The sequence below is a fragment of the Silene latifolia genome, chromosome 2, assembly GCF_048544455.1.
Source record: "Silene latifolia isolate original U9 population chromosome 2, ASM4854445v1, whole genome shotgun sequence".
Taxonomy (NCBI): Eukaryota; Viridiplantae; Streptophyta; class Magnoliopsida; order Caryophyllales; family Caryophyllaceae; genus Silene; species Silene latifolia.
The window spans coordinates 21353997-21426085 of record NC_133527.1 but is presented as its reverse complement, the minus strand read 5'-3'; the positions used below and the strand labels follow the sequence as shown (position 1 = coordinate 21426085).

General features: G+C 36.5%; 4 protein-coding genes across 4 annotated transcripts; all 4 read right to left on the bottom strand.

Moving 5' to 3' along the window:
* Positions 1–29846: 29846 nt before the first annotated feature.
* LOC141636734 (uncharacterized) lies at positions 29847–30536 on the bottom strand. Its single transcript, XM_074446758.1, has one exon. It carries the CDS (start codon positions 30534–30536, stop codon positions 29847–29849), a length of 690 nt encoding a protein of 229 aa, XP_074302859.1.
* Positions 30537–34279: 3743 nt separating this feature from the next.
* LOC141628715 (uncharacterized) lies at positions 34280–37588 on the bottom strand. Its single transcript, XM_074441818.1, has 4 exons — positions 37500–37588; positions 37300–37365; positions 35675–35725; positions 34280–34542 (listed from the first exon to the last, which is right to left on the bottom strand). Exons 1-4 carry the CDS (start codon positions 37530–37532, stop codon positions 34336–34338), a joined length of 357 nt encoding a protein of 118 aa, XP_074297919.1. The 5' UTR covers positions 37533–37588; the 3' UTR covers positions 34280–34335.
* Positions 37589–51521: 13933 nt separating this feature from the next.
* Positions 51522–55948, bottom strand: LOC141636718 (glycerophosphodiester phosphodiesterase GDPDL3-like). Its single transcript, XM_074446757.1, has 6 exons — positions 55429–55948; positions 55279–55317; positions 54880–55170; positions 54637–54779; positions 53753–54251; positions 51522–51628 (listed from the first exon to the last, which is right to left on the bottom strand). Exons 1-6 carry the CDS (start codon positions 55946–55948, stop codon positions 51522–51524), a joined length of 1599 nt encoding a protein of 532 aa, XP_074302858.1.
* Positions 55949–59342: 3394 nt separating this feature from the next.
* On the bottom strand, positions 59343–63926 carry LOC141628705 (polygalacturonase-like). Its single transcript, XM_074441809.1, has 4 exons — positions 63676–63926; positions 61934–62203; positions 60927–61436; positions 59343–59705 (listed from the first exon to the last, which is right to left on the bottom strand). The coding sequence occupies exons 1-4, from the start codon at positions 63817–63819 to the stop codon at positions 59472–59474; spliced, it is 1158 nt and encodes a 385-aa protein (XP_074297910.1). The 5' UTR covers positions 63820–63926; the 3' UTR covers positions 59343–59471.
* Between the last annotated feature and the right edge of the window lie 8163 nt (positions 63927–72089).

The window sequence follows — 72089 nt, the reverse complement described above, 5'->3', positions numbered from 1 at the left end:
ACTTGAGAAACTTAATTGACTGTAAGTTCACAAGAAGGTACATCAGTTCTATGTCACAGTATAGGTGACTGTGACACAGAACTTGATTAGGTACATGCGAGAAATAGCAAAGTGGAAGAACGTAAAAGTAAATGAACAAACAAATGACATTTTAAAAATTGGTTCAGCCTCTACTCCGAGGCCTACGTCCAACCGTTATTTTATTGCTTGTTTAGAAATTTACTCAAACTTACTAAACCCCTTACAATGAAAATAACTCGCCAACCTACTCCGGTTGCACTCAAACTTAAAGCTACTCCGCTTCAAGAGTTTATGGGTTCTATCTCAAGGTGTTACAGAATCTTGAATCTCAAGAGTTCACGTAATGAACATGGAGATCACAATGAAGATCTAACACGAGAATCATGGAACAAACTCATTATGTCACAGCACAGCGAACTGATACTTGGAGGTTTTACAGCTTTTTCGAAAACAATTTGAAGACTTTAAAATCAGAAAAACGTTTTGCAAACACTTGAAGAACAAAGCTTTAAATGCACAAATGATTTGCAAGGTTTTTACAATAAATGCTTTGGAAGTCTTAAGAAATAAATGTGACTAAGACACTCTATTTATAGTGGATTTAGTCTTAGGTAAGTAAAACTTAGAAAAACTAAATCCAATATTAAAATGATAGCCTTGAGTGATGGTAAGTGTTAGACTATAGGCTTGGGGCTTAAGAAATCAGAAAACTTAAGCTTCTACACTCAACATGTGACATTTTACCAAAATGGCAAAAAGCTTTTCTTACTTTAGAAGTTTGACAATTCTTCTTTGCCATTTTAGTAAAAGGTGTTTGCATAATTCTAGAGGCTTAGTCAAGTGGGTTTGTGACTCCAAAATTTCAGATTATTTTTCAAGCTTTTGAAAATTCAAATGTTTAAGGTTTGAAGTTTGCAAAGTTTTACACTTAAAACATTTTGGTCGAAATTCCTCCTCCGTGTGATAGTACCAGAAACCACAGTACAACGTACTGTTGCATGGTTTTGCCATTACTTAACTTAAATGAGAATGTTGCACTTACTCTTACATTTTTCGACTAAGGCTTAGAAAACACTATTGTCTTGACTTCCTTGATTAGCTTGATCATCTTGAATCATTGTTGAAAGTCCATTTGATTGCTTCAATCACTAATCATTTCAACTAAGAGCAAACAATCAAATAACAAAGGGACTTGGCATCATCAACACAATGTGTTCTAACAGAAGGCCTTTGAGCCACTTCAGTTCACAAACGGTGTAGGCGATGGCTCGGTATTCAGATTCAGCGGAAGACCTGTTGATTGTTTCTTGGTTTTCCAGGATATTGGGGAGATGCCCAGAAAAATGAGATATGCGGATAAGGGGCGGCGACTAGTCAGGCAGATCGCATAACTAGCGTCACAATAGGCGTGTAAAGAGAGATCAATGTTGGAGCGAAAAAGTGATCCTTGGCCCGGATTATTTTTAAGATAGCGAACTACTTGTAGGGCGGCGTGCCAGTGATCAGTTCGAGGGGCGTGCATGAACTGTGCAAGAATATGAACGACATAGATTAACTCCGGACGGGTAATGGTGAGGTAAACCAGTCGATCTACCAGTCGTCGATATGGTTGAGGATCATCGACAATAGGAGAGGTCGAAATGCCAAGGTTTTGATTCGATTCCATAGGGACTGTTGATGGCTTGGATACGAGGAGGCCCGTTTCTATGAGGATTTCGAGGGCATATTTCCTTTGTGAGACAAAGAGACCAGTTTTATTTCCTGCAATTTCCAATCCCAAAAAATATTTAAGAGGACCAAGATCCTTCATATGAAAGCGAGTGTTGAGATAGGCTTTGAATTGGTCGATCATGACCGCATTGTTACCACAAATGACTAGATCATCAACGTAAATGAGTACGTATACCTTAGTTTTAGAGTTGATGATGGAGAATAAGGAGTGGTCATACGGACATTGCTTGAATCCGTATGAGGTAAGGGCGGAATCGAGTTTCGCGTACCAACATCGGGGAGCCTGGCGAAGCCCATATAGCGACTTTTGAAGCCGACATCCTTTGCCGTTAGTATTGGAGTGAAAACTGGGTGGTGGTCTCATATAGACTTCTTCGTTGAGATCACCATGAAGAAAGGCATTATGGACATCCATTTGATGAAGGGCCCAGTTCTTAGCTGCTGCTACAGCGAGTAATGTGCGAACAGTGACCATCTTAACAGTCGGAGCAAACGTTTCAGTAAAGTCCACTCCTTCGATTTGGCGATTACCCATTATTACTAGGCGAGCCTTGTATCGTTCGATCGTCCCATCGGCATTATATTTGATTTTATAAACCCATTTTGATCCGATTGCCTTTTTGTGGGGCTGGAGTTCTTCGAGAGTCCAAGTTTTGTTTCGTTCAAGAGCGTCAATTTTATCCTTCATAGTGTCTCGCCATTGTTGTACCTGCATTGCTTCACGAAAAGAACTTGGCTCGTGATTTTTAGTCACGGCCGACAAGAAACATTTATGGTTAGGAGAAAAATTAGTGTAATTAACGAAGTCAGAAATGGGGTATTTAGTACCTGAAGATGATGAAGGTGCGGTGATGAAATATGTCGAGGGGCGGCGAGATGGCTGAACAAAATCTTTGAGACGAGAGTTCGGGTATTTCGTACGATGTCCTTTGCCCATGTCCGTAGTTTCGTTGGAAGTAGAGGTGGTCGTGGGTTCAGAGGGTGGGTTGTCGGATGGAATGTCGATAGGGGTCTCGGTGGTAGGCGTGATGGTAGTCTCGGTGTTGGGTTGCGAAGTTGGCGAAGTCGGTGTGTTATCGTGTGTGTTGTTGTTGTTGTGGGGTGTTGGAACAAGTATATGGTTGATGGGTGTAAGAGTATCATCAAGGAATGTGGGAGTGTTATTAGTGTTGTGGATGTTTAGGGATTGGAAAGGAAAATCGTGTTCGACGAAGACAACATCGCGAGAAGAAAAATAGGTGCCAGTGTCTAAGTCATAGACACGCCACCCCTTTTTACTAAAAGGGTACCCCAAAAAAATACAGTTCCGGCTACGAGATGCGAATTTATCGCGAGCTCGGTTTATATTTCGTGCATAGCAAAGGCATACAAATGTATGAATATGACCCATAGATGGTGTTTTATTAAAAAGAAGTTCGTATGGTGTCTTACCTTTGTGAATAGACGATGGAGTGCGGTTAATAAGATAAACAGCCGCAAGAATGCACTCTCCCCAGAAAAAAATAGGGAGACTGGCTTGAAATAATAAGGCACGAGCAACATTTAGAATATGACGATGTTTTCGTTCTACTCGGCCGTTTTGTTGAGGAGTGTCAACTTGTGAAGTTTGAAAAAAATGCCATTTTCGGTAAAAAAAATTGATGTAAGCACGTAAATTCATTACCATTGTCACTTCGAAAGATTTTATTTTTCTTATCAAATTGTCGGTCAACCATAGCGAAGAAATTTAATAAAGTTTGACGAGTGCCACTTTTTCGACGTAGTAAATAGACCCATGTAGCTCGGGAAAAATCATTGACAATGGTTAAAAAATATTGTGAACCACAAGAAGCATTTTCGGAGTATGGACCCCATAAATCACAGTGAACTAAATCGAAAATACTGTCTGCTTTATTAGAACTTAACGTAAAATGTTCCCGAGTTTGTTTAGCGCGAAGACAAACTTCACAATGCATGTTTGTTATGAAAAGAAGTTGTAGTACTTGAATGCAAAAACGGAATAAAACGAGAAATAGATGTTGAAGGGTGCCCCAACCTTCGATGCCATAGTTCAACGGAGTCAATACAGCCCGCGGTATAGGCGTGAACCTTGTCTCTTTGAACACCCTTTAAATAATATAGCCCCTCGTGTTGTTCACCCGCACCAATCACCGTCTTCGAGGAACGGTCCTGAATAAGACATAGTTTTTGAGAAAATTGAATAGTGAGTGACGTATCAAGCAATAAATTTGAGACGGAAATTAAATTGCAAATTAAATTGGCAGCGTATAAAACATTACGTAAAATGAGTCGAGATGATAAATAAATATCGCCACTTTGGGTGGCAATTGTTAAATCGCCATTCGGTAATCCCACAGATAAAGGTGAAATATCATGTATATTAGTAAAGAAAGACGGACATCCCGACATGTAATGGGATGCGCCTGTATCAATAATCCAAGAAGTGGAAAGAAATTTACCGCTGAGACGATCAGTGTTAGTGCCGGCTTTGCGGGCCTGCCACATCTGGTTTAATTCTTCTAATTCGTGCGGATTGAGCTCATTAAAGTTAATTTTGTCAAGAACAGCTAATGGGGAAGCAGTATTACCAGAATTGGACATAGGAGCAGAGACCATATTCATACTGTTGGAGCTTGTGTCCTCCACAAATTAGTGTGATAACATTTGTAAATATCTTACAGGTTCACAAGGGTATACTTCGTATTTTAATCAGTTGATTAACGATTACCTAATAACGGTTGGCTTGCTAGAAAGTTTAACGTTATTATCATACAGATGGCGGTGATCAACTGGTCCCTAAAGGTCACACCTATAGGATGTGTTTGAGATATGTGGTTATAGAAATATAATCACATTGATGCCTTATATGACTAAACAGTTAGTCAATGTGTTGATGAGACAATTATTTAATGAAGATTAAATAATATTAGTTGAGACGAATTAACTGTCAATTCGTAAATTGAATATAATAAGTTATATTTAATTAAATGTATGTAATGTTAGCTTGGACGAATTAATCTGTTAATTCGTAATTAAATGTAATCGGTTATATTTAATATCAACAAGATGAATGTGTCATAGTGGTAATAGTGAGGGTACTCAAACCAAGAGGTCATGGGTTTGATCCTCACTAGATGACAATTTACACATTTTATACATTTTTGGAATAACCGAAAAAAAGAGAAATAAACTCTCCTAATTTCGGTAAATGGGCCGAGAATATTAGGAAGAAAAATTCTACCCTAATCTCCTCCTCATACACGGTTAAAGGGGAAGGGGAGTGAATTTTTCTTAACCTAATTTTTCCTCACTCATTCTCTTGCCTCTCATCTCTACGAAAAACACAAAAAAAACCTAAAATTATTTAGTTAATTTTTGGATCGATTCTAGCAAAATCAAAGGGCATATCTCATATCGTCTTGGGTGCAACTGATAGGCGAATATCAACTTTGATATTGTTCTTAGGCTGTTTTTGCTAGGACCGAAGGTTATTTCTTAATCCTTTATGTTTTTGTTTATGCAATTTAATTTTATGACTAGTATTCATCACTTTATGATTCGTTATAATCCTTAAATTTATGGGATACATACAGATAAATCCCACAAGTGGTATCAGAGCCAAGGCCACGAATTATAATTTTGATGATTTTCATAAAATTGTTTGTTTAACAACATTAGGGTTTGCAAATATATATATATATATATATATATATATATATATATATATATATATATATATATATATATATATATATAATAATCGGCTGGATTTTTTTTGAGCCGATAGTTGCGTTTTTTGTGGTTGTTTTATTTCCATTTGATTTTCATATTGTTGTTTTTAATCAGTTAAGATAATAATATGATAATTTGTAGATGTTTCGATTTATTAAATCGAGATGTAAATGGAAATCGGTTTTGCCGAATTGATAATTTTTATAGCCGTGGAATTTTTTTTTTCTGTTTCTGTTACTGTTCACGGATGAACAGTATTATTATTAAAAAAAAATATTTTCTGTTTTTTTTTTCTCTTTCGGTTTTTCCTGAAAAACCGATTAAAGTTTTTGCGGTTGTTTTTGTTTATACCGATTTGAAAAGCATCCGAGAAAAGAAATTTTTTTTTCTGTTACTGTTCACGTGGTTACTGTTCACAGAGGACAGATTTAAAAAAAAAAAAAAATTTGTTTTGTTTTGGTTTTTACAGATAAAACCGTGTACAATATATGAAACGGGCTGTTTTTTTGGTTCTTGCTGTTTTTGCCGAAAAAAAAGGGGGCTTGTTTTATTTTTCCTTGTTTTAGCCGAGACTTATAAAAAAAAAGGGGATTTTGTTTTTGTTGTTTTGATTTTGGCCAACTGATTATTGTGAAGCGGTTCATAGTTAATAGATACCTAATTATTTTAAAGCAGTTTAAAATATTGATGGATTAAATTCATATTACAAGTTCAATATGAATTAAGATTGAAATTAATGTGATTAATTGAGGAATTGTCACTTAATTTAATTTAAATAGGTGGTTTGGATAAATTAATCAACATAATTAAGGAATTGTGTCATGTATGTTTAATTTATTTTTAGTTGATGCATTTTAATTTTGTTGAATGAATCGTTGAATGAATTTATTTACGTATTTTTTTTGCAATCGGTTGTAATTTGTAATACTTAGTGTGGCCTTAGTCATATTATGTTTTCGTAATGAAGGAAACATAATTTTTATGTAATTATGAGATCTCGAATCTCCTTTATTTTTCTTTAGTTTTTGGGTTTTGAAATTAGAATGTAATAAATAGGTTTATTATGTAAATTTATTTATTGTAATTTTCAAAGAAGACTAAAGATGGAGATTGGAGCTCACTCCCGCTACATGGATCAAGATGGAACATCGAGACAAGCTTCTCGGGTCCAAGGATTGATTCCAAACTTGTATATAATGTTCATTTTGATAGGATAGGCCACACTAGGACGTTATTATTGCTTTTACGTTTTTCATTCCTATTGCTTTTCATTCACATGATAGTTTATGCATCATATTCCGCCTAAAACCAAACCACCTACTACTAAAATGCATGAAATTGACTCATATAGGTTGTATGTTAGTTTTCATGGACATACAGATGTCACAGACTTATTAAGCCATCACCTTAGTTTATTCATTCTCGCATGCTAGATATTAGTTCACTTAAAATGAATTAAAATAAAGTTGATGGAATCTTCCTCTAAAATGGAAATTGAGATTAGTCTTTATAAGGGCAAACAACTATGAATCCCTTCTTCATCGGTAGACATAATATGACCCCTTCTATGTTGGGTAAGTAGTTGTGTTGACTTATTTTACCTCAACATCATGGTCCGAAGAGTTTCTCGTGATTATGATGGACTAAAGATAGAATTTACAGAAATTTATCGACCAAGAATTCTAACGGTAGAATTATCTAAAAGGTTAGCTTATCAATTTACAGAGAATTGAGTCTTGGGATCATTTATATAATTCTTGAGGGAGGTCAATTGTATAAATGTTTTGAGTCTTCGCGTTATGACAGTAGTTCATTAGACTTAAAAATATAAACGATGCACATGCTTATTATTTTTATTCTTCTTCTCGCAGTGTAGAACACGTTTATTTTGGTAATACTGTTACAACAAAATGTCTGGAAATAACGCAATCCAAATGCCTAGTGCCACACTTGGACGCGAGTCCTGGCTGAAAATATTCATGGACCAGATGAATCAGTTCACACGTCTGAAAAACGACGGGTCCAACTTTGCGGATCGGGAGGCGGACTATGGAATGCTTTGGCATTGCGACGGTAAGCTCAAGTACTTAATCGAGCCAATACCGGTCAACCCAGCCCCAATGCAGAGTCAACGAGTCACTCGCTTATAGTGACTTCGTTATGGAAGCGGGTGCGATAAAGAACGTACTCATCTTTGCAATGGAAACCAATTTGCAGAGACGCTTCATTGCCCAAGGTGCGAACAAGATTTTCACCACGCTCACTAACGAGTTCTCTAAAGCACCGAGAATCATTACATATGAGCATACCTGTCGCTTCTTTGATGCGAAACTCCAGAAGGGCCAACTGGTTAGCCCACACATTCTTCACATGATTGAGAATGTCGAGAAGCTGGAGGCACTTGATTACAAAATCAGTGAGAGCATTGTCATTGACCGAATGCTTTATTCTCTTCACGATGGTTTTGCCCTTTTCAGGGCGAACTACTACATGAATGACTTGAAAAAGAGTCCTCATGAGCTACACTTCCTTCTCGTACAGACCGAGAAGGATATGAAATTGAGTGGGAGCATGAAGCAGGATGTTCTCACGATTTACAACAAGGGTAAAGGTAAGGGAAAGGCTCATGGCGATCTAGCTGTAGGTAAGCCAAAGTTTAAGAAGCCAGGAAACGGTAAGAGTGCGCCTGGTGAGACTAGTGCCTCACAGGGCATGATAAAGAGCAGGGGCGGTGACATAGAGTGCCACCATTGTCACAAGACTGGACATTGAAGGAGGAACTGTCCCGTCTACCGTGAGGACATCAAAGCAGGCCGCGTCGTTCCTGTTGGTATGTCATCTTATATTCATATGATTGAGATTAACCATGCAAGTTTCGGAACTTGGGTACTTGATACTGGTTGTGGTTCTCATCTGTGTAATCATTTGCAGGGCCTAAAGAACATCATATCTCTCGAGAAAGGTGATGTGGACTGCGAGTCGGAATGGAGCACGAGTTGTCACTTGTCTCGAAGGGAACATATGTAATCCAACTCCCTAGTGGTTTTGAGTTATTTTTAAATAATCACATTATGTACCCAGTTTGTCTAAGAACATTATTTCAGTTTCCGTACTTGCTAAAGACGGTTTTGCATTTTCAATAAAGGATAATAGCTGTATTTTCTCTTTCAATGAAATGATTTATGGCAAAGCAGTTTCCATGAATGGAATTTACATCTTAGACCAAACCACGGAAGTATTACACGTGAATAATAAGAAAATAAAGGTTGGTGACAAAGATCAAACCTATCTATGGCATTGTCGAATGGGACACATAAATGAGAAACGCGTGAAGAAACTCGTCGATAATGGGACTATTCCCGCATTCGATTTTTCTACATATGGCACGTGTGAATCATGTCTCATTGGCAAGATGACTCGAATTTCCTTCAAAGGTGTTGGAATGCACGCTAGTGACCTATTAGGACTCATACATACTGATGTTTATGGACCTATGTCAATTACCGCTAGAGATGGCTATAGATATTTTATCACTTTCACGGACGATTTGAGTAGATACGGATATGTCTACTTAATGAAGCATAAAAGTGAGACCTTTGAGAAATTCAAGGAATACCAGAACAGGGTACAGAACCAACTGGGTAGAAAGGTTAAAGCACTCCGTTCAGATCGGGGTGGCAAATATCTTTCAAATGAGTTTGATCAACGCCTTAAAGACTGTGGAATCGTTCTACAGTTAACTCCACCTGGAACACCTCAATTAAATGGTGTGTCCGAACGGAGAAATCGAACCTTACTTGATATGGTTCGATCCATGATGAGTCACACGGTAGTGCCTGATTCATTATGGGGTTTTGCTCTTTTGTCAACTGCTCTTATACTTAACCAAGTCCGACTAAAGTCACGACAAGACTCCATATGAAATGTGGAAGGGAACGGTCCCTAACTTGTCCTTTATTCGGGTTTGGGGCTGCGAGGCTTATGTCAAGTGGAGACACGAGGATAAGCTCGGACCGCGATCGGTCAAGACATACTTTATAGGTTATCCAAAAGGAACATTTGGTCATTACTTCTATTAGCCTAACGAACATCGAGTTTTTGTTGTGGCTAGTGCGACGTTCTTAGAGAAAGAATTTCTCGAGAACAAGACGAGTAATAGAACCTTCGAGCTGTCGGAGATTCCAGAACCAACAACCGAGGAACGGATGGAGGAAGTTGTTCCTCCAACTGATGATACGGTTAATATTCCTGAGGAACCTAGGAGGTCGGGTAGAGTCTCTCATCCTCCGAACAGATACATTGGTATGGTCGAGGAGAATGACGTTTTACTCCTAGAGAGTAATGAACCCGCTACCTATAAAGGTTCTATGGCCTGTTCCGACTCAAAGCTATGGCTCGAAGCTATGCAATCCGAGATGGACTCCATGTATGAGAATTACGTATGGGATCTATGTTGGAATATGTGTCCTCCGACAATAGTGCGATCACGACTGTTGATCATGATGATCACATGTTTAAATCTCATTATAAAGGATACAATTGGGAAGTAATATTTTACTGTCAACTGGTCCACACATATCGGTAATGATTGGTTGACTAGAGTTTGACATTACTGTCGTGCGACGGTGGTGATCAGTTGATCCCCTAGGTCATACCTATAGGGCAACACTCTTAATTGATCGTATAACGTTACGAGTCAATTAAATTATTTAAAATTGACGGAAGATTTTGGAAGTATTATTTACGTATCTCATTGAAATTTGATTAAATGAGATACGGTCTGAGTAACCGAATTGTTTCATTACTCAGATGAAATTATTGTTTAAGGAAACAATTGAAATTGAATGAATTATTATAAATACAAATTGTTGTGATTTGTAATTGGTAAAATATTACAAGTAATTATGAATTACTAGGTCGATTTTTGTATATGACGTATTTTTATTACGATCCTGATAACGAAAGCCCCCGGGGCACTCGTTAAGACTTCAAATTCAGACAAACTTGATAATAGTCAAATTAAAAAAAAATATATATATACACTAAAAAAATCCATAATTAAATTACTACCCAGTTAGCGTGGCTAATGGCAATAGTCAACCAACATAAAACTCCATCCCACAAATCAATCGTCCATCCAAAAGCCGTTGTACCAACCACCGGCTACCACAATCTCGCCACCACACAAAGCTATGCCAAGCCATGCCATTATGCCAACCACTTGCCTCCCGTAACCTGTCACGACTAGAAATGCAAACCGTATTGCCTATAATCTTAAATTTTCCCGGAAAAGGGTTAAGGGTTCGATTTCCCGGCGCCGGAAAATCGAACCCTTAACCCTTTTCCCGGTGACTCCGTCGGCTTCGCCGCCGGATTTCAAACCAAAAGACACCCTAAGAGGGCATGAGTGAACCCTTTTTGGGGAAAGGGTATAACTAGGGCGGTGGTGACGGCTAAGGACGATCGTAGTGGACCAATTTGGTGTAGGTAGACTCGTTGGACTCCGTCGAGTCTAGTGATGGTGTTGTGGCGGTGCACGACGATGATTGTCGGTGCCGATGTTGGGGAAGCGTGCGTATCAATGTCAAATGAAAGAATCAGAAAAAGTGAAACAAAATGGAGGTGTTTGACAAAGAAGATAGGTGATTTAGAAGATGAAGCAGAGTATGGAGGTTGCAAATTAAGGGGCGGAAAATACGGAGACTTTAATTTTGATTGGAGAGTTGAATTGGTAGTAGAGTATTTTGGGTTGAGATAAATAAATAATAATTGAACTGTCAGAAGAAAAAGGCTCTTAACGAATGCCCCGGGGGCGTTTGTTATCTTTTGCCTTTTTATTAATACGTTGATTTTTAATATGTTAAAAATACGTAACAATTTTATGTGATATGTGACATATTGACAAATTGACAAAAATAAAATGGATTCCATGTTATCCATATGTGCCGAAAATAAAGAGGAGGATTAGGCTAATATGGTGATTGATTATGCTAATGGAAAACACAATCATTTCCCTAATAGACTAGCCATGCAACCTAGTTTACATTGTGAAGACAAACAAAAGCATGCAGTGGCTCCCCTCCCCTCTTCTTGCCCGGTTTTTCACAAGTAAAAACAAAGGGGTTTTTGCCTTATATTTTGATAAACAATACATAACATTTTTGTTGTAGGATTATTCATAATTCATTCATCAAAAATATTTTAGAGAGATAAAAAGATTTCTCCTTCCTTTTCTTCTCTCTCAACCGGTTTTGGGAGAAAAACCAAATAATTTTTGGGTCAATTTTTCTTACAAAATTAATATTGTCTAGTATACATAATATTAATTTTATTAAGAGTGTGTCTTGGGTATAAAGCTTTGGGAGAGATCCTACACTTGAGTCTTTGTTCTTCCATTAAGGATAGCACAAGAACAAGAGAGAAAGGAGATCTCTCTTGTGCCCATATAAACCAATATTCCAATGTAAGACAAAGATTTCTTCTTTATATTGTTTATAAGTTTGCATGCATAAGATCACCATTAATTTTATGACAAATTAAAATATAACATATATGAATATGTCAAGTATATAGATCTACTTTTCCTTCAATCGGTATCAAGAGCCATGGTTATTTGCATGACAATCGGTTAAAAGTTTTTTCGAGTTATACGATTAACATATAAAACTTGTTAAATTTGTGTTATTATGATATATCACAAAAATAATTTTGCATGTTAAAGTTTCTGGTCCTAAAATGTTTTTAGGATATTTTGGTTAATTTATGGATTTTTATTGTTCATATTACATAATAATGGCATTAAAATATGATTTTATGAATAAAATGTCATTTTCGGACTAAAATTAGTTAAACTTCGAATTTTCCAGTGATTTTTGGATATGTTATCACATATATTATTTTGAGTTGACCTGTAAAGTTTCATAATTTTTGGACTTCTTATGCTCGAAAAATGAATTTTTCATTATTAAATTCGGTTTTAGGTGAAAAATAGGTTAATATGAGATAAATTTCGAATCTGGTCATATAAATTTAGTATGTTGTCACATGCAATTTTAGAAGATGTGTGTAAAATAATAGGCTATATTAAAGTCTTTATGCATGATTTATGATTTTTTGAAGAAAAATAGCATAAATAGTGACTTAATTAGTGAAATATTAATAAAACATACTCTATGACTAAGGAAAAACATCATATGTTGCATTTTATTATCTTTTTCAGATCTAAAATTTATAAGTTGATGAATATAATTTTTCTCATGTTTTTATGATTATTTTGTTAAAAACCGATAAACCGCAACATTGTTTTTCCGAATAAATTTCGAAATTTTTAACCTAAGTTTTTGAACATTATGAGTGTCATGGTATTTTTCCAGAATGTTCATAGGTTTAAATTTCAAATTTCAAATTTATTTGAAATTTTTGTGATTTATTTGAAGTTTATAGCTTTTTATTATAATTTTAAGTCCATTAATGAGCAAATATTAGAAATATGAGTTAATTATGGTCAAATAATTAGTGAAGACTAAATTTTGAGTCCTAAGAGGTTAGGATAATTAACTTATGCATAAATATGAATTTATGTAATTTTTGTGATTTTAAAACGTTGAATCACGCAAATCCGTAAAAACCGAGTAATATACGATATTGGCTATTTAAAGGCGATTTAGCATAAAATTGGGCATGTTCGTACATATTATAATGCTGCATTTTCTTTATGATTGTCATAATTTTATTTATATAATTTTTGAATTATGTAATTTTTACTTAGTATGGCCTTAGTTTTTAATTGGTATTACCCGAAATGTATGGGAATATCGATTCGGTTGTAATTTTATTGTGATCTCGTATCACCGTTTTGTAATCTAATAAATTTATTTTATTTTAGTTACAAATGTATAATAGGAAATTATGTAATTTATTATGTAATTTTATTTATTTCGGAGTTCCCAAAGACGGATTTCTTCAAGATGGCGATACATAAAGACGGTGTTACCTCGAGATGCGTGCCACAACCGAAGTTCAAGGGACCAATGGAGTTGGTTTCCGAATATGTAATAGTTGAATAGTTTTTCTATTTTAGGAAGGCCATACTAGGATTTATTTTTATGCTTTGCATTTTATTTATATGTCGCATGCATCGCTAAATCGCCATAACTAAAACATGCATCTTCTTTCATCGAGTTTATTGACCGTGTCAATTACAATTATCGTAGTTCACCGCTTTAGTTCACTTAAAACGTGATAGATAATAAATTGACATGACCTCTCGCTAAAACAAATCAATTGAGACATAGCCTTACCAAATAGTAGAAACCATGAAAACCTATTTCGCGAGGGAGTGCACTCGGCCACCCCGGGGTACAAACCTTGTTACGTAGGGGAAGTGGGTGATGAATGTCTATCCACCGAATTCATGTTGATGAGGGTTTCATCGGCTACCCCGTGCCCAAGTTAATATGGGTTTGGATAATGGACACATTTATTCGAAATTTGGATTGAACTCAACAAAAGTTTTTGATAAGGGTTTCATCGGCTACCCCGTGCCCTTGTCGGATGTGTTTTGGGCTATAGATAAATATTAGAGTAAATTTATCGACCAAGAGTTCTAAAAGTAGAATCGATTAAAAGGTTAATCCACCAAGTTATATTGATAAGGGTTTCATCGGCTACCCCGTGCCTAAGTTGATATGAATTTGGGTCTTGGAATCATTTATCTAGTTGGGTAGAGGTCACTAGAAAAATGCAATAAAACTTGTTTAAATCACAATTTTTACGAGTATTATTATTAAAACGACATTTGTTTTACTCCTTCTATTTTGTTTTGTAGACCACTTCTTTTTCTCATAACAAATGGCTACACCAACCCCTAATGCCACGCCTCTCGCTAATTCATCATGGCTCCGATCCTTCATGGATCGATGTAAACTTGAAAAGAATGGGTCAAATTTCTCCGATTGGGATGCCCAACTCAAATTAGCCGCCCAAGGTGACGACAAGCTTCGTTACCTAATCGAGGCCTCTCCACCCGAACCTACTACTAGGTCGACCGCCGCCACTAGGGAAGCATATGAGGCTTACCATAAGGAGTCCGCCGCAATGAAAAACGTCTTGATATTTGCGATGGAGGCGGATCTCCAAAGGAGAGCCTTTAAAATGGGCACCGCTAATGAGATTTACTCCAAACTTGTGACAATGTTTTCACAAACTCCGCGGATCGTCCAATATGAGGCGGCCGCGGCATTCTTTGATCTCGACTTCAAAGAGGGTCAAAAGGTTAGCCCTCATGTGCTCAAATTTATGGAGCTTGTCGAGACCTTGAAAATTCAAAAGGTTGAAATCCCCAAAGAACTCATTTTTTTTTTTTTTTGGTGAAAATGTGAATCTCATTAAGATCAAATATAGCACACCATACACTTATCATAGTCCAACATAAAACTAAGCTACTAAACTAGTACATTTTGTAGCCAAGCCTTACATTTAACACTCCCCTTATCAAACTCGCCTTTGTTCACTCGTATTTTAATCAGTTGCTGCACTCCTTTCACAACTTGTCGTGGTTGGGTAATGTAACTCTCCAATCTAGATTTGTTCCTACAGTTCCAAATACTGTAAATGAGACCAGAAATTGCAGCCATTACCACCTGTTTCTTCATCAAAGATCGACACCTCCATCGAATAATCCAATCCATAACATCTCCTTGCCAATGAACTTGTAGCCAATTCTGCAGATGTATCAAACACTGCATACTAAACACGCAGTCAAAGAACAAGTGTCTGTGGGTTTCCAACTGCATTCCACACAGATAGCACACTCCAGCAGTAATAGCACCAAACTTTTGCATTCTATCTTGTGTTAAGAACCGTTATTGAACATAAATCCATGTACTAAAGTTGTGCTTAGGCAAGCAAACTCTATTCCAGACCATAGGTACCCAATCCTTCTTGGAGCAAGGACCAAGTAACCAATGATACCCCTTCTGAATAGTATAGTTCCTATCCAAAACTCCATTCAAAAAACCAGGTTTAAGGATATCCTTCACCTTGCAAATCTGTCTCCACGTCCAGCTAGAATTCTGAGTTGGTTCGTACATCCACCATTCATTACGCTTTATATAAATGTGATGCACCCATTGAACCCAGAGACTCTCCTTCTTGCTATGGATCCACCACGCATATTTGCCTATCATCGCAACATTCCATAGATGGCAATTAATGATAACTAACCCACCTTGCTCCTTAGGTAAACAGCAGGTCTCCCAAGCAACAGGGGGAGAGTGCTTATACTCAGCATGCCCAGCCCAAAGATAGTTCCTGCAGATGCATTCTACCTTGTGGATGACACCCTTTGGTAACAAAAAGATCCTAGCCCAATAAGCATGCATCTGAGTTAGGACGGCCTTCACCAAAACCAACCTCCCTGCATAGCTAAGATGTTTAGCTCCCCAACCTCTAATTCGTGCTACAATTTTGTCCACTACCCTGTTACAATCAGCTACACTCAGTCTTTTGGAAGAAATTGGAACACCCAAATATCTAAATGGGAACCGCCCCATCTTAAAACCTACCAGCCTGACTAGTTGTGTAGCTAGATTGTCATCAATACCATTCAAATACATGTCTGACTTGACCTTGTTCATGCACAGGCCAGATGCTTTAGAGAATGTCAGAAAAGCTCTCAATATGATAGTAATGGAAGCTGTATCAGCTCTGCAGAACAACAAAAGATCATCTGCAAAAGCTAGATGACTGAGCTTCATTCCCCTACATAGGGAATGATATCTGAAGTCAGGTTTCTCAGTAACAACCCTGAGAATCCTGGAGAAATACTCTAAACACAGCGTGAAAAGCAAAGGAGACATAGGATCCCCTTGCCTCAAACCCCGTTGTCCCTGAAAATATCCAAAATGTGACCCATTCAAAGAGATGGTGAAGGACGTTGTGGTAACACACACCATAATCCACTGTATCATCTGATCAGGGAACTCAAGAGCAATCAGCATATCCTTAATAAAGGCCCATTCAATGTAATCATAGGCCTTTTGGAGATCAATTTTAAGCAGGGCCCTAGGTGTGCAAGATTTCCTCCCATAAAGCCTTACCAAATCCTGACATATAAGAATATTATCAACAATCTCTCTATCCTTAATGAAGGCACTCTGATTCATACTAACAATGTCCATCAACACTCCAGTTAACCTTTTACAAATGATTTTTGAGATGTATTTGTAAATGACATTGCAACAAGCAATAGGTCGAAAATCATGGACAGAGTTGGGGCAATCCACCTTTGGAATAAGTGTAAGCACAGTAGCATTCACTTGCTGCAGCAGTCTGCCAGTCCTGAAGAATTCTTTAACAAACTGAATCACATCAACTTCAATGATATCATACGCATCTCTGAAAAAACCAGCAGAATAGCCGTCAGGGCCAAGAGCCTTCTCCACAGGAATAGAGAAGAGTGCTGCCCTAATCTCATCATCAGTTACCTGCTGAACCATCCTTCTAGCATGCTCATCAATCACTACACTGCCCTTTTTAACAACAGCAGGACACACTGAGACAACCTCAGTAGAGCTACCTAATAACTCCTGATAGTACTCAACAAAGGCATGTTCAATGGTAGCAATCTCAGTACACATCACCCCATGCATATCTTTAATCTTTAGAATTTTATTCTGGGCACGTCTTGCTTTAATGGTACTATGAAAGTACCTAGTGTTGTCATCTGCTAGATTAACCCACTGAACTTTAGCTTTTTGTGCAAGGAAAAGAATTCTGGCATCATCAAGCTCTTTGTATGAATCAGCTGCCACTCTCTCCTCTGCTTGAAGCTGCACATTCCTAGGATCATTGTGCAACTGTTTTTGGATGCTTTCCAACAGCAATTTAGCAACCATGGCAGAATTCTTAATATCCCCACAGCTCCCATTATTCAGCTTCTTCAAGGGATGCTTCAGATACTTAAGCTTTTTGACCAACTGAAACATGTAACAACCATAGACAGGTTGCTTCCAAGTCTCCATGACAATGTTCTTAAACTCAGCATGCTTCCCCCACATATTAAAATACTTAAAAGGACCCTTCATTCTCTCAATATCCTCCCCTAACTCAATCAAGCAAGGGCTATGATCATAAAGCCCCCCATGAAGGAAAGTTACATTACCATTAGGGCCATTCAAGATCCACTCATCATTTGCTAGAACCCTATCAATCCTACTATAGACCCTAGCATCACCCTCCTGTTTATTGTTCCATGTGAAATAGGCACCTGTAGAGACCAGGTCATACAAACCACACACATCCACACATTTCTGAAACCCTTTAATCTCAGCATCAGTCACCTGAGACCCAATCCTTTCATTCACATACAAAACATTGTTAAAATCCCCCATTACAAGCCAAGGTCCATGAACATTAGCTTTCATAGCAATCAAAGAGTCCCAAAGAGCAACTCTATCAGAATCAGCATTACACCCATACACCAAAGAGCAAGTCCATCCAAACTCATTCACCAAGTTGGTCACCTGAGCATGAATGACTTGCAGATCCTTCCTAATGCAAGAAACCATAACCTGTGAAGAATCCCACAGCAACCAAATTCTACCACTATCTTTTACCTCACTATTATCAATAATTTGCCAGGGACTGCTAAACCTAGCTTGTATTCTATCATTATTCTTTATTTTGACCCTGGTTTCAACCAAACCAAACAGGCTTACTTTATTAATATACAAGAATCTCCTAATATCACCTTGCTTATTCCACTTATTTAGGCCTCTAACATTCCAAAAGCCTATATTAACCATTTTGAATGATTGTTGATCTCCCCTTCCCCATACTATTTAACAAACTCTGTCTCAAAGACTGCTGAATTACTTCAAGAACAGAGGGGGCCTCCCCGATCGCTTCCCCTCCAAAGTCTAGACATGCGATGAACCGGACTAGCAGTGAAGCCATCTCCTTGCCTCTCGAAAGGGATGGGGGTAACCAAAGACAGGGGGAGTACACTGTGGCAAAACCACCGCTTCCCCGCACGACTCCACACATTGCACAGGAGCAACCTGCACAGGAACATCAGCTGGCTTCACAGGTACCTGAGCCTTAGGCCTCCAAACTTTCTGAGCAGGTTTCTTACGAACCTCAGCAGCACGCTTCCTACACATAGCAGCATCATGTCCTATTCCTGAACATTGAGAACAAACCAGGGGTTTCCATTCATAGGAGACCTCCTGTGACTGCACCATATCCTTATCATCGATGAATTCAATCTTATCAGGTAATATATGCCCCAATTTCACTTCCACCATGAACCTAGCATACTCCAAATACTCCTTCTTCTCAGTAGCACGATCAGGTCTAATAGGTGTACCTATCATGCTAACTATCTTAGGTAAAGCTTTTCCCCAAAATTTAAGATCCAAATTATACAATCGCACCCAAATACGCACCAAATCAGGTTTATCCTTCACACATTTCACATCAGGTTGCCAATCTCTAATAATAAATGGTTTATTATCAAAGAATAAATGTTCAGACTGAAGCACAGAATCCTTATCCTCTTGTTTACTAAATCGAACAATACAAACACCATTTGCTTGATACGCAATTTTATCAATTGATAAATCCTTCCAAATTCTTCGAACATAGCCATCCATAACATGATTAGGAGGATTAGCTCCCAAAACAAAGCAGAATACAGACGAAGACCAAAACTCAAGCTCACTTTGGACATCCTCTGTTTCAATTTTGACGCGAGGTTTGTTCCAATGGCGTTCCTGTTTTCGCGCCAAAGAACTCATTGTAGATAGGATTCTACACTCCTTATCCAAGGTCAAAGCGTATGTTCAATTCCGGGTGAATTTTAACATGCAAGACAAGGATGTGTCTCTTGAAGAATTGCACAAGTTACTTGTGCAAGCCGAGAGGGACATGGGGTTAAATGTGAACCCACCAAAGGATGTGCTTAACATAAGCACTAAAAGCAAGGGGAAGTTCAAGAAGAATGGGAGGAAGGGTAAGAAACAAGCTCCCATTTTCACCAAAGCTAAGGCTAATGATGCTAGCACTTCAAAAATCAAGAAGGGTCCTCTTGATAAATGCCATTATTGTAATGGTATGGGACATTGGAAAAGAAATTGTTCCAAGTACCTTGGTGATATTAAGGCTTGAAAGATCACTCCAGTAGGTAAATGACTATCCCTTCTTTTATGTTTCTAATTCAACTATGGTATTATGATACAAAGTTGTGATAATGTATCTCTCTTTTTATTGTAAATAGGGCCTCCATCAAGCAAAGACAAGGGAAATGAAAAGCAAGCATGAGAAACCATCAAGAAGCTAGGAATAGCTTTCATGGAGCTTTGCTTTTTATTGTCTTATTTTAATCATGTTTTGGATTTTTAGAACCTTTAAGTTTCCGTGTTCGACATGGAAATGTATTTTGGATAATTGGTTGTTTTTTGGATAATGGTGGCTTGGTTTGCAACCCAAGTCACCCGTTTTATCATTTTATCCTTTGTTCTAAAATCCGTATTTAAATGCTTGCTCTTAGAAACACATGATTATTCACTCAAAGTGATCTAATAGACAAATATAATGACGGGATTCATTATATGTCCACATGCTTAAGGCTTTTGTATGATCATTTACAAAGTGATTTTGAGTCTATGAACTCTTTTAAAGGAATGTCAATCACCAAGTACACTTACGAAATCTAAAACTATTAGTCAACCTATGAGATAGTTCTCCTTATACTTCAAATTCATTATTTGTGTCTCATATGCTATCTTTGAATCTATAGTGTATTTATTCTAAAGATAGAGTGGGAGAAAAATGAGGACACAACTCACACCAAGATAAGTTTTGTGTACTTGTGTAAATGAGATCTACGCAAGAGAGAATGGTTTGAATGAAGGTATATCTATTTATATAGTATACCCAATAAATGAGATCTATGGTCTCAAATAGTTCTATATGACTAAAGAGACCAAAGTGAAGTAATCAAAGGAATATTTTCTCAAGATAACTACACGAGGAGACCAAAAGAAAGTTTTGGAAGAAAAATGACTAATGTAAAGTCTTAACAAGAGTTTTGACTAGTTTATGAAAAATTTTGACCAATAGTTTCAACCTTGAGATTTACTTAAGAGCCTAAATGAATCAAAGTAACATACTAGTTATAAACAAGTTGCAAGGATTGATATACCGATATCTTCAATAGCCAAGTTTTTAACTTCGCAAATGTCATTACTTAACCTCATTATGAAAATGAATTGGTTAAACCTCCTTCTAAAAGGGATATTTTGAAGGACGTGTATTTGATATTACTTATATTTGATAAATGACATTGCCACACATCATTATGACATGAATGTGTTAGATATTTAAAATCTCTTTCCATAAGGTTAAGATGAGACCTCTTCGAAATAGGAATTTTGAAAGGATATGATGGGAACATATATGGCTTCATCTTAATAACTTTGCAAAGCAACATCCATTCCAATTTTGAAATTTTTCGATTTAGTAATCAATTTCGAAACATGTGGAATTAAGTGGGAGTTTAGAAATTATCATGTGAAGACATGGAATTTAGTGGGAGCTATCATCCTTTGAATGTTTACAACTCATTACTCATTAGGAATGACGAGCTAATATCTTCTTTCACAAAGAAGTATTTGAGTTTTCAATTCTGGATGAATATGGACTATGATGAATCCAATTACATCAAGAGATATTGGATTAGTATTAAGAAATACACATCGTATCAACATACACATAGGTTATTCATGTAAATGAAAATGGAATTGCCATTAGCAGTCATGGTCGTTCATCGAACCTAAGAACGGTTGATCTCATGATTATTAGTAACTAATGTTTCCGCCATTAGAATAATCATGCACATGTCCAATGGTGAATCATATGCATGAGAGCATGATGATTCATTGGCAAGCCATACAAGAAACGTCATGAATTCTCGAGGAGAATCCGATGAGCGATTTCAGTGTTTGACAGAATGCTCTGTTATGTGTCAAGAGGTTGCACATATTATAGAAAATCCGAACACACGTAAAGATTTATGAAAATGCTAAACTTTTCAAGCCAAAAGGAGAAATAAGAAGTTTGGAAAGACATTTAGTTGAATAAGAAGTTACTCAAAACTGATCTTTCCTAATATGCTAGGACTTGTGAGAAGTGCTAGGCTAATCATCTTGTCAAATTCTACAAAACATATACCTAGTGCATTGTGTGTGGATGGAGTACTTGATAAGTACAAGTTATATCATTCATCACAAATTTGTTCGTTATGTGATAATCGATAAGGAAGTTCTTTCAAGATAAAGAACTGAAACCAAGGTCGGGAACCTTGATGTGTACTTGGTAAGGTTCATGCTATGAGTGATAACATGAATGTAAAGGATAATATGATTAAGAAGTTTGATCACATGGACACGTAACATGTTAAACTTCTGTTGAAATCAACAAGTGTTTACACACTTGCGATATGCATCACAAGGTTGTAATCTTGTATTGACTACTCGAGTGTGATGCTGACATTTGTCGTTTGAGTTATTATTAACTCACCTTATACATTGTTATAACCAAACGGGTTGTAGAGACAATTGAACCCCGTTAAAGTGAACATGGATTAGCATTGTATTTGCCCATAGTCACTTGTATGAGGTGACGTCTCGAAGTGACTAGAGTGTGATGCGATTGATGGCAAGTTCAAGTGCCATAAAGTCATATGAGAATCACTAGTCGATCACATAGGCGGACTGTTAGGAACTTTTTGTCGGGCCTTATGACCGCTTATAGAGTTTTGCCAAATTTATATAGCCTGGTCGTGGCGAGAGCTGCTATAGTATTCAAATGAGTCGATTCTTTTGACTAAAGACTATTCGCCTAAGATGACACAGTTTCAGATTAACTTTGATTTGTGTTACTACGACCTTTGTAAATGGGGTCAAATGGGCATATTTTGGGTTATGATGGCTGTGGCTAGTTGAAGGGAATGAGTGCGATAGGAATTGTCCACCCCTAGTCAGGGTTATAACAATATCTCAGGGCCACTCGAGGAGTAATGAACTGGAAATGCGTGACCACGCTCGGATTGTATCCATGGTGGATAAATCCGGTCAATCAGTTATTCTCCAGATCGAGGAAACCACTCTCGATATGATCACTTGCAAGTACGACCTGAAAGACACCTTGCATTGAGTGGGAGATAGTAATAGGACAAGAGAATTGGTGACGGACACTTGTCGAGGACAAGTGGGAGATTGTTGGAATATGTGTCCTCCGACAATAATGCGATCACGACTGCTGATCATGATGATCACATGTTTAAATCTCATTATAAAGGATACAATTGGGAAGTAATATTTTACTGTCAACTGGTCCACACATATCGGTAATGATTGGCTGACTAGAGTTTGACATTACTGTCGTGCGACGGTGGTGATCAGTTGATCCCCTAGGTCATACCTATAGGGCAACACTCTTAATTGATCATTTAATTGATCGTATAACGTTACGAGTCAATTAAATTATTTAAAATTGACGGAAGATTTTGGAAGTATTATTTACGTATCTCATTGAAATTTGATTAAATGAGATACGGTCTGAGTAACCGAATTATTTCATTACTCAGATGAAATTATTGTTTAAGGAAACAATTGAAATTGAATGACTTATTATAAATACAAATTGTTGTGATTTATAATTGGTAAAATATTTTGGTACAAGTAATTATGAATTACTAGGTCGATTTTTGTATATGACGTATTTTTATTAATACGTTGATTTTTAATATGTTAAAAATACATAACAATTTTATGTGACATGTGATATGTGACATATTGACAAATTGACAAAAATAAAATGGATTCCATGTTATCCATATGTGCCGAAAATAAAGAGGAGGATTAGGCTAATATTGTGATTGATTATGCTAATGGAAAACACAATCATTTCCCTAATAGACTAGCCATGCAACCTAGTTTACATTGTGAAGAGAAACAAAAGCATGCATTGGCTCCCCTCCCTTCCTCTTGCCCGGTTTTTCACAAGGAAAAACAAAGAGGTTTTTGCCTTATATTTTGATAAACAATACATAACATTTTTGTTGTAGGATTATTCATAATTCATTCATCAAAAATATTTTAGAGAGATAAAAAGATTTCTCCTTCCTTTTCTTCTCTCTCAACCGGTTTTGGGAGAAAAACCAAATAATTGTTGGGTCAATTTTTCTTACAAAATTAATATTGTCTAGTATACATAATATTAATTTTATTAAGAGTGTGTCTTGGGTATAAAGCTTTGGGAGAGATCCTACACTTGGGTCTTTGTTCTTCCATTAAGGATAGCACAAGAACAAGAGAGAAAGGAGATCTCTCTTGTGCCCATATAAACCAATATTCCAATGTAAGATAAAGATTTCTTCTTTATATTGTTTATAAGTTTGCATGCATACGATCACCATTAATTTTATGACAAATTAAAATATAACATATATGAATATGTCAAGTATATAGATCTACTTTTCCTTCAATCTAGTTGATTTACCTAATAAGGTAAAACCTCTACAGTGCAAATGGCTTTACAAAATAAAGCGTTCTGTAGACGCGCAACCAGATACCTATAAGACACGACTAGTGGCAAAAGCTTTCCCTCAAGTGCACGGATTGCATTATGATGAGATTTTTGCACCTGTAGTCATGCTACGTTCCATTCGGATAATCTTAGCGATTGCCGCTTTTCATGATTATGAAATTTGGCAAATGGATGTGAAAACCGCCTTCTTAAATGGTTATTTGGAGGAAGAGTTGTACATGGTGCAACCCGAAGGTTTCATAGATCCTGAACATCCTAAGAAAGTATGCAAGCTTAAGCGTTCCATTTATGGACTTAAGCAAGCTTCTCGGAGTTGGAATCATCGTTTCGACCAGGTGATAAAAGAGTATGGTTTCACTCGTTCGGTCGAAGAACCATGCTTATATATCAAGTCGAGTGGGAGCAAGATTGTATTCTTGATATTGTATTTCGATGACATACTCTTGATTGGGAATGACATTCCTCTCCTATCTTCAGTTAAAGAATGGTTGAAGAACCATTTCCAGATGAAAGATCTGGGTGAGGCACAGCGCATTTTGGGAATCCGTATCTACCGAGATAGATCACGACGGACGTTATCACTTAGTCAGGAGTCTTATTTGGATAAGATTCTTGAGAAGTTCAGCATGACCAACTCCAAGAAGGGGAACCTTCCAATGACGTCTGGGATGCAGTTGAGCAAGTCTCAGTCACCTACGACGCCTGAAGGGATTGAGCGCATGAGTCGTGTTCCTTATGCATCTGCAATAAGATCGATCATGTATGCCATGATATGCACACGTCCAGACGTGGCATATGCATTGAGTATGACGAGTCGGTACCAAAAGAATCCATGTACCTACGGAGGACTAAGGATTGGGTATTGACTTATGGAGGAGATACTAAGCTATGCGCAACCTAAGATTCTGCAGATGCTAGCTTCCAAACGGATCGAGATGATTAGAAATCTCGGTCTAGATTCGTTCTTACTCTTAATGGTGCTGCGGTCAGCTGGAATAGTTCCAAACAGGAAGTTGTAGCAGATTCTACTACTGAGCCATTGAAGTATGATAAGCATGGAGGGCACGTTATTTCCATGAGAATTAAACGTGTTCCTGAGTTGTAGTACTTGATTATGGATTTGATACATTATCTTTTTCATATACTATTTATAACTTCATCGTTTTATTATAATATTTTGTTTTTCATGTGGATTGTACTGACAACATTGAACGCCACAAAGTGAACTGAATTACATTATATTTGTTTGGTCCATAATCGCCCATGTGAGCTGATAACTCCGGCTATTATATTGTGCAGTCGATTATTGGTGGGTTCAACGAGCCATAAGTCAAACTGTTGACTGATCGATCGCAAATGCGAGATTATAACGATACCTCGTAGGACAAATTTTTGTGACAACGTAATGGAGTCCTAAATGTTTAAAAACATTCGGTGCCAGGTCGTGGATAAGACATCCATTGTGTTCCTAGAGTCGATTCTTTTGACTATCGACTGTCTCTTGAGATTAAGGCAATTTTTGGATGACTTTGGTTTCTTTCTCACGGTCTCCCGTAACTGGAGGCTAAGTAGATTTTTTCTGGGTCATTTCATACTGTGCTTACATCTGCAGGATTCGAGTTAAGGAAAATATCCAACCCTTATCAGGTATAGTTATTTCTCAGGGCCACTCGAGGAGTTGTAACTGAAATGCATGGACATGCTCGATTGATGATTCGTTTATCAGTTAAGTTACTTTCTAGTCGGGGAAACCGCTCTTGATAATGATCGCTTGTAAAATACGACCTTTGTGAATACGGATTTGCAATTTACATTGAGTGGGAGAAATTTTAGGATATGAGAATCAGTTATCGCACATACACTTGTGAGGACAAGTGGGAGTTTGTTGGAGCTTGTGTCCTCCACAAATTAGTGTGATAACATTTGTAAATCTCTTACAGGTTCACAAGGGTATTCTTCGTATTTTAATCAGTTGATTAACGATTACCTAATAACGGTTGGCTTGCTAGAAAGTTTGACGTTATTATCATACAGATGGCGGTGATCAACTGGTCCCTAAAGGTCACACCTATAGGATGTGTTTGAGAGATGTGGTTATAGAAATATAATCACATTGATGCCTTATATGACTAAACAGTTAGTCAATGTGTTGATGAGACAATTATTTAATGAAGATTAAATAATATTAGTTGAGACGAATTAACTATCAATTCGTAAATTGAATATAATAAGTTATATTTAATTAAATGTATGTAATGTTAGCTTGGACGAATTAATCTGTTAATTCGTAATTAAATGTAATAGGTTATATTTAATATCAACAAGATGAATGTGTCATAGTGGTAATAGTTAGGGTACTCAAACCAAGAGGTCATGGGTTCGATCCTCACTAGATGACAATTTACACATTTTATACATTTTTGGAATAACCGAAAAAAAGAGAAATTAACTCTCCTAATTTCGGTAAATGGGCCGAGAATATTAGGAAAAAAATTCTACCCTAATCTCCTCCTCATACACGGTTAAAGGGGAAGGGGAGTGAATTTTTCTTAACCTAATTTTTCCTCACTCATTCTCTTGCCTCTCATCTCTACGAAAAATACAAAAAAAAACCTAAAATTATTTAGTTAATTTTTGGATCGATTCTAGCAAAATCAAAGGGCATATCTCATATCGTCTTGGGTGCAACTGATAGGCGAATATCAACTTTGATATTGTTCTTAGGCCGTTTTTTTTAGGACCGAAGGTTATTTCTTAATCCTTTATGTTTTTGTTTATGCAATTTAATTTTATGACTAGTATTCATCACTTTATGATTCGTTATAATCCTTAAATTTATGGGATACATACAGATAAATCCCACACATACTACCAACATTTGACATGGGGGCAGAGACCATGTTCACACGAAGTAAGGATGCAGCAGCTTTAATACGATTATAACGAGCCCTTCCATCGGTGTCCGGTGTTGGAGTTATGCCCCTCCTTTAATGAGAAGATGTTAGAACTTATTCTAACTTATGGCATGATAATGGAAGTGCATGAAACATATGGTGGAGTAATGGAATGCACAAGCAACGTAATTGAAGTAAAGGAAATTGTGTGCAACATATGGAAATCAAAGACTAACGCATCATTACATTTACTTCATAAATCACTATAAATACATGCTCAATCCTCCGCAAGAAATCACACAACAAAACTACAACATAATATATTCTTCTCTTCCTCCTTTATTACTACTCTCCATAATCATTTTGGGTGCTAATATTTAACACCTCTTGAGAGTTTATTATCTTGGCTATTTCAATAGTCTTTGAGGAAATTATCCTTGTACTCCCACATCATTATAGTGAAATACCTGGCTCTCTCGCCGGTGGTTTTTTACCTCTATTTAAAGAGAGTTTTTTCACCTAAAAACCTTGGTGTTATTTTATTGTCTTTTTATTATTTCTCTTAAATCTTTGGTTGAATTTATTCGCTTCCGTACTCTGTACCCCAACAAATTGGTATCAGAGCCATTTTATTTTCAACTGAGATTTTTCCATAATGTCGACAAAATTTGACATAGAGAAATTTGATGGTAAAATTAGTTTCGCCATTTGGAGAGTTCAAATGCGAGCTGTTCTTATACAAAATGGTTTAAAGAAGGCTTTAGATGGTAAGTCGAAGAAACCATCCACTATGACAGATGAACAATGGGATGAAATGGATGAGAAGGCGTTGTCCGTGATTCAACTTTGTTTATCACGTTAAGTTTTACGTGAGGTCATTAAAGAGACGTCCGATGCCAGCATGTGGACTAAATTGGAATCTCTATACATGACCAAGAGTCTAGCAAATAAGCTTCGACTCAAGGAACGTTTATTCACTCTCCGTATGTCAGAAGGTACTCCCGTAAAACACACTTAGATGAGTTTAATTCTATCATAATAGATTTGGAGAACCTTGATGTTAAAATCGATGATGAAGATAAAGCTGTCCTACTCATTGTCTCATTACCACCCTCATTTAAACACTTTAAATAAATTATGTTATACGGTAATAATATTACATTATCCTTTGAAGATGTCAAGTCTCACCTCTTATCAAAAGAAAAATTTGATACTGAAATTAATTCTGAACAATCGGGGTGAAGGTTTGGTTATTAGAGGGAGAACTTTTGAAAGAGGTAGTAGTAGTAAGAGTAAGGCCAGGTCAAAATCAAGAGGTAAAAACTCTAAATTTTGCCGATATTGCAAGAAGAAAGGACACGAAATCTCTGAGTGTACTAATCTGAAAAAGAAGCAAGAAACAGATGATAAGGGTAAAGGTAAACAACCCGAACACCATGCTGAAGCTAGTGTTGTTGAGTCTGAGTCTGATGGGGATGTTTTAGTTGCTGCTGATATAGAACAAAGGTCTAGAAATGAGTGGATACTTGACTCCAGCTGTACTTTCCACATGACTCCTAATAAAGATTGGTTTACTATTTATAAATCAATTAATGGTGGTCTTGTTTTGATGGGCAACGATGCACAATGCAAAGTTGTTGGTGAAGGTACAGTAAAAATTAAAACACATGATGGTGTTACTAGAACCTTGATTGGTGTCAGACATGTCCCTGACTTGAAGCGGAATCTCATTTCCTTAGGCACCCTAGAATCACTTGGGTGTAAGTATTCAGCTGAAGGTGGAGTTTTAAAAGTGTCCAAAGGTGCTCTTGTATTAATGAAGGCAAATCGATCTGGTAACTTGTATGTGCTGCAGGGTTCTACTATTACAGGTACTGCAGCAGTTGTCTCATCTAGCGATGACACCAAATTGTGGCATATGAGATTGGGCCACATGAGTGAAAAAGGAATGCATGTCCTTAACAAGAAAGGACTACTCGGAAAGCATTGTACCGGTAAAGTTGATTTCTGCGAACATTGCATTTTTGGCAAGCAGAAAAAAGTTAGCTTTTCAAAGGGTATTCATAGAACCAAGGGTACTTTGGATTATATCCATTCTGATCTTTGGGGTCCTTCAAAAGTTCCTTCAAAAGGAGGTTGTCATTATATGATGACCATTATTGATGATTTTTCCAGAAAACTCTGGGTCTATTTTCTCAAATACAAGAATGAGGCGTTTCCCACATTCAAAGAGTGGAAAACTTTGATCGAAAATCAGACTGGAAATAAAGTAAAAAGATTAAGAACTGACAATGGTCTTGAGTTCTGTTCAAATGAATTCAACATTTTCTGCAAGAAGGAAGGTGTTGCCAGACATCGTACCATTCCAGGGACTCCACAACAAAATGGAGTAGCATTACTCAAATCTGTGTCAGTGGGATTAATATAGATACGATCACGGGGTCTATCACCTCATCAGGGGCGTCTAACACCCCGTGCAACCACGGGCGGAGGAACCGGACCTCTGATTTTGGACACCGAATTTATAGGCCTTATTGATTAAATTCAATACAAAAATCGAAGTATAGTGCCCTTGTGCATTCATATTTGGGGCCTCATTTTTTCTCAGTGCACCGGGCCTCCATTTGTTTTAAGATGCCCCTGCACCCCACCATTCGGGGTATTTTCTCGTCACGCGAAAACAGGATTTAAACAAATGACCATGCCGTTTGCAAGCGATGCAGTAAGGTCTGCTATTGTTAGTCGGGGCAACAGTAGCAGACCGAGCAGTTTGGTGACTACCCCCCCTCCAGCCCGTGAGCCATGATTGACACGGGCTGCAAACGCCATCGTATCTGGTGGTGGTTCGGTCTTAGCTTAGGTTAAGGACCGAACCCCTTCCTCTTGGAGAAGCCGATTGTAAACAAAATCAAGGCCAGGGAGAGGGTTTGTACCAAGAATTTGAGACCGAGCATTATCGAAACGGTCATCAAGACCGATGAGAAAGTCACGTACCCGTTTCTTGTCACAGCGAGCATCAATGATGCAAACCCAATCGCAAGGGCAGGAAGTACATGAGCAAGAAGGAAGTGCGTCGATCTCCAGAATGTCATCCCACAATTTCGTGAGACGTCCATAGTAGGCCATTAAGGACTCGGTTGGTGCTTGTCGACAGGCTATTAGTTCTGCCTGCAATTGATAAAGACGGGCATCGTTGTTTTGACAAAAACGATTCTTAATATCAAGCCATACCTGTTTCGCCTCGGGACGCAAGGAGATCGTCTTTCGAGGAGTCGTTTCGATCGAGTTGAAGATCCAGGCGGTCACCAAAGCGTTGGTGGATCGCCAAGATTCGAAATAATTCGATGTAGCAGCGGGTTTTGAAACAGTCCCGTCGATGTAACCTAGCTTTCCCTTAGCGAGAAGACCGAGATAAAATCCACGTGACCATTCGTCATAGTTGCTGCCATTGAAATGAGTTTGGGTGATGTTGGCTCCCGGATTTTCAACGTGAACCAAAGAATAGGCTTGTTGTTTCGGGGTTTCGATAATTTGATCGGAGTTCATCATCGAGGTTTTGTTTATGTGTTTTCAAAAGACTAGTTGGAACGCCACCTGCTCCGCACGCGGCATCCAACGTTTTTCGTTTGTAGCGGTTGTGGTTGTGGACGATTGTACAACTTATTGTTTAATCGGCTAAATAATATAGAAAACTGTTTAAATTTGATATAAAAAAATGTAAAAGAACTTTACGTTATTTATGATTTTTTTAACCTAGGTCGAGTTGGCATAGGATAAGAGCATGAGCAATAGAGAGGATGGTATGATCCTCTTATTTGTTCTTTCACCATCTCATTTTTTGACATATCACTTTTACTATGACCCATCTTCATTTTCGCTATGTTTATCCTCCTTTTTATATTTTTGTCCAAAATATAGAGGATCGTCTTATCCATTCTCTACCCATTTATGACCATTTTAACTTTTTACAAAAGAAAACAAATAAAGGAAAAATAATTCACATGGAAAAATATTATTTCTTCTATTCAACTCCACTCTACCATTTTGCTTTTTCACGTTCGCCAATGCGTGTTTTACGCGATCAATATCATTAGCTACGTATTTGCAAAATTATAAAAGTTAGATATTTTTAATGTACCTGTAAAGACGAATTAAACAAGATCTCACATGAATATATTTTCACTTATGTATTAAGAGAAAATCGAGAATGAATGTGTACTTGTGAATAGTATAGGAAATGGAAACAGGTAAAGTGAAGTTGAATGGAGGGCTAATGCTATACTTCCTCTAATATTAGAGGAAGTAGAGAATATCCTCTTGCTAAGAGGATGTTCCATACATCTCCACAATAGAAAGAGCCTCCTCTTAAAGGAGAGAGAGAGTGCTAAGAGGATGCTTATCCCTCTCTATTGTGGGTGCTCTAAGAAAACTAAATAGGAAAGAAATAAATGTATTTCTTGTAAAGAAAAGTAAAAGTGATGGGATATTATAATTTCTCATAAAACCATCATTTAGTTGTTTCATTTTTAGTTTCTTATCCTATGCCCACAGGCATAGGTTAGAAAAAACGATTTATAAATACAGTTATGGTGTGTTTGGGAACAAAGATTTTATTCTCAAATTCAGATTTGGACTAATTTGCATGTTTGGCAAACCTATTAGATTTGGATTTCTAAATGCCTACCAAATTCAAATAAGGATAAAATAAATTCATTTGAAATCCACTCTCTAACTTCTCTCATTTCCATATTCCAAATCTTTATTTTGATTTGCAAAATTTAAAATGAGGCCGGCATTTCAAATTAAACTCTTGTTGCGAAACACTCTTTAAACAATTTTAAAACACAAAAGGGATACACTATACAATTAGTGTGTGTGGGATGCATTTATATGGTGTTTCCTTTTAACTATGTTAGTTGAGCTTTTAAATTAACATCATAATAACATGACGATTTTGTCAAACTTTATGAGTATTATGTAAATCATTGAGAACTATAAACTCGCAGAATTGTATTTCCATTGATTTTAGAAACTCCATATAATTTAAAAAATGTTTTCAGCTGCGGAGCAAACTTGTTATTAATAGAGTAAATCAATTACGATTACTCATATAATATTCCAAAGCTTGAATGAGAAACATAATCTCCTCGAATCAATAATGACAAATAGACTGAATTCTTCAGGCAAGTTATTTTTTTTGGGTGTGAAATTGAAAAGTGACTTAAAGCAAGACTTCTCTAACTATAAGGATATATAGTGATTTTAAGAATACATTCCGCATGAAAATATATCCTAACAAAGTTAACATATGAAAATACAAAAATAAAATAAAATAATCTTGGTGTTACACTCTAAACTATAAACTACTCCCTCCGTCTCAACGATTTGTTTACATTTTTATTTTTTGCAAAACTATTTTAATTAAAGGAAAATAATTGAGTGGACTCAACCCAGCGTGTTTTTTTCCAGGAATAAAACACATGTAAATTTTGCGTACAAAAAAAAACAAGTAAATTTCACCCCACGACCAGATCAATTCAAACCTGAAATGATATGTAAGTTTAGGCCTTAGGGTCTAAAACCGACCCAACATAGCTAGTCCGCTTGACTCGATGACTAAACAATAAGTTAATATTAAATAGTTAGGAATATAAAACATGATTATGTTCAAAAGTAAATCCATTATGATCAAACTACTAATAACTAAAATGAAGCAACTAATTGTTAATTGTACAACTAATAACTAATAAAATTAAACTAAATGTTTTCGACAAATAAATCAATTAAACAAATTAAAACAATAAACTGTTCAATTTTTTTTGTTAAAACGGTCATTATTCATTTAAGTTTAAGACGGATTAAATATACTCATATGGGATTAATAAGACAAAAGTAGAATGCATCTGAATAGATAAAAGGTTTGTCCTATATACCAATGTGGGTGATATTTAACATGTCGTAAGTTTAAGACGAATAATACAGTCTTAAGCAAAAACTGACTGTAAATTATTACTCAAATTATACGATAATATATACTCTTTACGGAGTATACCCAAGATAATATCTAAAATCAAGTACACCGGGTATTTCGTAAGACCATGGTTCCTCGGCCTAAACTAAGAATTGTCTTTAAACTCCAATTTCACTTTAACCTAATTACACTCACCCTTATTATCCACCTCCATGGCTTCATGAATGTCCATCAAAAATTGCTGCCTATAATAATATAACCCCTTGCCCACTACCTCATTCAATCTCCCTCCATTCACAATCTCCTTCTCCCTTCACCTCACTCGGACTCATCCGTCGATTCATTGTAACTCTGATCTCATTTATATAAAACTTTGTTTTGAAACAATTTCGGTGCGAAAATTCATATCATTCCACTGTTTAGAGCTTCAAGTTTATAGATCTGCTGACTATAATAAAGATTTCAAGTTTATGTCAAATTTATCTTGAATTTTTTCAATGTATTACATTGAATTTAAGTTATTTTGGTTGAAATATTGTTTATATAAATAATCTTGTTTTCATTTACTAGTTGTTGCTCCGCGCCCTACCGGGCGCGGTGCCCCAATTCGGTGAATCGTTTATAGTATCGCATTAGTGGATATCGTAGGGAAAATTATTTTTTTGTGATCGATACTTGTGTAGTGCTTCTTACGATGATTCACATAATCTAAAAATAATTCGAACTTATATATTTTTCGGAACATGAAATATCATCTTAAAAATTTCCTAACTTATAAGTACACACATGATTTACTGTGTAATTTTTTCAATTAGAACTTGTAATTTGGGGCGATGATAAACATTTGGCTCTATTGTAAAGGTTTTGCACTTTGGCATGTTTACTCGGAATGTATATTTAAGTCGTAAGTGCTTTGAGTATCAAGCGTAGACCATGGACCACTTTTCCTTTTTCCCTCCCCGCATATTTAGGCAAGATAATACTAAGACGATGTTCAAGCTCTAAATGCCTGTAATCAATTAAGTATAGTGCTTGAAGATTACTGCACTACTTGAAGATTTGGTTTTCATTTTTAGTCCTTTTCTTCTCCGTCAAATGGTCATTGTTACCTTGTGAAAATACTTGAAACATTACAAGAGCCCTCACACTCCTAAAAAACATACACACTACATTCCTGAAGACTTGTTTTGATACACAATTTCGGACTGGCAAAGAGAGTGATACCTTTCGTAGAAGTTGTTCGCTATTTTAGCTTCAATGCATTATAGCCGAAAACATTGAAAAAGTGAGTATTCCAGAAACCATGTTCATAGTAAAACAAAGAGAGGTTGTCTGGAAAATTAAAGTTATGTCATACAAAGGTTGAGTATATTCTCAAAAACACATAAAGCATCCTTCTGAGAATTTGTGCTTATCTAAATGTTCTGGAAAATAAATTTTATTGAGGATACAAATTCCATCAAGATCGATACAAGATTTAACAAGCAGAACATTTAGGGGGAAAATGTCTTGACACAGTTTAAACAGGTAGGCCAGTAGTATTATGCTTGCATCACGAACACGGTTCCATAGTAGGTGTACCTGCAGCAAAGAACAATGTAAGTTTAAAGCTCAAAAGAGAGCCAATGATAACATGTAACTGCTCTTATCAGATATCCTATATGATAATCAATTATGTTCTTCCTTGATTCTCTTAACTTGCTGCCCAATTATTAGTTTTGGTCGCAAAACTTTACACCCACAATAGATATTACTGATCAAGACCATATAGTGTCCGTAATTAACTTTCCCACTGCAACTTGAAATTGAAGACTAATGCAAATTCCAGAACTCAGCCAACCTATTTGATGCATATATGCATTTCATTTCAATATCACTAATTCTTGGGACAACAAGGAGACCAGAATCAAATCAATATATGTATTAACTAATGATGATAAGCATCAAATGGGAGAAAATTATCACAACACATTAGTCAAATGGTACTTGGTAACTTGGATAACAAATTGGATATGCTTTATATGATAACATTATTGCCATACATAACATTCCAGTTGCACACAATCAAAAGTAAATCTAAATGAAAAAATGGAACATACGAGGCAGAGATAAAAGGAACATTGGTCATCTTCTGTTAAGATGATTCAATGACAAGTTTAGGTGCTCTAGTCGAATCAATCGATTACAACTTCTTGGTATTTCTCCATTAAAAGAGTTTATTGTTTAGCAAAGGCATGAATAAACCTCGACGAAAATTGGTTAGCTCCGAGTCGAACTCATTCCTCCTCAAGTCCAGTAGTTTAAACCCACTTAAGCTACCTAGAGCAGGCAATAACCCCGAAATCTTGTTGTTTGACACTATAAGGGTATTGAGTGTGTATTTTGCCAATTGAATCTGGAAATGGCCCTTTCAACTAATTATTTGGCAAGCTTAGGATCGAAAGCTCCGACAGGGATGCAAACAAACTCAGCACTTCATCTATACTAATCTAACATCAAACCTCTAGCAACAAGACGATTTCAATCAGCTAATGTAAGGAACACAAAAATAGCTCAGTCAAATTGTCATTCTTACCACTACAACTTCTTCCAACATATTTAATCACCTATATATTATTCCATATATAGTAATTTTAATATCAAACTCCTAGCAAAAAGACGATTTCAATTTGCTAATGTAACCACAAGAAAAATAGATTCAATTTCGTCATACCTCAGCCTGAGTAGCAATCTCACCGTGGACAACATATTCACATTTCAACACCTGGAGATACAATCATAGCTAAAGTAAAAAAAAACTTGTCCGCTATATATAACAACTGATTTCATTGCAGAAAAAGCCTCCAAAGTTCTCATATTTTTTGTTGCAAACCAAATACAAGCACACACTAAGCTAATTTGCAAACCATCAAATGGCTAACATCAAACCAATACAACACCCTAGTCCATAAAAGGTCCACAACAAATATTCCCGCCTTTTCACTAAAACGTATATTAACGAAAGTTCTCAAATAATTGAGACGGAATCTAAAAAAAAAGAAAAAAGAACCAGAAAACTATATACAAACCCTGCCAGCTAAAAAACTACAACATTGCTCGGAGAGTTGGAGTTTAAAGTCCAATGTCTAAGGCAGATGCTCCAAAAACTTTGGCTGCCTAATTTTGATACAACATTGCTGGGATTGGAAGGGCACTATTCATCGCTACAGTAACATCAAGTTTGTTCTTTTTAAAGGGTTAGGTTAATTTACAGCTCATTTCATAGTGAAACGATGCTACACTTCGCATAATCCAAACAATGCGTAAGTTTCCGAATGATAGAAGCATTAGTTACACACTAATATCCTATGTGACCGCTAATTTTATTATGATACACCTCACATAGTTTTAGAAACGCCTTAGGCGTCTATTTTATCATAATACGAGCAACACAACAGTTTAGCAAGTGACTTTGTTCGAGGAATTTCTTATTCTTAGAAAGAAGCGTTAGAGTAACAAAAGAAAATTTGTTACTCAAAGGCTAGACCTTGTACAATTGTATGGGCTACAACCGGTTTAAACCTCGAATTTGAGTTCATCCCGCAAAATCAAACGAAACAAAGGTCACCTATAATGCTTACAAAAACCAATTACTTGTCTTGAATGTAAAAATGTAAAAAAGGCAAACAACTGAATTAATCGCACAAAAATTGGGATCCTTCTTATTCAGCACGATCCCGTTTCCAATTCCTATTCACCCTGCAACTCTGAGTCCATCTCTTATGTAAGTTTCAAAATATTTCCAGCAAGGCAGCAACTGCCACAACCCTTAATCGCAAACATAAGCAGCTACTAAATATGAAAAATGACTACAAATTCTCCTTTCAAGCTTTTTTTATGTACCCAGAAAATCCCAGTCCTCAAAATGCAGAAATTAAACAAATGAAGCACACTCAACAAAATCAAACCCATTAAAAAGACCAGGGTTTATTAAAAGTACAAAAAGGATAGCAACTGCATGTCATAATAGATCAATGAAAAGCTGAAGTGGGTAGTTCTGCTGCTAGCTCGAGTTCTACGACACTTCCATGTGTAGATCGTCTTAGAGAAGAACTTTCCTGTGCTGTAAGAACCTCTTCCGACTATGATAACTATCTAGTTGTAAAACTTGGTAGTTGAGAATAGTAGTCTATGGGCTTGCATAGAATTTTGGCAAATAGTGCCAAAGGCGATTTTACGCCACCGAGTTCAAAGATTTATTGGTCTAATCACCATCAGACTAAACTAAAGAGGCGACCATGTTTCACCCAGAGATCAAGTAAAAAGGAGATGAAAATGATACAAACTTAAGTGCAATACCTGAGAAATTGGTTTCAATAGCTCTGGGTAGCCTGCCCCGCCAAACCTTTCCAGGCCTTCGACCACCTACACAATGCCATCTTCTCAAATTCAGTCCCCAACTTAAATCGTTCAAATCACTACATCCATACCCATGTAACTAAATTAAAACTACTACTAATAAAAGTTAGATTAAATTACTAACGTTCTAAAATGCTGACCTCAAACAAACAAAGGGAAGAAGGCATTTTCATTGTTTGTACCTATCACCTGTCAAACAACGGTAATACTCTAAATCAGTCCAAATAATAACTACTAATTAAAATGGTTATCCTATATCAAATTCTAAACCTCTACTACGCCACTAATCACAACCGCCCTCTACCACGGGCAGCCACGGTCGCAACCAACAAGCATAGAACACCCGTCTATCACAACCACAATCAGTGAACCGATCATAGTACAGCTAGCTTTGTGGGTGAGTAAGCACAGTATTTAAGTCACGAAGGAGAAAGAGTTGATGGGTTACTGGACTTTGCCTTTTGATTAATTCTTCTCTCTGTTCAAGTCGATCATTTAGCATTTGTCTCTTAGACTTGACTTGGGGCTTCGATTCCAGGTTTTTGATAGACACAAACAACGCCACTTTGGAATAGAGCATCAACATCTTGAGAGCTGAAACTAATCCTGCAATACATTATAGATTAATTCAATTACTAACATTAGCAGCATCACATAACAAAATTGGACTAAATCAGATGAAAAAATGTAGCGGGGAAATCAGCATGGGTCAAAAGGATGAAGATCTACAGACCTAACTCTCTTTGAACTTCGCGCAAATTTCCTCCGACAAACAAAAACACACATACTATAAGGACCAACAAAATTGAATAAAATTGTTTTCTCTCCCATTGCCTTTCCCTTCCACTTCCCCTTATCCTTTTAAACTAAAAAAAAATTCGAGGATGAGCTATTGTACGAAGGCAATATAAAAGTGTGGGCAATCACATAAATCTTCATAAGCTTATGTGAACAACTCACTCTATATCATAGCCTTAATCCATCAGGTTCTGAAGCTCCTTTTAAATATTAGAAATTCTTTAATTACAAATGTAAAACATTTAAAAAGGCTTTTACTATGTTTCAATTATAGTAGTAGGTTTGACATTCTCGGACCCTTTTTTTCTTAAGGATCTTTAAACCAGAAAAATCAAAACCATGAATGAACATTATACCTCATGATTACTGTAATACTCCGTATTTATATGTCTTGGGGGTACTCTATCGAGTAGCCCTTACTCTGTCGAGTATGGGCAAGTTGCGGAATAAAATAGTTTCTGACCTGTTGGGTACTCGATCGAGTAGCTGGGGCACTCGATCGAGTATGGGGGTACTCGATCGAGTACCTTGGGTACTCGATCGAGTGTCCGATTTTGCGGGGGTTTTTCTCGGGTTTTGTTAATTACGCGATTTAGGTATTTAAACATATTCGTCTTTGTTCTAAATCACTTTTTACAAAACCTAAAACCTGTTTAAGAGAGAAAGCAACTGGTTCTTCTTCCTAATCGCGTTCTTGACAATTCCCGGAGTTCAGACGGTCAGTTTGTATCGTAGTTCGCGTCGTTGGATTCCTTGCGTCGAGGGTAAGCTTTTAATATAATTTATATAATGTTTCGTTAATATTGATGAAACCCTAATTTAGGAATTGGGGGTTTTTATGAGTAGTATTTGAATGGTAGCATCTATGTGTTGTATGGTAGGAGGAGAATTCGTAGAGGAGCCGTTTTGATACAAAGTAGATACCGTCTGCGTGTTGTGCTTTCCGGTAGGATTTCCTACTCGATATTAGTCCCATAATGGGATATTGGTGATGTCTTTGTAGTTAGTTGTTTAATATGTGATTGTGATTGTGATTGTGATTGTGATTGTGATTGGTTTCTATGGCTCTCGAGATGCGTTCTCGGCTGAGTGGGGTCACTTGCGGGAGTGATCTCACGCCCTAGTTTCGCCCTTCGTGGAACCCGCCACGAAAGGGGATGTGCACATTAATGGACAGGGTTATCGCTCGTACGATGAGCGGGGCTTAGGTGGGAACGGCCGCGTCCCCATCGGGCGGGTCGGGTCCAAAGGACGGTCGGATTTGAGATGATGGGAGTTGGTGGTGTGTGTGTGTGTGTGTGATTCAGCTTGTCTGTTTGTCTTATTATTGTTGATATATGTATTGAATTGTGTGATTAGTACTGACCCCGTTTAAATGTTTTAAAAACTGTGGTGATCCATTTGGGGGTGGTGAGCAGTTGTTGAACAGGTATAGAGATGAGTACTGGGATAGCTGGGATGGCCACGACATGATGATAGGAGTCTTCCGCTGTAGCCTTAGTTATTTATATTTCAGTTTGAATAGACAGTTTGGAATAATGTATCTTACTTTCAGTTTGGTTTCAAGGATTGTATTCATTCACTAAGCTATTGATAATAAATGTTGTTTCTTTATTGTTGTTGTTTGATTATCATACCTCGGGCAACCGAGATGGTAATGTCTTCATACCTGAGTGGTCCTGGTAAGGCACTTGAAGTATGGGGGTGTTACAAATGGTATCAGAGCGACGATCCTGAAACCTGTAACCAATGAACTTAATGAACATAGGGAGTCAATTAAAATGAACCCGGGGTAGAAGTTGTAGGAGCTAGTGCAAAGGCTTGGGAGACGTTCTAAAGTCGCAGGGGTCGCCCTACAACTTTGAACCGGTCACATGGGGGAAGTGTTTGTCGAGTCGTATGTGTGTTTGGTTAACTGGTTTATGAATGTGATGGAATGTGTTAATTGTTGGATGTTGAAGTAGAAAGTTGAGCATGTGAAAGAAAATGGTGATATGAGGAAACTTGTTGATTAGGTATATAGAACTGTGGTTGGAATGAGAAACATGATGGATGATTCATAATGTGACATAATAATAACATGTGAATAGAAATGTTGTGTTGTATACGTATATTTTGTTTGCATAGAGTTGTATGATAAGCTTATGTACTTGTCCACGATTGTTCATGGGTATATGTTGTAAGAAGTGTGTAGCGGTAATTGATGAATTAGTTGGAAGAGATTAAGTAAGTAATTGCATAAGAATATGAAATTCATGGGTGGAGCATGTTTATGTGGGTAAATCGTGATTGACAAGTTAAATAACCTATGTGCATGATGAATGTTGTTGCTTGATTTTTGAAAATAGTAACATATGATTACGAATACTGGTTTTATGAGTTTTGGACTGGTTTTGTTTGCTTGGTTGTTGTTTAAGTCGTTTGGGAAGTAAAAATCAATAGTTGTGTTTTTCGTTTATAAAGAGGTTGTCTTTAAACTGTTATAACTTGAGATGCATAAGTGATTTTGATGTGATTCTAATTGGAGATGATAGCTTGTCCTTTTACGATTCTAACGATAGGTCACACGCCCAAATTGACCAAGTAATGAGTGAGTTATGACTGTTTTTTACGAAAAACTGGACAAAGTCTGAGAATTAGGGTACTCGATCGAGTATCCTTGGTACTCGATCGAGTAAGGGGCACTCGATCGAGTACCTCGCTTACTCGATCGAGTAGCCCTGGTGATTTGTTTTACGTGCTTCTGATCTTCACCTACTCGATCGAGTAAGTCACTTACTCGATCGAGTGGCCTGTACTCGATCTAGTGGCCCCTGTTTTGGGTCATATGCTTATCTTTTGAATTCGTTGCATATTATGTTTAATTCAAAGTTATTATTTTGCCTCTTATGCATTGTTTTACATGTATGTTGGTCTTGACGCGTAAGTTACCCAATCTTGTGGTGTAGTGAGTGGCACCTGTGGTGAGTATGAGTTCGGTGAGAGGACATGAGTTATACGTGGTTGTAATAGATAGTGGAAAAAGAAAAGGAAGGTTGTTATGGCTTAATTGAGACATAGAGCATGTTTTCTGAGATGAAATGGGATGAGTGATATGTTTGTATGTTGAGTAACGTAAAAGTAAGTGAATGTGGGCAAAGTATGATGTGAGTCTAAGGAACGTGAGAATAAAAAGATTGGAAGTAAGGATGTGGATAGTGGCAGCTTGAGATGTGTAAAGAATTATGGAGGGAGATGGTTAGGAATCGTGTGAGTCAAGATTATATGTACTGGAAGTTCGTTTTAAAGAGGTTGAGAAGAGCGGTATATAGTGAACTTTATGGAGACATGTTGCGAGCTCGGTTTGTAGACAGTGAGTGAGTTTGGAAGATTTGGTTTATTAAGAGATGAAACTAATGTGTGATTTCCTTGGGCAATTAACGGTATAAAAAGAGAATTTTGATTTCTAGAGATGTAAAAAGGGAGATGCAATTGTTTAAACAAAGAACGTGGATTTTATGGATAGATTAGTGGCAAGTGTGAGTGATAGCATAATAAGAGAAGATCCATGGTAAGAAAGAGTGAGGTGATATCGATATAAAATAATGGGATTTGGGTTTTAGAGCGATGAGAAGGTAAATCGGTTTACTAAAAGAGTTAGGTAGAAGAAATAAGGAGTTGAACTATTAATTGGTATTATTGAGTGTAAAGAGAAAGGAAGGATGAAAGTAAGCGAGGAAAATGTTCCCTGGAGTTATGTGATATAAAGGTAAGGAATCATCGAAATGTGTGATAGTATCACGAGGATGTTAGCTAATGGTTATATAGGAGTTTCAGGACAACATGATTAATCATGAGTTTCGGGGAATTAAGGGAGTAAGAAGTTGGTGGAAAATTTGCACGATAATAGATAATTGGTGGAGAGTGAGATGAAAATACGAGTAAGATAGTATTGGGAATGATGTTGATGTAATTTTGTTGGTGAATTTGATGATAGTTATTTGGAATGTTAACCGAAGATAGGAAAGAAATCGTGATGTTTAGAGATGAGTGAAAGAGGTTTGATGTCCTGGACAATGGTGGTGTTATGGTTTGTGATTAATGGATAAGAGTGATGGTATATTAGAAAGGTAGCAATTCAAAAGAGGTTGTTTTGGTAGGGGTCGGATTGTTGTGTATAATTATGAGAGGGTATAAGATGTGGTTAGATGAGGCGGATGCTAATAGCTGAATAGTAATGGTATGGTTATACTTGGCAGGAAGTGATGGTTGTGCGAATGGGGGACATTGTTATGAGGGGCATATGAGTTAAGCTCGGGCGACAGGTAACCTTTGTGAGTGGTAACTTACGTGATCAGGATTGATTGGTTGGATGTGATTATGGGTCTATGTTATATGTGTAAATGTTTGTGTGAGGTTCTGACCTCACAAGAAGTGGTATGGTGTGATAATTATAAAGTTGTTTTATGAATGTTCTCAGAATATATATATGTTGGACACGGTAATTTAATTGAATGATGTCCAAAAAGGTAATAATTTGATTAATTTGACATGGCTAGTTATAATTTTATGTGTATTAATAACACATGTGTATTCCGTGAAATGGTAGAGATGATGTTCATGAGATGCTTATCTGTTTATCCATATAATGTGTTGCGTGGTGATTTAATAAAGTGGATTTGAGTAAGTTTTTCTTGTCTGAGAAGTTATGCTCAGTCAGAGTTTATGGGAATCGTATGCAGTTGTGATGTCTATCGATGTGGTTGTGGTGCCTCGGGTGGTGATCCGGGCACGATATTTAGTGTTGTGATGCGGGTATTTTCGCACTGCGATGCGGCTGTTGGTGGTGGTGTTGCGATGTCGTCACGTGTTGTGGTGAAGTAGGCGAGATTACTATGATACGAGTTTTCGAAAGTACATACCAGTTATACATAAATCGTTGTTTTATTTGTTGTTGTTTCTTATGAGTTTCAGTTTGGACAGATAGACTGTTGTTTTGTTTGCTGATGTTTCTTACAAGTTTCAGTTTGAGAATGAGGGTAGAGTATGATGTGGAATAGAGTTGTATATGTCTTCGTTGTTGTCATGGTATAGTGATATTCTGTTAATGGAACACGGTTGTGAGAGGTCGTTACAATAATTATGATCTTGTTCTAGTTAAGGTTTCAGTAGACATGGTAATGGCAAGTGAGTCGTAGAACATGTGTGGTAATGACCCGAAAGATGCAGGTGGTTCATAATCCTTTGTTGAGGCAGTGAGTGTAGGGTGTTGGGGGAAATAGTGTCATGTTAAGTTGTGTATGAGTTTTGCGGTAATGAAGGAAAGAATTTGAGGATCTAGTGCGTGTACGTAACGAGTGTGGATCGTGAGTTATGCTTCTGGGAGATAAGTGCCTTACATAGAGAGGTATGTTGTTTTGCAGAAATAATGGAGAGTTAGTATGGTGATTTTGCTACGAGTTTTATGGTATAGGTTAGGTGGTATGCCAAATGAGTTGAGTTATGAGAAATGTTTAAGCAAGAGAGCCTTAGATATATGCATGGTGAGTGTTTGGTTTATAGACGGTTATCTTTGACATGTGGTGGTAAAGAGGGTAATGAAAAGATATATCTAGGATTTAGTATTAGTGAGTTACGAGGACGTAACATTTATCTTAAGCGGAGTAGGATGCGATAAAAGAGACTTTGATGGTTGTTCATATGGTAGTATATTTGGAAGTAGAGTGTTGGTGTAGCATAAGATATGGATTTGTATATGTTGTGGTTGATGGTGTTAAAAGGTCATGGCAGTGCTTGTAGTAGTTTGATGTTAGGAATGCGAGAATACTTCGATAGTGTTGACAGTTGGATGATGAGATTATGAGTGTGAGTAAACTTCGAGGACGAAGTTCCTTTTAAGGGTGGTAGAATGTAACATTCCGTTTGATGTCTATGAGTGTCTTGATTTTGGATTTGATAGTGGATGATATTATGGAGCTAGCAGCATTAGAGGATGGTAGTTGGTTATGTATGGAGTTGGTGTCGTGAGAGATATATATATGTGGAGTTGATACGAGTGAGAGATATATATATGTGGAGTTGATACGATATCGTGAGCCATGTTGTGGAGGTAGGAATAGTTAGTGGAGCTGGTGTTACGAGTTCATGTTGGGGTTGGAGTTTTGTTTTGAGTTCTTAGTTACGTTGTTGTGTCTTGATCGAGTTAGCATGTTTGTTTTTATGTATGGGTTGAACTTCGGGGACGAAGTTCTTTTAAGGAGGGAAGACTGTAATACTCCGTATTTATATGTCTTGGGGGTACTCTATCGAGTAGCCCTTACTCTGTCGAGTATGGGCAAGTTGCGGAATAAAATAGTTTCTGACCTGTTGGGTACTCGATCGAGTAGCTGGGGCACTCGATCGAGTATGGGGGTACTCGATCGAGTACCTTGGGTACTCGATCGAGTGTCCGGTTTTGCGGGGGTTTTTCTCGGGTTTTGTTAATTACGCGATTTAGGTATTTAAACATATTCGTCTTTGTTCTAAATCACTTTTTACAAAACCTAAAACCTGTTTAAGAGAGAAAGCAACTGGTTCTTCTTCCTAATCGCGTTCTTGACAATTCCCGGAGTTCAGACGGTCAGTTTGTATCGTAGTTCGCGTCGTTGGATTCCTTGCGTCGAGGGTAAGCTTTTAATATAATTTATATAATGTTTCGTTAAGATTGATGAAACCCTAATTTAGGAATTGGGGGTTTTTATGAGTAGTATTTGAATGGTAGCATCTATGTGTTGTATGGTAGGAGGAGAATTCGTAGAGGAGCCGTTTTGATACAGCTGTAGATACCGTCTGCGTGTTGTGCTTTCCGGTAGGATTTCCTACTCGCATTAGTCCCATAATGGGATATTGGTGATGTGCTGTAGTTAGTTGTTTAATATGTGATTGTGATTGTGATTGTGATTGTGATTGTGATTGTGATTGTGATTGTGATTGTGATTGTGATTGTGATTGTGATTGGTTTCTATGGCTCTCGAGATGCGTTCTCGGCTGAGTGGGGTCACTTGCGGGAGTGATCTCACGCCCTAGTTTCGCCCTTCGTGGAACCCGCCACGAAAGGGGATGTGCACATTAATGGACAGGGTTATCGCTCGTACGATGAGCGGGGCTTAGGTGGGAACGGCTGCGTCCCCCATCGCGTGGTGGTCCAAAGGACGATCGGATATTGAGATGATGGGAGTTGGTGGTGTGTGTGTGTGTGTGACAGTTCAGCTGTCTGTTTGTCTTATTATTGTTATCTATATTGATTGTGTGATTAGTACTGACCCCGTTTAAATGTTTTAAAAACTGTGGTGATCCATTTGGGGGTGGTGAGCAGTTGTTGAACAGGTATAGAGATGAGTACTGGGATAGCTGGGATGGCCACGACATGATGATAGGAGTCTTCCGCTGTAGCCTTAGTTATTTATATTTCAGTTTGAATAGACAGTTTGGAATAATGTATCTTACTTTCAGTTTGGTTTCAAGGATTGTATTCATTCACTAAGCTATTGATAATAAATGTTGTTTCTTTATTGTTGTTGTTTGATTATCATACCTCGGGCAACCGAGATGGTAATGTCTTCATACCTGAGTGGTCCTGGTAAGGCACTTGAAGTATGGGGGTGTTACAATTACTTGATGCACTTCGAGCGACTTGTGCGTCGATTGCCTTCACCAAGCCTTCCGCCACATTGGTGCCAAATACATACTCCAACTAAAGGCCTTTAAGTAATAAAACAAAAACATTAGTTATGTAGAAAGCACCAAGAAGTCATGAATCAGCTCTAATAAAGTATCAAAGATGGACTGAATAATAGGGCAAATAACAGATTAGTAGAAAGGGCCCCTTTACAAGTGTGGTTAAATTAAGATCATGGCTAAACAAGTGCAAAACCATCGATCTACATCAAACAAACCACGAATTTCAAAATCTAATATGACGAGATAAGCCTCCACACTTGGCTAATGAAAGACGCTCCAAATTTTGGGAAAGCCCTAAGCTTGTTATTATTTACAAGATTCAAAACAGAATGATAACTTTTGATTCGGAAAAGATGTGCCAATCAAGAAAACCAAATATCACATATAGAAATCTAATTTGTCAAATAAAAACCTAGCATAATTTCAATAAAAAATGAGGCTAAATTGAAAGACTGGTTCCTTAAAAATAAATTAAAAGGAGACTCAAAGACTGAGAAGCATACCCTGCTTAGATTCATGAGAATATTTAAGTTGTCTCTTGAACTCACGTAGTGCACTATTATCATATTGTGTATCCAGAAATCCTGTGACCGGGGAGTAAGGCCTGGTGAACAGGTCGTGCAAAAAATCAGGAAATGCGGGAGATTCAGTTATTTAAGCAGATAGGTCACCAACACTTGATCAAACCTAACTCAACAAATGAAAATAAACAACACGAAATAAATATCTTACGTCATAACAAGAGTCAATGATGTGAGTGTACAAAGGACACAAACTTACAACGAAAACCAAATTGGAATTCGTAAGAAGCAAAGGTAAAATATCAGTAAGAAGCAAAGCAAGTTGACTTGCTTTTAATGCAATTAATTTGACTAAACTCAATTGTAAGAAGTAACATCTTAATCCTATTAACTACACTCCGACTAAGTACCACTAATTTAGATGGTCTTTGGACACCACACCCCGACCGATGAACTACCAAGATTGGGATTGCTTCTACCAAACTCTACCTACGCAATAGTAAAAGGAAAAAAGCTGTCGTGCTTGGACACCGGTAACAACTCAGGTAGGTACGACCTGAGAATAGTGCGCAACTGACACCAACAAAACGCTGCTAACCAACATCAACACGACGTGAACAAATCGACAATTCGGATAACCCAAAACTCAATTCAAGTGATATAAATTAGGGATAATTGATAAACACTACCAATATTAAACCCAACTTTCACAATCACTACCATGATAAAAAAAGTTCTATAATCAATACCAACATGTCATCTCCGACTTACTTTCACTACCAAAGCTCATTTTCCGTCAACAAATAAGATAAACTAACCAAAATACCCTTCTCATAAACACTAACTCACTACCCTCACATAACTCACTACACCCATCATTCTATCACTTACCATATCTTACCCACCACCTTCACCACCCATCACCAAATCACCACCCTCTCATGATCGAGAACACAACTCTTCCGTAACACCAAAGTTATTAAGCTCCTCAAACGACACCTATCAGCCGTCTTATCTAAAGAACAACAGAATTATCAAAAAGAGAGAGATTTGTTCTGATTAGCACGCTTTAAGGCTTCAGCTTTAATCTGAATTGAAACTTCAGCAGGCAAATCTTTGGATCTTTTAGCCGTTTCGGAGACGATATCGGCAATACGAGAGGTGGTGAGGAAGGAAGAGGTGAGTTCTTGAGATTTTTTAGCGGCTTCTTTTGTGGAGGAATTGTGACGATATCGACTATTGGCTTTGTTCCAAAACTCCATTTTTATGGAGGAATTGTGATGAAGGAGTGTTTGTTTGTTACTTTGTTGAATGGAGATTTGGTTGTCTGGGAAAATGGGAAAATTGATTTGATGAGGAAAAAGTCGTGATTATAGTTTGGCAAAAAAGGAGATGATTGTTTTGGAGAGAAAATAGTTTTGGCCTTGTGGGATTGGATTGTGGCGGTAGTGGGGTTTTGCCATCAGCGGATAGGGATAATCGGTTAGGTGAAGTTAGAGTGGTGGATTGAGGGTGTTTGGTGGTGAGTGGTGGGTTATGGTGACCGGTGACTGGTGGTGAAGTGCGGGTGTTCAGTGGTGAGTTAGGGTGGTTGATTGGCTGGTGGTGGAGTAAAGGTAATGGTGGGAGTATAAAATAAGAGGGAGGGTAGAATGGGTATAAAATACAAAAATTTACCGGAAAACTTCAAATTAGCCTGAAAAGTAACATTTTTAGGGGACTTGGTAGTGAAAGTAAGTCGGAGATGACATGTTGGTATTGATTATAGAACTTTTTTTATCATGGTAGTGATTGTGAAAGTTGGGTTTAATGTTAGTAGTGTTTATCAATTATCCCTATAAATTAAGAAAATCCAAAATACCATTCACAACAAGAATAAGCTAAACAAAACCGACCCACCAAACCAATTTATGACCACATTTTCAGATCTAAAAAACAACGAAGCTCCGTAATTAGAATAGGGATAGATTTCCATAGAAAAATAGAGAGAAGAAGAAGCACATATATGAATAATTGATATGAAAGTATGGTGACACCCAAAAATTAAAACTCTTGGAGCAACAAACTGGTGTAAAGGCACTCCGTACTAATCTTAAAGAAGGAAGCTTTTATTATACCTTGATAGCTCGATACTCGTCGTCCTCAGCAACGACATCTACAAAAACATCCCAGAAATTCCCAGAAATAAGCAATAATTGGAACAATCAAACTAATATATAATGAACAAATATATAAATAAAAGCAATATAAATAAATGAATAAAAGCTTTTATAAATGAATAAGTAAAAGTTGATAATTGGAAATTACCTCAGACGATTTTTTCCAATGTTGTACAATCAGATCTGGCGGACCTAGTGATGGACATAAGATAACAAAATAGCTATTCTCAAAACCCTAATTCCACAACAGCAAAACTAAAATAAAAACCATCAAAAGAAATCCTAAATAGAACATAAAAATCAAAACAAAATGTTCAAAACCTGATAGCCGAATCTTATATCGTAATCACAATCATTGTTGTCATCGCCATAAGCATCGTTAAGTTACTAAACAAGTGGATTTAATCCTTATATATACAACAAACACACCTGAACCTCCAAATCATATGATGCTTCGAAAAATCGAGAAAAATGAAGACATAAATCAGGAACGAGAATGAGAACAATAATAAATCCCACCCCAGGGCCTTCACCAAATGAGAACAGTAATAATCAAAGCAATAATAACAATAATAATAAGAATAACGCTAATCGGCGAAAAACACAAAAAAATTGAGAAAGATGAGTTCACCTGTTCTAAGATACGCGGAGATCGGAGCTAAAATCATGGTTGTTCCCGCCGTTGTCATCCAGAAGCAACATCGTCATCGCCATCGCCATCACATCAACACCTTATCCTCATCACCATGACACCAAGTGATTAAACAAGGATACCAATTGATCACCCTAATTTCGACCGCATACATGATTTGCCCGATGTAAAAATCGATCTCCATATGACACAATAAAGGGGATAAGAAAGAAATCGTACTTAAACTGAAACTAATACGAAACTGAACCTGAAACTAATAAAGATGGAGAAATGAATTACCATGTGAGGATGAGAATAAGCTGAGAGTAGAAAGTGGTATGTGGGTGGAGGAAAGGAGTGGTTCAGCAAGATGGAAAGGTAGAATGAAAGGCAGGGAATAAATGAGGGAAAACGGAAGGTCGGGATTGAGAGGCAGAGAGCAAGGGCTGGGATTGAAAGGGCACTATTCATTGCTACAGTAATGGAAGTTCCCTCTTTTTAAAGAGTAGGGATTAGATTTGTTTTATTTTATTAGTTTTTCATTAATAGGTAAAATCGTTTTTTTTTCTAATGTACCAAAGTAATTTACTTACTATTTCCAAAAGTTTTATGGCATAATCGGATTTTTTTAAGGGCAAAAATAATAAATTTAACATTAGTTGGTAAATATAGTACGACATTTCTTTTGGTATTGCATTTTTAATCTAAGAAATCAACATTTTTATCTAAATTATTTAAATTAAGCTTGAGCATTGAAGTATCCAATTTTGGACAAACTAATTACAAACAAAATAGTTCTATAGAACGTGGGGGTATGAATGTGGGGTACACAAAAAATAGCAGTCTCTCTTGTGACTGAGATATCCGTCACAAACTTGTGACGGGTCAAATATCACTCACATTGTTAAAAAAGACAAAAGTAAAGGTGCCCAGAAAATTACAAAAGGCTTGTTTTTATCTATATAAATGACTTTTATTTGACCCGTCACAAAATTGTCGTTACAAGTGAGAATTTGTGCACAAAAATGCTTTTATAAAATAAAAATATGAATTTTCAACCACAAGATAACAAAAGAGAGGTGTAATGGAGGTGTAATGTTGGTGATGGGCTCTCGTAGTAGATACCAAGTTGGAGGCGGGGCTTGTGGGCCTGACAGTTGATTATTGTTTCTGTAACAATTATTGGCTTTGTTATCCCCGTTGTTCTTCTTCCTGTACAGATTCCCCTTCCCCTATTTCTTGTATGTATTGTTGGATTGGGTGGTCCGGGTTGTGGTATAGAGGGCCTTGGTGGTGTAGGCAAAGAGTCAGTCAATGAGATATTGACAGTTTCTTCCAATAATATGGATATTACTTTCAAAAGTCGGAGAATGGGGTTTGGAAAGGAAAATTATTATAGAGAGACTGGTATTAGAAAGGGAGACCGCGCAAACATTTCAGATCAAGATCTTCGTTAGAGATGGTATGATCGACGTATTCTAATTGTTCCGAAAGCTTTCTATGTTTAGTGCAATAATCGGCAATATACAAAATTACCTTTGTACAGGACTTTAGTCTGGAAAAAAAAATGAAGGCAATAGCACGTGACCGTGTAATTGCTGGCTGGCAACGAAGGTCAATAAATGTATAAATGTATAAACCAGTTAGTGTGTGAAAGAGAAGAAAACGAGGGATCTGAATCAAGAAGGATGATCATATTCTTGTGTCAATGAGTTTTCTAAAGTTGAGAACAAATGCCCAAATTAAGATGTTGCTTCTACAGAGAGAGAACGATATACAAACAAGATAAGAAGGCGGTCAGCAGTCTAGGCAGTGCTCTTGTTGATGTTGCAGCGACTTGAGGCGGTGGTGAATGGTGCAAGGAAGCATTTGACACCATGGGTGGAAGTGCTGGTTCTAACACCTCACCTTCAGTAAGATTGGGGACAGTTCCTGGAATTTCAGGTCTTAACTCTTGAGGAACCAATGCAAGGAGCTTACCTGGAAAAATTGGAGACATATACCCAAGTGTTTTATCCAGTGCCGAACAAAGGTTATCTGCAAAATTCACACGCCACGAAAACAACACTTCAATCAATACGAGTAACTAACAAGCTTTGATTACCCAAGAAAGTAATAGTTGAAGAGAAAAAAACTTACTCCTGTAATCAATGGCGGTTTCAGGTGATAGAATAGAGAGAGTTGTGGAAAAGGTTTCATAATATTAAGAATTGCATAAGAATTATCAATTACAGTGCAGAGTATTTATACAAGAGAGATTTAGTCAACTACAAAGATTACAATATAATATATAACATAAAATATGGAATAATATAATTACAAGATAATATGATATTATTTGAAAAGATATTCTTATCATGCCCCCGCAAGACGGACGGGCAAGGCGAAAGTCCGATCTTGGACAATAACAGCAGTGACGAGAATAGTAGGAGTAGGAGAGTTGTTGTAAGAAACATTAATATCTGAGCAAAGTAAATAGAGGTGCAAGAGGAGGCAGTAGCACAAGGTTTAGGTGATGTATGGTGGGTAGTGACAAAGGGTAGAGTTTATTATGATAATATGGATACATGGTAATAGAAATACAAAGGCAAGACCTTAATACCAAATTTAAGGATGGGTGTGGTTCATCAACGTGGGGAAAGAGCACAAACTCAGGTGAGTTGTGGGCAGCAGTAGAGGGACATTGTCAAAATTTTGAGTATGACGGCCGAGTGGGTTGTAGCCAAGTTTTTAAGGGGTGTTACATAGGTAACAAAGGATAAAGGGGTGGTTGCATGATTGACCAAATTTGAAGGGGTGGCCACAAGGGCACAAAGTTTAAGAGAGGTGGTCAAGGAGTTGACCGGATTTGGAAGGGGTGGCCACAAGGGCACAAAGTTTGATAGGGTTGGCCAAGTCGGTGATGCCAGGTAGCCGGAGGTGTCGTGTTGATCGTGTAGACAGTCGGAGGAGGAGGTGTCGAAATATGCTTAAGTTAGACGGTTTTTCGAAAAATAAAGTGTGTTTTGCGACGGTCTTTGCTGAGGTCGTTGGAGGGTCAAACGGTAACGAAAACCGAGGTTTTGGACGTTTTGGAATCGTGAGATTGCGAATTTTGTGAATATGGGAAGAGTCGGGGTCTTTGATAGTCTTAAATGGTGCGAAAAAGGGCGATAACGGGCACTGGTCGAAACTCTGTTTTCGAGAAAACAGAGCGATTCTGTTCGTTTTGGCCAGGACTTTGGGTACGATTTTCGAGGGTTTTAAGCTCGGGTGATAATGGGAGGTGTCGATGTGGGTTGTAGCAAGGTGGTAGGGTGATCGAACCGTTCTTTGAGATGGTGGGTGAAATTTGTTGTGTAGACGGAGGTTTCGGGGATGCTCGGAGTAACCGGATGATCCGGCCGGGCGAGAGATGGGGTGGTGAAGCATAGGGTTCATCAGGTGGTCGTACCACAAGATATAACAACATGGTGTGCTAGAGCTTGTGGGTGGGTGCGCTATTACAGGTTTGGAACGCAGGTGTTAATCATTCTTAGTCTTTAGGGAATTCCATAGGGTTGGTCCAACATGAAGGACTGAAGGTTTGTAAGCCATGGGAAGCCAAAGTTGTGGCAGGGGTTTTCTTGTACTTTTAAGGGCAAGGTGGCTATGAAGGATTCACCGATGGGCGAATCACCGTGTCCTGGCAGCGGTGTGATGCGACGATGTGCACAGGTGGGTCGACGTAGTTGTGTTAGTGTGGGGATGGAACGTAAATGCTAATTGATGGTTTACATTCATTAATTTGGTATGTAGTGCGGTGATGATGAAGGGCATCAAGGCAGTTGGGTTGTAAAGGACAGTGGTGGTTCAATCTCAATGTCGCTACAACGTTGTGCAAGTGGAGGGTGGTTGTTTTTGTATGTATGGTTGCCGACGCAGGAGAGCAAGGGAAGAAGCACTTGCTTCTGTTTTAGCGAAGGTGACTGATGTGGGATTGGATGGTTCACTTGAAGGTGGTGGCGGTGGTGTTGATTGTATTGAACACAATACAAGGTTAATTGGTGGTATGATAATTGGCTATGTATTTGGGTAAACGTGTGATGTATGTATGTATTATTAATAAGGGGTTGATTGGCCATTAATGAGGTTTAGCAAGATTTTTTTTTTTTTTTTTTTTTTTTTAAGGTGTTCGAGTGTGGTACAGGTTTTGTTGTGGCAGTACGGTGGTGGCCAAATTTCTTGTGACGGCCAAGATGGTATTGGCCGAGTTTTGAAAGTGATTGAGACGGTTGTGATCACCATATTATGGTGTTTGTTTGATGCAATTCTCGGGTGATGGCAGCGGAAGAGGGTAAATTTTCAGTGGAGCAAAATCGGGTTTTGGGTAGGTGGGTGGTTGCTTGCTCCCGAAAATGGATCTACTCTGAGGGGTTAACCTCTATCAAGAGCACGAGGCTCTGATACCATGATAGAATAGAGAGAGTTGTGGGAAAGGTTTCATAATATTAAGAATTGCATAAGAATTATCAATTACAGTGCAGAGTATTTATACAAGAGAGATTTAGTCAACTACAAAGATTACAATATAATATATAACATAAAATATGGAATAATATAATTACAAGATAATATGATATTATTTGAAAAGATATTCTTATCATCAGGAAACGCTGTGATTATCCCCTCAACACTTGCTAACCCGACGTAGGAACTGATTTCGGCAACTGGATCATAATAGAAGTCATATGGTATCGATACATATTCGTTTCTAAAACCTTGAATATACACAGGAATCAGGAACGCGTGAAAATATTCTACAACATGAGTCCAACTGACAACGAAACCGTTACTGTTGGAGAAGACCGAGTCCTTGTTGAGAACAACAGAATGAGCGAAGCACTTGATATCTTCTATGGCCTCACTGTAGACCACTTCTATTGTCTCATGAACTTCATAAACAAGCTCAAAGCCTTTTCCTTGCATTGCCTTTAGGACAGCGCTGCTTGTCGATTGGATCATAATCCTTTTATCGCTACGAAGAGTAATGCGAGAGTTCCCTAAGGCGACAAACACCGCATTAACAATACTCATGCCCTGGTTTTCTGCTAGGTATCTAGCATTCTGCGATAACAAACAAAATACTTAGTAAACATGACGATGATGGTCACACAAGAGTTCTGTTTTTTGTTCTTTCTCTAAAATGTAGTATTAGCCGACATTTACTCGCTTTTCAGTCAATTACTGAGTAAAATGAACCTGCTGCAGAATCTGAGCCTCCCTGACAATCCCGAAACTAACATCGTGACATCAACAACCAAACTAGTTCGGGATCTTAGACCCGTCTGTGGGTATTCGTATTTAACTATAGCGGCTTAGATTTGTCACTATTAGGTTATAACTGTAGCTCAAGGCTCTATTACCAATGTCTATAATCAGCAACTTTGAGGAGGAGTAAAAACTAAGGAAAGAAACTTGACTTCAAATTTTTGAATCCTTGAACACTTACCTCCATCTTAATCAAAACACGTGAAACCGAAGATGCATTTTTAGCGATATCCAAAAACTCGGATAAGGATACAATCTTCCCGGATTTGCTATACTTAGGGTTCCCAAACAATCCCAGTTGTCCATATGGGTTTGATAATGCAGCTGCAATTCAAAGCGAGAAAACGCCTCAATGAGAACATTTATATGCCAGGGAACAAAATAAGGTCGAACTCTGAAACTCATAAGTCATAACTAAACTTACGTGTCAAGGCCTGGATATCAGACCAGTTTAGGCTAAATGAAAAGATTCCTGTATTGGACTGAATCTCGTTAATAACCGACGCAAATTTTCTGAACTCAGTTTGGTAGACAAATGTGTTGGCAATAAGATCCACGGAGCTACTGCAGAAAGGCACACCGTCCTTTGACATGTGAACAGGGCAGTCAATTGCGTCAGTCCCGTCTGAAATAGCCTTTTTGTATGCAAGATCGGTGCAGCCAGGGTAGATTCCGCTTGCCCCACAGTTAGATATTACCAATGGCTTGGGCATTGCTACAAGAGGATAAGGCAATTAAGAATCGTAAACAAATATTAAGACTATGAACTCTTTAACTACGACACACAAAGCACACGTCTTAGAGCGAGCTTAATCGTTCTCACCTTGTACCGATGCACTGTGTCTCAGATGTGCAAAGCATTCTGAAAAAACAAAAAAGATGCTCATCATAGGATAACCAACGGATGCAAGCTATGGAAATTAAGTCTTTTGCAATTTGTAAGTATTCTAAGATAAAAAAAAAAAATGCAGACCTCTGGCAGATGATGATGTGAGCGGGAAGTCGGAAACTACACCATCCACAGAGAAGTTGCCATTGTCAATAAAAGAAAGGTATTCGGTAATGGGATTGTAACTGTAGTTGTGGGCATTTATTTTGTCATTTGCGAAACCATATGCAAATACTTGAAGCTTATTTCTATGAGCATCTGCCACCAGATTAGTATGAGGCAACAGATACGACGTTTCATCAACAGGCCATACGTAAACTTTAGGCACAAGGATTGCAGAAGCGAAGGTTTTGATATATGTGAGATTACTCAAGAGAAACCCATAACTTTTTTTCGTTGATGGTTCATACTCATCCTGGTCAAGAAAACGGAAAACCAAACTTGTCTTGGTCGATGCAAATGGTTGTTTGAGACCTTGTAAAAAGCCAATGTCAGGAGATGAGATGTAACTGATATTCAACTGCTTAGAAATCCTGATTAGATAACTGGTCATACTCAAATTATGTTCTGCATAAAATGAAGCACGCTGCATAAAAAATATCATCTCTCTTTAGTCGATCAAACCAACATTATAACACGAAATAACAACTCTAAATTATGTGATTCGAATCAGTGTCTTGAATCTTAAGACATACCTGTATATTTAACCACAAGCCAGCAGCTTTCTGGTCTATTAACAGTTTAAACACATTTTCCACCGTCTCTATATTATACACATCGTTGTAATAATGAGGGCGGGAGTAAATTTCTTGAGTGACTGCGTAAAATAAAGAGGGTAATCAGGGAAGGCAATTCATCAACATATTTGAGAGACCTTATTTAGTTGATCTTGATCATTGTCATAAGGAAAAACAAAACTTACGATTTGCATGAAGAAGTTCTTCCAAACTGAAATCAATTGGGAAATATCCTTATTGACAAAATAAACGTTAGCTCTATTTGGATAGACCACATCCACATTTAAGCCTTTGTTTAGGACAAGGTTAGGCAGGCATAATCCATAGTCGTCTTTTGTCAGTTGGATATCGCACCACATAATTACATCCGGCACGCTTAAATTAAGAGCCAATTGGTATGCCTCCTCACTAGCGTAAGGAAACATACCAGACAGCCCACCACGGGCTATCACTAATGGTGCAGACCCTGCAATTTATAACTACCATTGTTTAAATATATGCAGGTAACATTGTAAATTCTGATTTTGTAATTTATTTTACATGGAACATTTAGTTTTCCATAAATTTAATTCTCCGAACTCTAACACGATAAATTATCAAACTTAGTGCTTTTAATGAGGTTAACTTTTGTTACATATCCCCTGCCATTCTTCCTCTGCAAATTTGGCACAAACCATACAAACAACTGAAACCAACCCCTCTGAGCCATTCAAACACTAGCACATCAGCTTATGTCCTCCCTGACGCTTCCCATATCCGACTACATTACCAGAAACATTACCCAACCATCCCCTCATCGAAATACCAATCAACAACCTCCTAGAGGATAATCACAACCCAATTAAGCAATAATCGCTGGGCTTACTAGAGCGCACTCAAGAAATGCCATTGTTATTGCCGATTGATCAGAATATGAAGCGTTCACCAAGATTGTGTCTTTAAAGTCTCACTTTCAAGATTACCATTTGTTCCCCTTGGATGAAACACCCCGTTCATTCAGCGAAACAATACATTTGTATAGCATGGTTTACTTATACATTAATACATACTCTATAACATTGTAAATCCTCATTTTGTATGCAACTTCTTTACATAAATTTAATTCTCTAAACTTTAACACGTATTAGGGGGCCGAATAAGACTAAAAAAAAAAAAAAAAAAAAAAAAAAAAAAAAAATCACTAACTTAAATCATCATACTCGTCCCACATTTTGATTAGTGAGTTAAAAAGAAACCACGTATTAGAGACAAAAGAAACAAGATACCGAGTAGAATGAAGGTGAAAATTACCGTCAAGAGTCCGCCATTTTGAATTGTGAGCTGAACTAGAAGTCGGAAGCTGAACAACCAGAACCAGAAGAAGAACTACTAAAACATTAACAATGGCCAACGATTTCATTTTTCCGACGTCACACAATAGTTATTCCGGGCGTCAATTTAATATGTTGAAAATATAAGATGTTTAAGTTAACTATGAGCAATATAGCTGAAATTACATGGAAGGGTTGGAAATTACCCTAATTAGTATAGTTCATTAATACGTACTTATTTTGGTTATAATGGTTCACAAGTATAATTGCCATATACGTCTTGTTTAGGAATTTGTTGAAAAACATAGTAGGTTTCCACATATATAAACATTATAAGTGGTCCAATCTCCATGACTTTCAGTTGCCATGAACCATCTATTACAATGAGTCTACGAGTCTATGAATCACGTTCAAGTTGTTGCAAACTACACCATTTTAAAACGCTAGTTTGGGTTTAGCTTGTTTTAGTTTTCCCCCGCAAATTTTTTTTTTTTTACCTCTGTTACGTAACTTATTTATGACATCACTCATTAGACCGATTATTGCATTGGCCTTCCTTATTTCTAAAATCTCAAACTTATTACTGTGCCTTCCTTACATGGCTAAAGTTACTCCTAATCTAACTATCTAGACTTATTTAAATGAAAGATTGGTTATTAAAGATCCATCTCGCAAAATTTTGGGTAAAACGCACCCCTTACACGAGAATTTTATATTTTGTTTTAATGATGTTCATTTTTTTTTAAACTTTTTTGCTTGAATGAGGTTGAAAAGCAACCTAATTATGAAAATGAAACTTATTTCAAATTAATTACAAGAAAATAGGTCCACTCCATCACATTTTATTTTTTCAGAAGTTTCTAGCTAAGTCGTTGGTCCACATAACGACTTAGCATGAATCAAAATTTTAATTTTTTAACTAGGAAGTCGTTGTCTTAGACAGCTACTTTCCAAAAATAGAATGGAAGTTGTCCAGATAATCGCCCTAAGTTTCTAATAGGAAGGCGTTATCTAGAACGTTACTTTCCAAAAATAGTAATGGAAGTCGATGGTTAGATAGATTTAATTTCAAAGTCTGAATCTTGCTTAATCAATCCCGACTAAGTTTTTTAACTGCTACATGAGTCACATTATAAACTTCGTGTTGTGTTTCAAATTGGTATATTACAGAGTAATATTCTCGCCCAAGCTGTTAATTTGACAAGTTTATGCTTTAATTTATAGGCTAAAGTGCAGGACAAATGGACAATAATGAACCATTGCCCCAAAGTTCTCTTTTATTGATTTATTGTACTAGTATAGCATGCGCGGTATTTCTAGATCATTTAATTTATAAACATTATTAATTTTTTATATTTTAATAAGGATACAAAATTGAAATGGAAAACTGATAAAAAAAATTGAGTAAAGTTATAAAATGTGTATTTTAATGAAATTTTCCACAAAACTAATGATTTTAATTTATAAATTTTCTTAAATGGTTGTAAAGAATTTTTTTGTAACGAAATTAATAACACCAGTTCATAGTTTTTTTTTTATGAATTAAGTATGTGATAAGTCTTTTTATACGAAACTAATAATATCAATTTAAAAGTTTTTCATATACATACAAATTTTTAGATTTATAGCAGTTTTGTTTTATTTTAATTAAAATATTATAATTTAGTTAAAAAAAGATTAAAATAATTACAAGATACGGAGTAATATTTTAGTTGAAAGATAATTATTTAATAAAATTGAATTCTTGTTTCCTTACTTAACCAGATTCCTTTTTAGAAGGAAAATTATTGAGAATTTTACTCTCATAAGAGTAAGGGGGATTTTTGATTGGTTTTCCTGCAATTAGCTAAAAAAAAAAAAAACTAATTTAATGGAGATTAAATTGATTTCCATATAATTAATTATATCCAATCTATTGCTTAGGTAAAAAAAAAAGTAATCGAGAATATAAATAACCTTTTGTTTGTGATTAATCATCTGAAAACATATTACCAAGTTACATACTCGGGTGTTACTAGATAACTCGTATATGATCAATTGACACAAATAACAAGTCGAAATGATAGGTCGATCTATCGTGCTATACTGAGATACAAGGTTTAGGTATTTGTATACCGGAAGATTGGCCATGAACATTAGAGCAATTTGATATCGTACTAGCTTGGTATTTGTAGTAAGCAATATTAATGTCCTTCAACTCGATCCCCTTGCATGGATTGCTTCCGCTGCATTGTAAAACTACCGCAGTGTTTATCTTTGATGTCCCGTGTACGTTTATAAACTTGATGTCCTTTATTTGCACTCGAGAATTACCCTTAAATTAAAAAGAAAGAAAAGAAGATATCAATTAATTATATATAAACAATGATAATATGTCAATGAGAAGACGATATAAAAAGTAGTTTTCCACATACAATATCAAAAATTATATTTAAATTGATTTATGACAAGTAAAAACATGTTTATGTTAATAAAAATTTAACAATGTCATGTTCTTTACAGAAGATAGTATTCCGATCCATAGTTGAGTTCAATGTTTCTTTTTCATTTTCCAATATATTTATATTATTTTTACAGAAGTAGTATATAATCCATTCGATTTTGAACAAACTTAAGCTAGTCAGTTTATTTTTTCCAAAAATCCAATTAACCTTTAATAAATTTTTTTCTACTTCTAACGATTTCATAAACGCAAAATCTTATTTCAGACGGGCAGTTTTCCCGTCTGAAATAAGACCGACAAAATGTTGTCATTTTTTAAGAGAATATAACCATTTAATCACAAAATGTTATTACTAGAGGTGTCACTTTTTACCCTGAAAATAATGGGAAAGTAATGGTAACATGTTATCAAAAAATACAAACATTTTATTGTTAAATGATAACATGTTGTCCGTCTTATTTCATATCAAAAACAATGGTCTGAAGCAAAACGCATGTTTCAAAAAAAAAAAAACCTAGTGATGTGTTTTTACTACAATGAATCAATATGGAGTACTTCCTCCAAGGACTCCAACCACACATATTTTTCCACTTTCCTATTTATGTAAAACTTTTATTCTTCCTATTTCTTTTACTTCTTTTTATGGATTTCTTTTTTCTTTTTAAAATGGATTTTTTTTCCTTTTAAAATGACCAAACTATCCTAAGACCCATCACATATTTACAACATATACCCTAATTAGGCTCTGCTATTTTCTAAACTGAACTAAATTAAAGTGAGCACAGCTGAACTGAACAGAAGTGAATGAAACTAAACTAAACTAGAGCTGAAATTAATTTCAAAAAAACAAGTCATTAACATAATATTGGAATACATCCACCTAACTTTGTTTCTCTAATTATAAGAATGTAATTAAAACTGACAACTATCCATAGAATAAATTATTGGAGGGGTAGCAATCACAACACCAACATCAACATCCAGCAGTAGCATATTGACAATTGACCAATGTAATTTAAATGGTAGTCAAATAATTTTTACAACATAAAGAAAGTAACAAATTACGGAATAAAATCAAAATTTCTCACATACCTGTCGACAAGTCCTGGACGGGCAATAATTTTGGTCGAAAACGATGGGATTATCGACGTTCCGAAATGAGATATCTTGGTACGTAATATTACTTACTGTGCCAGACATGTCACTAGCCTTGGTTTTAATCCTCAACCCATTTGTAGTATCAAAAAGTCTACACTGTCTTACCACAACGTGTTCGACTTGTTCATTTTCGGACTCACCCAAGCTTCCAATGCTAATACCATGACCCGGACCGCAAGTGACCCCACTGACAGTAATATCCTTACTACCGCGAATAAGGGCTACACAATCATCTCCCGACTCTATGTTTGTCTTTAAGATATCAATGCCATTTGATTCGCCGATCTTAATTCCGTCAGTGTTTGGACTGTTTTCTGGTGATGATATGCTTATTTGGTCTATGACAATTTGTTTGCAACCAAAGAGGTGGAAATGAGTGCTTTGACTGTTGATTAGTTTCACTAATTGTGCTCTCGAATTTGTGATAAATGTGAATCTTAGTAGCTGAAAAACATAAACAGTAAATAACTTAGTTCATTTAAGTTAAAAAAAAAAAAAAAAGCCATGCATGTAAATAATTGCGCTTTGAATTACATGGCATTTTGAAATTGATTTTAATACAATTTGTTTTAACAAGACCGTTTTAACAAAGGGCCCAAAATAATTATTCAATTCTTAGTTTTATTTTGCTTATTTATTTTTTTCCCGATAAAGTAAAGAAACTAGGTTGAACCTTTAGGATACACCAACCAATTTTATCTTTTCGGATAAGTGAGATAAGTTGAACTCATCGATCTACTTTCAAACCATCTCGAAAGAGTTGGACATGAGTGTCCAACAGAGGCCATAAAGTCAACAATGTTATTGGTCTCACGAAAATAATGTTTAATAACCATTTCTTCGAATATGCTTGTTATCTTTATAGAGTACACGTTATTCAACCTATGAAAAAAATGTGTGGGTGAAATTATTGTAAGACCATTTGAGAGCGAGAGGATTACCGTTGGAAGGCCGGGAGCAGCCTGTTTTGGTGGGCCTTGACCATCAAAAACTCCTCCATTTAAAGTCAATCCATCAATATACTGAAATTCAATCCAAGAATCGCCTCTTAGGCCCTGTGGGCCCTTTAAAGTGCCTGAATTATGGAACTCAATTGGGCCCCTGCATGGGCCTTTCAATATTACCGGGTTAACCAAGTAAGTAGCTGAAGGGACTTCCAATTTGCTTCCGCCCTTCCAATTGCATGCATCACCCCATGCTTTCAACAAAGCCTGTCATTTATTTACCCATTAAAAAAAATGCAATAATAAAGCGTCAATGAGTAATACTGAGTTTCGAGACCACATTTTTGTATGCATTAATGCATAAGACCGATCCTACTATGTAAAACTCCATATAACAGAGACTAGTAAGATCGATCTTGTATGTACATGTAAAAAGGTGGTATTGAAAATCGATAACACAATCATAAGTGATGCTATCTCATTTTTCTTCACATATAATATTTTAAAAACGGAATTTTCTAATAAAATGGATTAACGTGAGATTGTTTGTCAATTTGCTCATAATGTATTTACTTCGTGACATACGCACTAAAACTTAACCGTACAAGTACTCTTCACATGGAAAAGCAGAAAAGAAAAAATACTAATTAAAAAATTAAACTTTTCTATCATTCAGGTGGTAATCACTGTGAAAATATAAAGCTAGTGACGTCAGCAAAGTTTGTTATAACTAACTACTTCCTCAGCTGAACTTATATAAATAGAAGATCAAATGTATCATTGTACTTACTGATTCAATAAAGAAAATTTCTTCTTCTCTCTAAAGTTTCTCTTCTCATTTTCTCTCTCTATAACAAACTAACAAACTACTTTAACAAACTACTTGAAGCTTCTAATCTTCATTAATGGAGGAATACTACATCTTATATTCTTCACAATCACCGTACTGGGTCTTCGTATCGCCATTGATTTAGTGAGACACAAAAAGTAACACACTAACAAAACGGGAGTCAAGAGCTTATAAGTACATGTGAAAAGTTACATAGAACATGAAAAGACATACAAAGTTCAATGATATGAGTATATGACTTGACGAATTCCATGAACTTATAAAAAGATGAGTTTTTCATAATTACTTCTCCCTCCGTCTGGTTATTTATTTACCCATTTTATTTTACAGGACCCTATTTATTTGTTAAACTTTCTATATTAAGAACGTTTTTTATGTGTAATTTGATCATATACATCAATTATAATTTATTTGTCATCCTCTAACAATAACCACCAATAGTCTCTTCTTCTTTCATTGACCTTTATGCCAAAAATTCAAGGTAAACAAATAATCGGAACAGGAAAAATACTTACTCATTTGTTTGAGTAAGTAATTAAAAGTACAATATTGACTACATCGAAGAAAATTTGTTGATAGATAAGAAAATGACTGAATATTGTTGAAAAATTGGTTCTTATACGTAAATGAATGAAAGATGTAAGAACAAGGTTTTTTTAAGGGTTTTGCTGTAAGATTACAATTTGTATTTTGATTTTTAATTACTTCAAATAGAAAACAATTCACCGATACAGTTTAAGACAATTTGATACAGTCGACAAATCTAAGAACCCTTTTGAAAATTCCCAGAAAACATCCACCATTGCATTCCTTAACATACGTACAATAGAATGATTACTTATTTTTTCAATGTTTTTTACATTATGTCTATAAAATAAAATAAAATTACCTGACTGATATCGACATTTCCACCTTGAATAGCACCATAATCTTTCAAATTGAAAACCTTTGTATCACATTCTCCAGGTGTGAAGGAAATAGTGGCTAAGAGCAATATATAAACAAAAAACATGGCTTTCATTCTATATTTCATGTATGTATACTAACAAAATGATGAAATTATAAAATGACTTTTCACCTTCATATGTCTACATATTTATATTAATGAATGTAGTAAAGTTTAATAAAACCATAAATTGTAGAAAACCCTTTAATATTTATGATTTTATTAGTAAGGATAATGATATTATACACCTATTTTAAGACACTGAGGTTTTAATCTATAAGTAAATCCATATTGTATGAGATTTTTTAGCAAACATTGTGTGATGTAATAATAATTTCTGATTTGAGAGTGAAGTGAGGAGCACACTTTTAGGACATTCTAAAGCAGTTAAGCAGTTGTATAGCAATCTTATATATAAAACTGGGTTTAAGCGTTGTGGATGCGCCACGTGTCAACTCAGCCTTAAATATAAGTATTAATTACAGCTTAACATTAAAGATAAACATAATAAATGCTGCATAAATCTAAGCAAAATATTAATTATAATTTAATAAATTTTATTATAAAATTACATTAAATAATTACGGTGATTTGATACTGAATTTATTAAAAGATTATTTTCATAAAAAATCTAAAATGTAAATAATTACGTTCTTTGCGAAAAATGCTTCAAATTGAGTATAATTTTCATTATATTTGTTGAAATATTTTTATTTGTAGGGATGATTAAAGTGAGTTGAGAAAGTTATAAAACTTAAACCATTAAATCCTAAGAAAAATATATTTGGAAGAGTTATTGTTGTATTTCTTAAAACCATAACTTAAAGAAAACTACTAAAAGATAAGTTTTTATGTGGAATGAAAAAAAAATATATTGCGAAAAATTGAATACATGTGAGATTTTCATAGGTTTAAATAGTGTGATAACGAGTATGTATGTACACAGTGATCGAGAATGCATTTGAATAATCAAAACAAAAGTAATGATTATTAAACAATATAGTATTATAAAGGACATAAAAAATTAGAAAAAACGTTACATTGTTCTTTAATATCTTCAACTAAAAAAAATTAACCTATTTTATTTACAAGTAAACTCTTAAACATCATTTATATATAGTTGTTTAAAAATACAAAAGGTGAAATTCTTATAGATATGTTGGACACATAACATATGTAAGACACAATCAAAACATTTGAATAAGTTGAGTTTGAACTCTATATATTTGATACATAAATATCACACGTTATACTTAAAAAATTACATAAAGTTATATTAACATTATTTTGTACAAATATTAATTGATTTGGAACATAACGTATAGTGAAATGATATAATTTGAGAACTTAATGTTGATTGTTACATTATTCGAATAAATTTTATTTTAAATAATATGATATTTGATCAGTCACAAAATAATTTATAAATGTTGATCATGCATAATTAATTATCACTTATTAGTTTTAATTAAAATGCTATGTATTTTATTTTAAAACATTGAATTTAAACCTAAAAAAATTAAATTTGAGAAAAATTGATTTATTTTTATTTATAATTAAAAATATTAAAGGTCATATATAAATTATGTTATTTTTTCCTCAATTATAATAATAAAATTTTAAAACAGGTCGCGCGAAGCGCGGGATACTACCTAGTTTTATTGCATAACCGACTTTTCTGTGTTTTTTTTTGGTAAACAGTGACAATTTTTTTTTATTAAAAAGTGACAATTTCTTTCTGAGTATGTCTCATGAGAGACGGTTTCTTAATAAGCTTTATTGAGAGACCATTGTACGATTTTAAGAAAAAGTGGTACAGAAAGTAATAAAATAGGTACAAATCATGATTAACAATAAAATGAGTACATTTATTATGTAAATAGGTACGAAATTACTATGTCACGAACAATAACAAAAGGGTCACAAAATACAAATAAAAGGGTACGAAAGATTGGTCTCTCAATAACTTATTGAGAGACCGTCGGCTTCCAAGTTTTAGTGTTTCTTATTTCAGGTACGACAGTTGTATAATTTTATAATTTTTACAAATATGTAAGTGAATATATTAACGAAATGAAATATGGATTGACAAACAGTAAGTGGATTATACATGATGTAGTACATCAGATGATATGGTTTTTGAGTATTAAGATAAAGTTTTTGAGTTTTAATTTAAAAAATTTAAGTTGTATTAAAACGTTTTTTAGTTTATTTACTCAAACATTAATCTCAAAAAGTTACATTATAACTCAAAAGAATTACATATAATCTTAGAAAAATTTGAGTTTTGACATTATAAAACTAAAATGTAATTTATAACCTCTATAGAACTCAAAAAAAAAAATACACAAAAACTCAAAAATTTATTAAGAGTGAGGTAGTACCTCGGATGTACAATTCTTTTTCTCATTGGCAAATGTGTAAAACGTAAATGATAACAATTAAATGGCCTGAGGGAGTATCATTTTTAGTATGGTATATAATTTTACAGCTACTCTCCTATAGGACCGTCCTATAGTATAAGACGGGCCCAATAAGGAGAATCAGCCCAATAAAAGAAGTAGAAAGGAAATTAATTAAAACCTTTTCGTCTGACGGAGCCTTTAGTCCCAACTTCCAAGCACGAAAGCGATAGGCTACCTTTTCGTCTGACGGAGCCTTTAACATGTACAAGTTTTAATTTTATAACTCACAATTTTAAATAGAAAACCCGAGTCTTTGAACTTACTTTACCTTTAGTTGTAAACTTGGGAGTTTTGCTTAACTTTTGTAGAGTAAGAATTTTGGTGTATGAATCCCTAGTTTTAATCATGACAACTTAATGTTTTAAATTAAATGCTCATGGAGTTGGGGGTGAATTTGAGAGGGGTTGTGATGGCCATAATCTGGGGTCTGGGTTGGGTCCGGTGTTTACAGGTGGCTGAGATAGTTGGGTGCAGAGTTGGGCTGAGCAAAAAATCCGATTATCCAAACTGATCCGATATCCGATCCGAATTTTTGGATATCCGATCCGAAAGTTAAGTTTGGTTTGGATATCTGATCCGAAATATTTGGTTTTGGTTTGGATATGGATATTAGAATTAAAACATTTGGATATCCGATCTGATCCGAAACTATAGTTTTCTAGTATAATTTCGAGAAAATAAATTTTATTTGATACAACAATTTAATTAATGTTTAAAATATTAGAGAAATATCTAGGTGGTACTTAAATTTTATAGCGAGAACATTGGAATAAGAATACGAAAGAAAAGTATCATGTAAAACTATGAATATAACCGTGTTTCAAACTTAATTTTAAAGTAAATTCAAAAGTATGGATATCCGATGGATATCCGCATCCGAACCGATTATTTTGGATACCCGAACATTGGATATCCGAGACATTTGGTTTGGATATTGGATATCTAACTTCAGGATTTCTAATATGGATATCCGATCCGAACTAGCACTTTGGATCAAATACCCGATCCGTACTCTGCCCTAGTGCAGATCGGGATGAATGACTTGGGACATTGGTGGCTTACTGAGGAAGACGAATGAGGCACAAGAAAAACAGGAAAGGTTGGGAGTGATGAATGAAATGGGCTTATTTCTATTTCAATTGGTCTCCCTTGTGACGGGTTACCATTTGTGGCGGATATTTTGTGAGATAAAATTGTAACAAAATGGGTTAGTGGAGAAAGGGGACCACATGAATAGTGTTACAGAGAGAGAAAAAGTGGGTACATTGTGAGGTAAAGTGATATCCGTCACAAGCTTGTGACGGATATGTCATGTTTTCAATGAGAATTTGTGTTTCTATTTGGGCTAGTCTTATACTATAAATTTGTGATAATTTTATGTTTCATTGTTAGTTGAGTGTAGGATGCGACATACAGTACATCACAATACAATATAAAGTGCACGGGGGAATTTGAATCGTGACATATCCCCACGCCAATAGGCTAACTTTGTTAGAAGTTATCATTATTATGGATAAATTTTTTTTTTTTTTTTGACAGCATAGGAGAATAACTTACAATGATACAAGGTAAGCTACTCGACTAGGTAGCACCAGAATCCCGACAACTAAATCTAGCACTACAAAGCCATACCTAATGGTTACATAAGCATTATTCAAAACTAAAACAACGTTAAGATACACTAGATCGATGGTAGGATGGAAAGAGGCGGAGGATTGGCCATGAACTCCCGAACCAGCTTCAAAAGCACGCTTGACTTCCGAAAACCATTGACACATATGAGTCGCAGAGCGGCAATTACAAGGTATACTTCCACTCTTACGAAAAGAATGAAGAAAGAAAAAGAGATAAGCAAGACGACGAAGTCTGCCCTCAGCGGAGATGACTCTCCTACACCTTAAAAATTGCATCCATTGACCATAAGAATCATAGTCCAGAAAAACGAGAAAGAGATAAGCTGTCAATAAAGAGACCCACTTGAACAACCCCCGAACCAAACCCATCACTGAAATCCGGATAGCGATGGGCAGAGAACAGACCGTCTGTAAAGCACCCCTTGCCATAAAAACCCGGACACCAACAGCAAACAACCCATAGATAAGGGAACAGGACACCCCAGACCTCCATGAAGAAAACGATAAGATAAACCTATAAAAGGTTATTATTCGGTACAATAAAAAACACGATACAAAAAGATAAACCATTAACAAGAGGAAACCACCGCATCCGACCCAACCAACGACACAACCAAATCTCCAACTCCGCCCAACCAAACACGCCTCAAACAAAACCAAAGACCCTCAGCAAATGATTTACTCACACCGAAGAAAACAACGGATCCCACAACCAAGCCAAGAAGACACGGCAGACATATTACACTCCAAGACCCGACAGACATACCACACACCAAGACCCGACAGACTCCGAGACTCCAAATTCCAACCGTACTCCCCCAGGACCATCGGCTTACCTGCAACAAAACCAGGCCAGAAGACGACTTTGACCGACACTAACAAGAACAGGAGAAGGGACAGATCGGTGGGGGAAGGGGCGAGGGGAAGGGGAAACACCAGATCGTCCCAAAACCACCACCACATAAAAAAAACAACAGCAACACCAAGACGAGGCTATGCTCGTCGACAGGGCAGCCGATCTCAATGACACTCGGAGTCTTACCAGGGGCGGGGGAAGGGGCGAGGGAGAGGGGGAACACCCCTGGGTTGCATGCAAGACCTTCAATGACAGGACATGAGAACGGAGGAACGAAACGACCTCAGAGACACGAAACGAGACACACAAAAAAATCCACCAGCCAAACAAGGAGAGCAGATCCGACGGTCAAAACATCGGCACAAGGACCGCTTCATCTCGGTGTCGGAGTAAAATCAAGCCGAATCGGACCGAAACACATAGAGGACGTGAGTGATCGCCGGAGATAGGTTAAGAGGAGAACCCATCTCCGGCGATCGAAACGGAGGAGAAGGAGATAGGAGGTGTGTGGGAGGGAGAGGCGGCGATTGAACAAATTAGGGTTTTGTTTTGGGGTTTTTTTTGGGGAAAAAAGAGAGAGAAAGTTTAGAGAGGGTACATTGTTAATTAGTAAAGAAATAAAAATGGCTCATTATTATGGATAAATAGATGTTATTAGTGTTGTCGAGAGCTGGCAAGTCTGACCCGACCTGAATGACCCGATCTGAACTTGAGCAAACCCGACTCGAACCGACCCGAGAATATTGCAACCCGAAATCGAAACCGACCCAACCCGATGATGACCCGTAACCCGACATGACTCGATGACCAGTGACCCGAAACCGACCCGACCCGACCCGATGACGACCCGTAAACCGATTTGACCCGATGATCAGTGACCCGAACCCGACCCGATATTGATCTGACCCGATACTGACCCGATTAAATTGATGAACCGACAATTATTAAGCTTAATATTGATCAAAATGAAAGTGATTTTGTAATTAGATTGTTATGTTTGACTTAATAATGAAGTAATTAACCAAAAAATGCTTAAAAACTAAATTTAATGGTCAAAAATTGAAGTAATGTGATAAATTAACCGGACTTGATAATGACCCGACCCAAACATGACCCGACCCGATAATGACCCGAACCCAACCCGACCCGACCCGAAAGGGGTGGCTGACCCGATATGGCCCGAACCCGATACGACCCGACCCGGCTTAACCCGACCCAAACCCGACTCGACTGACCCGATTGCCACCTCTAGTGTTGTCTATGATAGTTGATGACTATGATGAGGCACATAAGTCAGGCTCGAATATGGATCATTTTGCCATAATTTGGCCCAAGTTTAAGGGTGTATCATTTCGTCTTTATTATAAAAGAGTAAATTATCAATTACACATTTACACCTATGTTTAATCCACTTTTGTAAACTTACTCTCGCGTCAATTTTTTTCTATAAATTACACCCAAATTATTTGCTCAGGTTATATTTTACCCTTGTTCTTTTATTAAGTTGGTTGTTTCCCTTCTTTCCCATCTCTTTCATTCTCTTCTATGTGTATACTCCGTCTGAAATCCCTCAACATCAATAAACCTGATCACGTCCCACTACTCCCAGCCACAGACCCAACCGCACCAAGCTGACACGATGCAGTTCGACTCGAAATCCTCTTTTGCGGCTCCCTCAACGCCTGCTTCGCTCCAGACCGCAGCTCGACCTCCATCAATCATGATTAATTGTTCTTTAGTGAATGGTTCAATTAGGGTTTCGATTGGTTTTTCATCTTCATCAATTGCTTGATTATGACGAAGATTTAGGTGAAATTTTTGGGGAGAATGTTTGAGGGAAATTTTTGGGGGAAATTATGTGAAGAACCCCATAAAATGAGGTGGAAAGAAGAGAAGAATAATGCTAAAATGAGGTTTATAAATTATGGGACCATAATAGTAGATGTATAATCAACTTTGATTAGACAAAGTTGTAGGAAAATTGCTTGGTTATATGGGCTGCTATCTAATTTTAGAATCTCAGTTCCACTTTCTATTACACTCTATTGTGACAATCTAGTCGCCCAACTGTGATATCCCCACATACCAAGGTGCCTTACCAGGACCACCCTAACATGAGAGACCGTCACCATCTCAGTTTTCCGAGGCTAGTATATCAAAGTTACCATTCCAAAACAACAATTATTAAAGTATAATGAATTAAGGGAAAATTGATAATCACTATCAACTTTAACAGTCTTTTTCATAATCACTACCAAGATAAAAAAAGTTTCATAATCACTACCCTATAGTCATCTCCGACTTAAAATCAATACCAGTTTGCCTGAAAACGTCATTTAATTCTTGAAATTTAAAATTCCCGCCTAAAATCTTTTATTTCATTCCAACTTTACCCTTCCCCTTGTTAATTATAAGCTGCTCTTCTTCCCCTTCCCCTTCATTTCTTCTTGTTGTTCTTATTTATACTTTAGGTATGTATGCTTCCTCCAATTTATTTTCCTTCTTCTCCATCTTTTTTCTTCATTTCTTCTTCTTTCTTCTTTTCTCTGTTTCTTGATTTGTATTTATCAATAATGTTTGCGTCTGAAATAGAAAATGGAATGCCAAATGCGGACTGCAATTAAGTGCCATTGTCGTGTCTCATGTGCTGTCATGAAGTCATGGACAAGGGAAAACCCAGGTAGAAGGTTCATGACTTGCAAATTTCGTCATTGTGATTTTTGGCAATGGTTAGATTTTGATCAAAGTGAATGGCAAAGGAATGCTATTAATCAAGTTATGTTGGATAAGCAACTTTTGGCTAGTGAGAAAAATTTGCTCAAGTCTGAAAATGATCATTTGAAGGAGAACAACGAGAAGCTCAAAGCAGAAAATTCATTGCTTAGGTCGAAGATTATGGAGCTTGAAAGGGATGTGTTCTTCCCTGCTTATGAGAGTAGTGGATCTAGTTTATTGAGAAAATGCTTTTTATGCTCTCATATTTGTCATGATTGTGTTGTTTTTGATGTATGTCAATGTACTTTAGGCTGGCAATTTAGGCCTTGTTTGTCAATTGCCATTATCATTTGTAAGAAAAGTAAGCATTTGCCATATCAATGAAAATTCGGCTTGCTTGGTTTAACACACATGCTTTAATTACACAACAAATTCTCCATGGAAAGCAAATTCATCATTTTTATTCATCAAAGACAAGATAGTTCAAAGTCTTGACAACAAAGTAAAAAAACTGGTAACTTAATACACATAAAACATCCTGCTTAAAACACATACAATAGCAACTTAATACATCAAAGTCTTTTTGTCTACTTGTCATTAAATGCTAGTGCCCTTCTACGCTTCATTCCTGCCCTTAAATCTGCCTGTTGTCCCTGCTTATGAGAGTTTCTGGTGTTGGGAGGTTGT

What these genes read in the sequence shown, in the direction of transcription:
- LOC141628705 (XM_074441809.1), bottom strand. Translation starts at nt 63,819, where the DNA reads ATGAAATATAGAATGAAAGCCATGTTTTTTGTTTATATATTGCTCTTA. An exon ending in GAAATGTCGATATCAGTCAG is followed by an intron (nt 62,204 to 63,675) that starts GTAATTTTATTT and finishes AATAAATGACAG; the next exon opens with GCTTTGTTGAAAGCATGGGG. An exon ending in CTGCTCCCGGCCTTCCAACG is followed by an intron (nt 61,437 to 61,933) that starts GTAATCCTCTCG and finishes TATGTTTTTCAG; the next exon opens with CTACTAAGATTCACATTTAT.
- LOC141628715 (XM_074441818.1), bottom strand. Translation starts at nt 37,532, where the DNA reads ATGAAAATGCCTTCTTCCCTTTGTTTGTTTGAG. An exon ending in CTTCCCTTTGTTTGTTTGAG is followed by an intron (nt 37,366 to 37,499) that starts GTCAGCATTTTA and finishes GGCATTGTGTAG; the next exon opens with GTGGTCGAAGGCCTGGAAAG. An exon ending in TATTGAAACCAATTTCTCAG is followed by an intron (nt 35,726 to 37,299) that starts GTATTGCACTTA and finishes TTGTATCTCCAG; the next exon opens with GTGTTGAAATGTGAATATGT.
- LOC141636718 (XM_074446757.1), bottom strand. Translation starts at nt 55,948, where the DNA reads ATGATATTTTTTATGCAGCGTGCTTCATTTTATGCAGAACATAATTTG. An exon ending in TGATATCCAGGCCTTGACAC is followed by an intron (nt 54,780 to 54,879) that starts GTAAGTTTAGTT and finishes TTTGAATTGCAG; the next exon opens with CTGCATTATCAAACCCATAT. An exon ending in AAATAATATCATATTATCTT is followed by an intron (nt 51,629 to 53,752) that starts GTAATTATATTA and finishes TACTTTGCTCAG; the next exon opens with ATATTAATGTTTCTTACAAC.
- LOC141636734 (XM_074446758.1), bottom strand. Translation starts at nt 30,536, where the DNA reads ATGAACTCCGATCAAATTATCGAAACCCCGAAACAACAAGCCTATTCT.